The sequence below is a fragment of the Aristolochia californica genome, unplaced genomic scaffold (genome assembly GCF_029961685.1).
Source record: "Aristolochia californica isolate CCGP_79_NKW_82.1479 unplaced genomic scaffold, dmAriCali1.0.hap1 SCAF_7, whole genome shotgun sequence".
NCBI classification, from domain to species: domain Eukaryota; kingdom Viridiplantae; phylum Streptophyta; class Magnoliopsida; order Piperales; family Aristolochiaceae; genus Aristolochia; species Aristolochia californica.
This window is the reverse complement of record NW_027182268.1, coordinates 38,109,436-38,167,873: the sequence shown is the minus strand read 5'-3', so window position 1 is coordinate 38,167,873 and position 58,438 is coordinate 38,109,436. Positions and strand designations below refer to the sequence as shown.

Sequence of the window (58,438 nt, the reverse complement as noted above, 5' to 3'; positions counted from 1 at the left end):
CGAAGGACATAGCTAGCGGAATGAATGGAAGAACCATTCCTCTCTTGGGGGCAACTCCTGCTGCTGTCTCAAGTCCTGATTCATTGCGACTAAGATTGCCATTGGATCGGCCGCTCAATCGACGGATAGCCATTTCACCTAAAATAAGCAAAGTTAAGGTTAGCATCTCCAGGAAATTGTTTCACGTCACCTTAAATATCAAATTTTAAATTGATGAGAAGCACCAATTCACTGGCCAACTAGTAAGGATGAAGCAGCAATGAGACACACACACATCAAAATGACAAGTGAGAAATTTAAAAAAGAAAAAACAAATGATAATGGAGCAGTAGGAGAAGTTTCTTACGGTCAACGTTTCTGTCCTTCGCCGATAAAGACCGTGAAGAGGAGCTTTGGCTCGATCGTGATTTTCCAGATCTTGCCTGATTCTTTGATTGATCCGAGTTTCCTTCCAACTGGTTTGCCACTTCTTCAGATATAACAGCTTGTGGTTTTCCCAAAGCTGTTAGACAAAGAAAAAGACACATTAAAATCTTGATTTATTGTTATAAACTAAGAGAGAGAGAGAGAGAGAGAGAGAGAGAAGGTGCTTTACTTACGGTTAAGAAACATGAGTGCCAGAGTGAAGAGGACATTAAAGAGGACAATGAACCCACAAAGGGCAGCAGTTCCAATCCAAAACCAGTAGTCATGCGTGAAGACATTGAAGTTCTTCAACACTTGAACACCTAACTTAGTAACACCATCAGATGCCTACAAATTTAGTGGAGCTCTAGTTAGTTATCTCCCATTATTGAGGATCCAGAAGTAGCACCACAGAGGGCCAAATTACATGGTAATTAATAGTCTATACAAAAAGGCACATGTCATTACTTTAAGAGATAAAAGAGCAGGGACCAAACACAGTAGCCTACCAGTTTATTCAACCACCTTGGAATGGTGGCCCCAATTACATGTTAATTCATAGACTACACAAAAAGCATGTTTCAGCACTTAATGGATAAAAGTGCAGGGAGCAGACAGTTTCCTACCACTTTATTCATCCATCTTGGAGCTAACATCTCATTTACCGCAAGTGCATTATATGCATATGAGAGGGGTGAAGCCCAGTAACCCCAAATCCACCAATTGGGAATTTCCCCTGAGATCAAAATGCACAGCTTGATATGTAAAATATCCTCTGTAATGAGCTGATTGAGCCAATTATATTGTGATATTGAAAAGGATTAAGTAGGAAACCTCGAGGTAGTATGAAGCCCCCAAGCATGAAGACAATCAAAAGAGTGAGAGCACCCCCAGTGTTGGCAATAATCATGGTTCTGCACACTCCTGCAATAAGCCTAAAGAGTCCAGCAGCCATTTGTTGTATCAAGATGATAATCAACAAATGCTTGAAGAACCTGAAATAGAAATGAAGTACATGTTTTTGTCAAATATAAGTGAAGAAGATAAATGCAAACAAATACAAGGATCAGGTAGTCAAAATTAACTACCTGCTAGCTTCAGGGGTAAATCCTACAGTGTAGTATGTGACCCCGACCCAAACTAATGCCTCTAGTAGTGAAATTGGAATCTTTAGGATAAAGTTTGGGAGAGTGAACGCCCAAGCAGGATAAAAGAGAAGATCTCTTTGCTTGTAAAAGACAGGAAGCCTCGTGATAGTGAAAGAAAGCTCTGCAAAGCCATTGAACATGTTCAAGATCATTGCGAACAGAAGTATCCCAACATAAAGGGCTCCATCTCCTTCACTCCTTGTATGTAACCGTGTTCGTAGGAACACAGTGGAGGCAACTGCAGCTGCTAAGATCATCTGGTCAAGCATAATGACAGAGCAGATTAGAAAAACTGGTCACCACAGTAAACACATACACAATGGTGTTATATTAAATGGGCACTAGCTAAACCAAAGAAGAAAGATGAATGACACAGCATGAGAATAGCAAAATATTGAAGATAGTTTTAGTAACATTGAGACAATAACCTGTACAGTCTTAAAGACGTAAACAAAGGAATTTCTCTTGATGAGAAGCCACTCTTTAGAAAAGGTGGCCCTGAGAAGGTCCATCGTTGGGACTGCATGCTTGCTGAACACAAGAGCAGCTTTGTGACTCTTGCTCTTGTCATAGGGAACAGAGAGTTCATTCTCCAAATGCATACCCACATGGAACCTCTTGAAACGAGCTGCGAACTCGGAAACTGGAATGTATTGGTAAGGCTTGCTCTTATCTGCCCAGTACTGCTCTTGATCCTTTCTTGAAGTAACCTGAATAAAAGCAACCAACCCCATTGTTAGAATTCTGACCCTTCACAATGTCCCTAGCAAGCACTAGCAAGCAGAATATCATTTTGGAAATCTGTACTCTCATGGACCAATCGTTACTTCCACCAAGAGTTCAGCCAAGATATTTGGGTACATATTTACCTATTTGTCCACGCTCAGCATCACTAAAAATCTCCATTGACACTAGCACACATGACATGAAGACAAGTAAATATGTATGGAGTAAGAGAGCTTGTACCTCTTGCAAGAAATCAGCAGTGCCTTTCCTCTCTGGGCATACGAATCCACAGCTCTCAAAGAACTCAATCACGTGCTCCCTTGGTCCCTGGTAGACTATCTCACCTTCAGAGAGGAGGACAATGTCGTCAAAAAGCTCAAATGTTTCAGGGGCAGGTTGAAGCAGAGACATGAAAATGGTGGCCTCAGTCAGGTGCACAATCTGTTGGAGACATTTCACTATCTGAAACGTTGTAGAGCTATCCAGACCTGTTGATATCTCGTCCATGAAAAGGGTCTTGGTAGGACCCACTATCATCTCCCCTGCAATTTTCACCCATCTTTTAGTCTGTTAGAATGATGATACAGGTAATTTGTGTCTTCCTCTCGGAGCATAAGTCCTCAACTAAAGTTGCAGTTAAAATTACTGACATTTCAAATGAAAACAAATATAAAATTTATTTTGTCAGGCACCACGCCAGCAAGACCAACCTGTGGTGACTCGCTTCTTCTGGCCTCCTGAAATCCCTCTCATCATGTCGTTACCAACAATCGTATCTTTGCAGATGTCAAGCCCAAGTATCTGCGTAATTCATACAACACTGATCATCAGCTTAACCGTTAGATGTGTCGTTATCTTTTCCGTAGACACATCCAAGCCAGAAGCAAAAATATCTCATTCACCTTGCATCCAGAAATAAGTACAAAATTGTTATTGAGAGGAAACTGGACAATTCAGTAGCTAGTATTGATTTCCACCGGTAAAAAGAAAGAACTATTTCAGACATTATTAGTCACCAGCCACGTCCTTCACACTTATAATTGCGCACAGCTACGATCCAATAGGATAAGTATCAATGATACAGGTAGTTCACTGTAGGGGTCCACTTGGTAGCAGCTACCCGTAAAAAAATTTCAATATTTCGTCCGGGCCAATTTACAGAAACTACTACGAAAAAGCTGTTGTGTTTTTCCATTATTTCCATTTTTCTGGTAGAAAGTGTAATTAATCTAGGGAGCTAAATCTCATCATTCGAGATGCCATTGAGACGACAGGTACTGGCCTGACTTGACCACTTGGGCTAGCCAGAAACATTACTCTTGACCAGAACAGCAAGTCAAGAATCTTTTTTCATTTATGACAATCATATCGTAACTTTGTCCAAGCATGTAACACTATTTTGAGCATGAGCTTTTTGTTTTTCGACAAAAAACGAGATAGTATATTTAAAATTCCGAAGCTAACCAGAAAGCATCAAAAAGCCTTTCACGGACAGGAAAAAGGAAAAGAGATGCGTCAGAAAAGCAAAAGCAACCACAATACGACAGTAGGAAAATCACCGGAAGCTTCAAAATCTGCAAGGCACTCGGAATGCGCTCTTAAGTTTAAGTCTTTCACCGTCAAAGAAACTTTATTTTTATTTTTCTTTGAGAACGGCAAGTCTATTTCTAAAAGCATGATACGTTAGTTAATAAGCTTGAGAAATGCAAGACTATGGGAAGCTTACTCTGAGTGTGTAATCCGTCTGGAGACTGCTTTCGACTCCTTCCATAGCAGTAGCCTGAAAACATTTAACAAATCAGAAAGTAGCATTAAAGACCAACATTGCCGACACCTGCTTATAAAAAGAGAACAAAGAAAGAAAAAAAAAGAATGATCTAATTTCACTACCTTCATAAACAGATCAACCTCTGCCTCCGGGAATATTCCCGCGTCCTTTTCTCTTCTTGCCAGCTCAGTGAGAAGCTCTACATGTGAAGAAAGATATATTCCCAGTTATTTAACATAATCTCATAATTAAGAACTGAAAAAAAAATCAGATAAATGAATTTAGCAAGAATTAAAAAAAATTACCATATCTTGATCCAACTCCTTGACACCTGGCGGAGAAGTCAAATGTTTCTTTAACGGTCATCTCACCAATATGGACATCGTTTTGGCTAATGTACGCGGCAGTCTTTTGAGGAACAAACTCGTTCAACCGATGGCCGTTGTACGTTATTTCTCCTTGTACCTGTCAAGCAGACGTCCATGATTCAATCAATAAAATTCGGCCTTCGAAAAAAACACCTCAAAGCAAGGAGTGAACAGAAATGTTTCAGATATTTCTCTATTTTAGAGATTAGAATCTCCCAATTCTCACTTTCGTCGTCAACAACCGCTATCGCTCAGTAAATGCCGGAGGCCAGGAAGAAGGGATTTCCTTCTTTCTTAGTCATTTCATTTGCTGTCACATCTGCCGAACCCAGTGATGGATTTGGCAGCAATTCATACAAAGTCTACGAATTTGAAATTTTTCATGTTCTTATTTAATTTCGCGGAATCTGATAGTCAGGAACTCTCTCCTTCATTTTTTCGTACTATACCTATTTTTACTGTTGCATAGACCCATTTTATTACAGGTAAAAGATACAGCAGAATAGAATCTCAGACAGACTACATTGGCGATTGCTCTCACAATCCAGGCTCCAGGTTCTAAATAGCAGCCTAAATTATCGGGGTTTCCTCACACAACCGACAAGGTCCTATAGCCCACGCAGCCACATGATAGTCCTCTCAACCAAAAGTCTGTCCTATTTCAAAGACATGGTATCTGAGTGGATAGAGTACCATCTATCAAATCGTTGTGTCACTCAGTTCAATTGCAAAAAAAAAAAAAACGTAAAAGGTCAATTCCCACTTTCCGGATCCCAACCATCTGTGGGACCCCCTGTACACCGCTTTCATCGTCTTTAATGCATGAGCCATTCCTTGGGCCGCTCAAATAGAAGCTACCACCCGTGACGCGTGACCATCCCTTAGGTACTTATTTCTGCTCGCTGAGTCATTTCCTTTGTCTCAAATATTAATTACTGCCAACGTGTATAGTCATTTTCTTCGACCCATACCGAGTTTTTTTAGCCTTTGGCAATCGTCAGCAAACTTTTGTTCGTGGACCGAGTCGTTACGACTCGGTCGACTCTAAACCGGATTTTGAGTCGGCTTTCTTCCCAAAAGTAAAAACTAAGAAAGCATCTGATTGTACTAATCTTAAACAATGGGTTACCAACCTTCAAGCTCGGATCCAGCTTCCCAGCCAGTGCCAGTAACAGAGTCGTCTTTCCCGATCCCGGAGGCCCCAGTAAGAGTGTCATTCTGTGATCAAATTTAAAAGAGGCGATAAGGTTCGGTAAATTTCATTTATATTCGACGAAAAAAAAAAAAAATGCGATAGTATCTATTACTATTACTAGCACCCAGGCATTAAGGATGAAATACCCAGGCAAAATTTTCTCCCAGGTACCATGTGAGTTCCTTGCCTCTTAATGCAGTCAGTGCTAATCGATAAAGCAGCTTCTTTTTTGCGGGTTTCATTACATTAGATAAATAAATTCTCAAGGGAATTGTCTTTCGATAGTGTACTCATGAGCGCACCTTGAAGGTTTTATAATCCCAGAGATGTTTTTGAGAATGGTGAGCTTCGTCCTCCTCGCTAGACGAATCCCAAACAGAGTTAGAGCTGATTCTGCGAGATTTCTCGCTGTATTGAGGAGCGTAGGAAGAGCTCTTGTTCCAACATAGCAGTTCGCTTCTATGGTAAGGTGCTCAAAACGAACCTCTACCGTCGGAAGTTGGATACCGACCCTGCAACAAAAAGTAAGCAGTCAACTCGGTCCTTATAACTAGGATCGACTTCCACACCTCTCAACTGAGTCGCCGCCTTCGGACAATTCAGTCAAAACTTGAAATCATTCAACTTTCAAAGAAAGACTTCTCTCCATCTTCCTCATTTATTTATGACATCGACTTTGATGCAAACACCCGTGATTACTGTACTCATACATTTTTTTAATAGATGATGGGAGTAAATGTGTAGAAAGAAAATAGTTCCTGAGAGTATTGAAATCTAATCAGGAGGAATTTTTTGGAGTAGAAGAAAGAAAGATGGAATATTTCATTTTTTTTTCCAATCGTAGTAATAAATATTCCCAGTTTAGATGCAGTTGCAGCAAAATTTTAGGATAAAAAAACCTTCATGGACAAAGAAATTCTCAATTCGACAGAAACTCCATTCTAATTCGTTCAGATTTTAAGAAATACCGAAAGAACAAGGACGATCCAGTAAAACAAAGCAATCACCGTTGTACTTGAAAAATGGAGAACAGACCGTCATAACAAAGCAAAATAGTACAACAGCTTCGAAAACAGATCACGGAAACAGATAATTACTTGCCCAAATTAGGATAAAGAAGCCATAGAAAGGAGAGGAAATTTTATATAACAAATTTCTTTAACTTACTTGTCAATCCTTTCCCTAAATTTTCTTAGAAATTTCTCATTATCTTCTTCTGCAACTCTGAACATCCTCTCGATGAACTCCTGTCGCTCGTCAACATTAAGCTTCCGCACATCTACTTCCTTATGGATTAATTGATCCTTGGAGGTCTCGGTCTCGACGTAAGATTTCAATATACTGGTTCTCAACCGATCATATGTTGGTAATTTCTCCAAGGCGGCCCACCGAAGAGCCTCTTCGTCATCATCCACGCCCCTGCCACTACGCCGCGACCGCGATGACCGCACAAAAACTTCTTCCATACCCCAATTGCTCTCCCTCATGTTTCTACTGATACTCCGGCTAAGATTTCTGCTCGCTCTACGCCCAGAATCCCAGACTTTCTCTATACTCTCCATCTTGAAGCTGGCAAAACGCAAAATCAATGGATCAGAGGTTTAAGGAAAAAAAGAAAATAGACGACTGAAAAGAAACTAAAGTGAAGCCAGGGAGAGGAAATCTCAGCATACTATGGAGAACTGAACTTCCGGGAAACCCTTGAATGGGACTTCTAAGAACTCTCCAAAGGGTTTACTTCTGATTCCTCCCGCGCTTTACAGAAGAACGAACCCAAGTCGTTCTTGGAGCTGCCAAGTCTGATCAGTTCCCAATTCTCGGTGATGCATCGCCACCTCCCTTAATGGACAAGCACACGACGATTCTCCATTTCCCCACACAGAAGAAGATAAGAGTTTGGACCGTGAGGTTAGCGGACTTTCAAAAACGAAGATCCGTTTCCACTCCTGCCGATTTAGGCAAGGGTTCCTGGGAGATATTCAAGAGCGATCTCGAAACTTGCACCCGAGACGGTGAACGAGTCCTGGGGCTGTTTCGTCCTGAATAAATACTTGGCTGACGAGAAAAATACATGGGAAGATTGTGAGTGGTAATTGTAATATTATATTATTACTTTATATATTTTTTTAAAAACCAATTGGCCGTCTTGGTTGACTAGTAAAACCCTGATTTCTGCTCTGATCTATCTTGATCAATTCGCATTCCTCCTTCCACCTCCCGCATCACAACTAATAATGGAGTCCAAAGAGTCAACGGTTCGCGCTTATGAGATTTTCCCGGCAACCTCACGGATCCCTGATTCCCCACCCGTCCCCCCCGGTATTTTCTTGCGCCAGGTAATTAATTCTGATCATGCGAATTGGGCGATAACTGGTAAGAAATTAGACGACGGTGTCACGTCTTCCAGATAGGTAAAAACGAAAAAGAATAAAAAATCTTTCAACTATAGGTTTAACAAAAAATTTGCATAAATTATAAACTCCCATTGAAATTTGAAACTGTTCTTGATAAGTTAATAGTGAAAAGAGCAAAAAGATAAATAAAGGCTGCAGACAAGACTTGATTGTAAGAATTTGATTCAAATGTAGTACCGTCAGGCAAAAGATCTCTCGAATAACGAGCTTGGCGTGAGGAGACGCTCAATATTACAGAAAATCTTTATTAACAGATGGGCACCAGAGTTTGACGAAAAAAGACTCCACAATTGTTCCAATTTACTGAAAAGATTTTAGCATCCGTAATATAATTATCCCTCCTGAAATATCCAGCTCTAAACCCGTCTTCTAGAACGTGGCGGCTAGTAAAGGGGTTCACTACTGTGGCCGCTTGAACAAGCGGTCTCAAGTGGCTGGCCCTATCTGCGCTGGGAGAATTCTGCACGTCACAGACGCTCTTATTTTGTCCGGATAACGAACAACAGCGAATTAAATCACTGGTTCCTGTGATAGATCACACGGGTCCCTTTGAACGATCCGCTACCAGGATTATCTGGCAGTCTGATAAACATTTTGGATATATAAGTGTAGATAAAAATCCAATAGCCAATCCATAGGGTTTACCCCAAAGTGAACAATATTATATCAATGTGGTATCCATAGTCTGTACAAATAGCTTCAAAATTATAACCCAGAGTTAGCCATAGTGGATGGAATCTTATGAATGCCGAACGAAGGTGGTGGGTACAGGATTTGTGGATGTGTTCTATTAGATAGGAAGTGTGCTCCGGTTTCTTCTTAAACGTGTCCTAGTCCCAATACGATGAATAGGACTTTATTTGGATAGAGCATACTCTCGAGACAGGTGGTACTCCAGACACTATCTCCATTGGTATAAGGATTTTTGGGATAAAAGTCCAATAGTAAATCCATAAGGGTTTACGCCCAAAGTGGACAATATTATACCAATTTGAAAAAAGGTAGTGTCTATAATCCTTATAAATTGTATCAAAGCTATGCCCCGGAGTTAGTCATAGTGGATGGGATCCTTTGAATACCAAACAAAGGTGATGGGCCTTGAATTAGATCGTGAAGGAATTCATGGATGTGCTCTATTGGACAGGTAGTGTGCTCCGGATTTTTCATGGAAGTGTCCAGGTCCTAACACGGTGAAGAGGAGTTAATCTGGATAGAGCATGCTCTTAAGACAGTTGGTATTTCATGTAAAGCGTGTGCTTTCAATGCATTGGAGCGAAAAATCCAGGTTAGTAGAGAGTAAACTGATGGATGATTGTTTGAGGGGAGACTCGGTGGTTCTTTGTTCGAGGAAATAATTGTTGGATATACAATTAAAGTCCCACATTAACTAAAAATTGGGAGTATCATGGATATATAAGTGTAGATATTATCTCTATTGATATGAGACATTTTGGAGGTAAAATCTAAGAGCAAATCAATGAGGGTTTAAGCCCAAAATAGATAATATTTTATTAATATGGAGATATATAGTATCTATAGTCCGTTAAATGAACACGTGTTTAGTACAGGAGAAATTAATATATAATTATATACAAATATATGTTTTTGATAAGAAGAAAGACAGTATACTTGTCCTAACATGCGGAGCGGGTGGGTTCTGAAAGAGAATGATCGCCAGAACTTACAGGCCCCCGGAGAAAAATGCCACTAATTGGGATCAAGATTCGTGAAAAAAATTTCTCCCTCTTCAATATAAGAAATCCTGGAAAGATCGCTTTAAAAACAGCTATGGAAGACAACAGATGGACTGCCTCCGTTAACCGACTCTATGTCGCTTTCTGGCATACGCATAATTGCATATTTTAAAGTCATTCTATGATAGATCGGCATCGATAGACGCTAACGCGAATAATTTACCTCTATCGGTTATATAAACTTGGGTCTATTGTACTCATTCCTTGTTTTGGCAGCCAGCGGTTATGGACGAACCAAGAGACCCTGGATTTGACTAGCTGTCAAAAAAGCACCAATACCGAAACAAGGTAGCTTTCAAACCGGACGCTTGAGTACTACTCATTGGCTTACTACGGCACTGACCTTCAACTACGGAAGTTTCTGTTTAACCTACTATCGAGTTTCGGATAAGTGTTCGGTATTAAAGGGAGCCGTCCTCGTGTGAGCGAGACTCTCCTCCCATACCATAAACTCATTCGAATGCTCAGCTATGTAACATCATGGACCAGTACTACTACAGATTGGAATATTTAGGTAAGAGCCATGACAGGAAAGCGCTTAATCGAGAGAGATGACCTGAACTGATTCCTGCCAGCCTGTGCTCCACATCATAATGTAAATAAGTTCTAATTAAAAATAGGTCTTTCCAATATCCAGTATCCACATTTAGTATTTTAGTTCCTTCGGCGATTTAGAGTAGCAGGAAAAAACAAACAATGTGAGTTCGGAGGGGCCTTGAGACACTGTTTTTGCTGATGATCAACAATGGCGGGCGGGCGTGAATTGGGGAACTTACATTAAACATATATATATGGCTTATCCCATACGAATATTAAATGATGATCTCCATTTTATACATGGTTAGGGATATTAAACTATCTAGCATCCAACTTATTTGCATTTGAAAGTTTAAAATTTGAAGCTAGTTTAACCGGAAACCTACTCTGAAAAATACATGTAATCAGAGTGTGTATATAAGGGAGTTAGTCCACAATGACGAGTTTGAGTGCATTGCAAAACAGATTCTAGTGTTATTGCTCTTAAATAAAAAGTACAATATAAACAAGAGAATGAGTAACCTTTTATAATATACTTAAATAGAACATATACCTAAATAAATAATTAACCAAAATAAACATGGTTATTATACTAATAAGTGATTTAATGTGTTGGATTAAAATATATTAATATCCTAATTAATGAAAAACTATATTATATTACTTAATGAATATAATTTATTATAAATTAAAACAATAATTACTTGTGATTAAAAATTTTTATTAAAATTTAATTAAAAAAGTAAAAAATAACATAAGTGAATATAATAAATAAATAAAATATTTTGTAATAACATAAGATATATTTTAACATTAAAACTCACTATTTTAATACATAATAAATAAATAAATATATTAATTTGTCAATAACATTATATATATTTTTATGTATTATTAATTAATAATATATTGACACAAAATGTAAAACCAGTGGTTTAATTAATTATAGCAGTTGGATAATTAAATCGATTAATGATTATAATTTATTATAAATTAATATACTAATTACATGTGACTAGAATAAATTATTTAAAATAAATAAAAATTTTAAAAATAACATAAGCGAATATAATAAATAAATAAATCATTTTTTAATGACATAAGATATATTTTAACATTAAAACTCACTATTTTAATACAAAATAAAAAATACATAATAAATAAATAAATATATTAATTTATCAATAACAGAATATATATTTTTACATATTATTAATTAATAATATATTAACACAAAATGTAAATCCAGTGGTTTAATTAATTATAGTAATTGGATAATTAAACTAATTAATTATTAAAGTTTATTATAAATTAATATACTAATTACGTGTGATTAGAATAAATTTTAAAAAAAGTGAAAAAAATAAAAAAATAAAAGTCATCATCGTCGTCGAAGAGCCTTTCTGCGAAAGAGCCATTCGATTTCAGATTTCCCCGGCGGCTCCGAGACCTTCGAAACCGCCGCGACATTCTGTTACGGCCTAAAGATCGACCTCACAGCAATGTAATTCATCCTACACTAATGACGTAATTTAATGAACTAAATAATGCGGGTAGAATTCATTCCACTTCATTGTGGACTAACCCCCATATATATAGATATCTCCATGCTAAAAAAACAGTTTCACATATTCCGTATCAAGCAGTTTTTAGTATTAGATATGCCGTGTGTATATATAGAGAGATCTCCATTCTATAACGTCAGTATGAAGCTTGTTCAACTAGAAACCTTCTCTTCTGAACAATACATGTGTCCGAGTGGAAACAAAGACTGAGTTAAAGGATTTCTTTTGCAAAAAAATCACTAGCTGACTGAGTTAAGGATTTCTTTTGCAAAAAAATTACTAGCTGACTGAGTTTAGGGAGGGGGCGGGCGCAGACAGAGACAGAGACAGTTTAGAAATGTTGAATTTTCTCATATACAGATTGATGGGGGCAAAATCTCTGATCCATAAGGAGTTCTATTATAAGGAAAAGTCCACTGAATTCTGGCGGCTTCACTCGTTCCTGCATTGCAGGGAGGTTAAGTAGAAGAACTTATGTATCTTTGCCAATCATTTGCGGTAGAATCTACAATTTCCCTTCTTACTCCCGACTGGCAAATCGTAATCAGCGAACTAACCTCCAAACCTTCAATATTTCAGGTTTGGTGGGGAACAGGGTTAGGTTTTGCCAGACGTAGAAGGATTACCTTTCGCTTTTTTCCTCTTCTACATAAAGTAGAAAGGACAGCAGTGGAAACGATCAGTCTCTGAAAGACTGCGACTTCGCCTTTTGATCCAATCAACCAATTTCTCTTTGCGTTGGTAAATATCTAATAAAATTACAGGGAAATTAACTTACGAAGAAAGCAAGGACCCTTCACTAGAATATTGATTATGGTTGGTAGGTAAAGGAATCCTTTACAGAAAGAGCTGCCAAACTGTCGGGGCTCGTCCTCTCATTTCCACCCAATTCTCCCTGGTGGTAAGTAGGAGTTCGGTGAACGGACCTCCTCATGCTCTTCAACATGTAGCGAATAAAAGGGTTGAAACTATTCGAGATTTCCGATCAAACCGAGCATTAACAATTAACGAAGACTCCGTTTTTTCTTCTGGGTGTTTTACCCAGCAGAGTGATAGAACCTGTATGAACTTGTCCTCCCGATGTATTAAGTCTCGTCGAACACGTAATGGATGACGTCAGTACCGACGTGTCTCGTTTATTGACGCAATTCTCTTCAAATAAACCGAGTCCCGAATGTCTTCACCGTAACTTAGAAGAGTAGCTGGTCAAAGGCTTAAACTGTCAGACTCTTTTATTAAAGGTTTCTTCATCCGTTCATCTTACCCCACCCGACCCGAAAGAGGAAAATCCGAGATTGACGAAACCGTAGGCTTTTATATCTTGAATTGCGAAATCCGCTCCGACGGGTGGTTGTCGCTTGTACGATCGTCGATGTATAGCTTCTAGATAATAGGTGAAAAGTCACCCTTCCTTTAGGTGGTTCTGGGTCAGGATCATAGAATCGCCATAACTACACTTTACTGCTTACAGCCTGACATCATTTCGCCGCAAGTTTAAACGAGAGGACTTTGACATTTTCAAAGGCCTCCTCCGCAGCACCTCTCGGTCTTATCGTGAAAACCTGCTCATTTCCAGAGTTCATCTCTATCAATATCATTTGCACCTTTACAATCAGTTCATTGAACTACGCTTCTTTTCATGACGTGCAGCCTGGGTAATTCGAGATGGCGACTCCTTTAGTTGAATGCGAGCATTTGCGTTTCTCTGAAGAGTTTAGATTCACTTAAAAAGGTTTATAGACTTTAGGAGGAGTTTGTTTTGACCGACCTTGCCGCAACTCCCCAGTTTAAAGCCTTAATGGTTTAAGAGTTAAGACATTGATTTTACCTTAACAATCGCAATCTCACCCAAATCATTGAAAATGCTGAGGCAGAGAACGTATCCTTCTTTAATTTATTAAACCCATTATCGTTACAGCATGGATTCTGTTGTCCGCTCCTATATAATTTCCAGAAACTGGTTCATTGGGTCAGCCACTACTCTACTGCTCATCAAACGATGCAAACCTGTCTTTGAACTGATGCTGCCTTCCCCGAGCAAAATCTCAACGCAGTATCCTTACTCCATCCACGCCACAAAAGTAAGTCAATTCTTTCCAGACAAAACCCGAGTTTTGAGTCTTCAGATCATCAAGTTTTCCACTCAAACAATTCTAGCTGTTACAAGTCATAACCGAATAGGTTCTCCACGGAACTAAAGAGAATGAGATCCCATGTGAAAGAGAAACACAATCACTCGACTTCATATAGAAAGAAAAAACAATATCATTTAGTATTAGCCTAGTGACCACGTTTGAGAACAGCTATTGCAAGAGAATATTGAGGTCTAAAAGTGAATTCTAGAAGCCGGAATAGTACATTTGCATTTCGGTTATCAAAGGTTGGCCATTGCTGCGCTTTCACTTTAGCTAAAGATTCCGAACCAAGGGGAGAAGGGCAAAAGATAAAGAGTAAATGCGGTTCCTGTTGTAACATTCTAATTATCATATTCCCCGGCACATATCAATGGCGGACAAAAGAGACAAGATGCTTCGGAAGTGGCAGGAGTTAGGCAAGACGACTGGTCCAGTATTTTTGCGCTCACTTTCTCTTCTCCTTTTCGAAGTTGTGATGCTGGGGAAGCTGATTGCAAGATGCTCTTTCTGGAAGAGCAAAAGGGCTTCCCCCCCTCCCGAAGAATCCAAGCATGTTTTAGCAAAGGTGCATGATCGTGCTCGGTCACTGAGATTCTACCTTAGTAGCAATAGAAAAAAGTAGGGATTTAGATGGGATCAACCCAATCTTTATCATCATTAGCTTTATAAAGACAAGAGTAAACAAATTGAGTGAAATTGTTGAAGATTTTTTTAATCACCAGTCACCAGTCACCAGTCACCAGTCACAACCGGGTATCAAGAATAACACAGTTGTCGTGGTTTTGATTTATGCAGTTTTTGGGCTTCTTTAGGTAAGAAAATATCTGTCTGGTTTTTGTGCGCATCAATTGATTCCGTCATTTTTTTTCTTTTTGCCGTCTTTCCAAATGATTCAAATCCTGCTACAGGACTAAAAGGCTCAAACCATACAGAAGGGACAGTCATGACGTCGCTGTTTTGAATTTGAAATTGTTGTTCGTTCAATCGGCTTGAATTCCTGCTTGGTTAGGGTTAAATCTTTGTACAGGTGGGGAGGGCCTCAACGTCATCAAGTTAGTGCTTAGTTGGATTAGATATCAAGTCATGCCATGTCAACTGTGGGCGCACGAGAATGGTCCGCGTTAAGACGAAAATTTCGTTGTCAGCCACGATGTTGAAAAACCGTCCAGAGTGAAGTGGTCTGGTGCAATCGAACCCAAATGAGTGTAAGTTCAGGATGACATCAGAATTTAGAAAGAAAAGAAAGCGAAATTAGATCATTTTTTTATTATATTATAAAATTATTGGAGGAAATAACAGTTTATCTATAATAATTTAATATTTATAAATATTTGTTTTTAATACTTATATAATTATTTAGGCCTGAATGGTCTAGGTGATTTTACCTTGTGAATTCCCAAACTGTTTTAATTGAATGTCTTAGTGTCATTTTAGCGAATCATTATGGAGAAGAAAATTTTACTTCCAGGACGAGAATAAAATGTATTTCTATGGTGTTTACTCAAGTGACAAATCTCACAAATAGAAGGTAATTAAATGTGTACACACAAATAAGATTTTTAAAAATTGAAATAATTTTTTATACAATATTTTTTTAAAATTAGAAAATCTCTTAAATCGATAATGAAAGGTGTTAAACATATTAGAAGAAGATTTTTAATTTTTTAATATACTAATTTTATATTTTTTTATAATAAAAATAGGTAATAAAACTTGTACTGTCAGATAAGATTTTTTAAAACAAAAATAATTTATCATAATATAGTTTTAAAATTACAAAATTATCTTAAATCAATAATAAAATGAGTTAATTACATTAGAAAAATATTTTTAAATAATTAATATACAAATTTGATATTTTATTTCAACAAATTGAAGAAAATGAAAACCATACCAACAAATAAGATTTCTAAACACTAAAATAATTTTAAATTATTTTTTTAAAAATAGAAAATATATTCAATTGATAATGAAAGGTGTTAATCAAATTAGAAGAATTTTTTTTACTAAATAATATATAAATTTAATATTTTATCACTATAAAAAGGTAATGAAACGTGTACCAACAAATAAAATATCTTAAAATTAATTTAAAGATGCTTAATCGATAATCAAGGGTGTTTTTTAACTTTGAAGATGCGTTTTGTAATAATTAATATAAAAAATATATTTTTTATTGCAATAAATAGAAAGTATGAAACGTGTACCAACAACTAAGATTTTTAAAACTAAAATATATTTTAGTTTGAAAATTTCTTAAATTGATAATGAAATGTGTTAAACATATTAGAAGATTTTTAAAAAATAAATTAATATATTAAATTTATATTTTATTATTTTAAATAGAAGGTAATAAATATTATACAGACAAACAAGTTTTTTGAAAAGTAAAATAATTTTAAATTAGGAAATATCTTAAATTGATAATGAAATGTGTTAAACATATTAGAAGATTTTTAAAAAATAAATTAATATATTAATTTTATATTTTATTATTTTAAATAGAAGGTAATAAATATTATACCGACAAATAAGATTTTTGAAAAGTAAAATAATTTTTAAATTAGGAAATATCTTAAATTGATAATGAAATAGATTAATTACATTAAAAAAGATATGTTTAAATAATTAAAATAAAAATTCGATATTTTATTACAATAAAATGAAGGTAACGAAACAAGTAAATATAAATAAGATTTAAAAAAATTAAATTATTAATTTTAAATTATTTTTGAAATTAAAAATATCTTAAATAGATAATGAAAGGTTTTAAATAGGTTAGAATATATTTTTAATTAATTAATATATATTTTTATAATAAAAAAGGTATAAAACATGTACTAACAAATAAAATTTTTAAAAACTAAAATTAATTTAAGAAAATATTTGTTTAAATTTAAAATATCCTAAATCGCTAATGTAAGGTATTAATTACATTTTAAAAATATTTTAAAAATAATTTATATACATATTTTAAAAAATGGGAAAATTTTAAAACCAAAAATTAATGTTTTCATAATACTTTTTAAATTAAAAAAAAACTTAAATCAATGATAAAAAGATAATTGAGAAAAATGGCCTGCTATCGTGTCAAAGATGTGTCTAATGATGAGGTGATTCAATGATCTGGCATATGACATGTGTAAGTCCATTCCGGGTGGTGGCATGGCATGATATGTGGCACAATGTTCGAGGTCAAAGATGACGTGTCGTGGTTATTTTCGTTAATATTTTTTTTAAATGAGTAATTGAATAAAATTTCCTTTAAAAAAAAAACAATGGCTCTGGTACAAATGTTTTCCTGTCTGATTTTTTTGTTTCTTCAGGCGATCAGATCTATGTGACTTACTTTTCGCCGGAATGGCCAGCGTCCGTTGATTGTGCATGTAGACCCTTCAGAAATTGGTTCTCTAATATTAATTTGTTATTAATGGAAAGAACCGTCCTGTCGCATATGTCTGGACCCAATTGAGCAGATGAGTGTTCCTTTCCAGAGCATCGTTTGCTGTTCTGAACAGTTGGTTGAGCGTACTCGCCGTCGCCGACTTTCGAGAGAACGAAAGAAGGAAAGAAAAGCAAAAAGGACACCGGGCGGATTCCGGCGGAAGACAACACTGAGTAAATCAAGGGAGAAAACTAATGAGAAATAAATAAACGAACAAAAGAGAGAAAAATAAAGGCAAAAAAAGCGATTGCCAAAAGGAAAACAATCGATGATCCTCAGACTGTCTCCGACATCCGAGACATAGAATCATTTCCATCTCCCCTTTCTTCCTCTTTTCTTCCGCTCCTCTTCTCTTTACTTCCTCCATCACTCTTACTTTTGTCTTCTTGGCATGGCGACGTCGCCGGAACGCACGCCGCAATTCCGAGCTCCCCCGCCGTCTCCCATATCCAACGCAAATAGCCGACGAACGGCGGCCGTCGACGACGAGGACCTGACGGACTTTCTCGATTGCTCGTTTCATGTTCCGGATCTTTTATTGCCGGATCGAATTTTCCCGCGAGAAATCCCGATGATAGACCCGCCGGAGATCGATTTCCGGACCCTGATCTCTGTAGAGGAAGATCCTTCCCTCTCGAAGAGCCTGGAGTACGCCACCGGCTTCGGCTGCTTTCAGCTCGTGAATCACGGGATCTCCAACAATTTGATCGAATCGGTAAAGAATGCCGCTGCTGGAGTTTTCGAGATCTCGGAGGAAAACAAGGAAGTGGTGAAAAGATCGCCGGGGAGACGGTACGGTTTTGAGGAAGTCTCGTACGAGGAGGAGGAAGGAGACGTGTGCGAGGAATTCTATTGGTGTCGGAACGAGGAAAAGGTGGAAGCAAGGACGTTAATGGAGGGAATTTGGCCCGACGGATTTTCGAATTTCAGGTAATTCTTTATTTACCGTTTTTCATTTTATCAAATGCACATGTATAGGGGAGCCCTGTAAACGCCAGCAATCGAGCAATAGTGGCTGGATTGAGAGCTCTATTTTCCGTCCATCTCTGATTACTAAATTAAACAAAATGATACTAACTCAAATTAGTGATTATTACAGAGTAATAACATTAATACTATTTTTTGTAATTAATACAATACAATTGAAGAGTTATTCTTTGTAATTAATTAGGAGTATCTATAAATCTGTCTATAAATACCTTTTTCCACATCAATGAAGATATGACAATTAATTTCCTTTTCCTCATAATCTAGATGGTATCAGAGAAGGTACTCATATGTGAGCCTCCACCCAAATTATCTATATCTAGAGCCACAAAAGATGGTCTACACATGAGGGGGAGTGTTAAGGAATATAGTCAATCCTACATGGGTTAGTGAGTATAATATCTTGAATTTATTAGTTGGAAAAAAAAACTTCCTTAATGTCTAGTTATTTTGTGATGGGTATTGGACCCAACTTCACATCGTATCAGAGCTCTATCATCAATGATCTGAGTAAATTGTTAAGAAAACTTAAGAAATGCCTATAAATAATGACTAAGGGTTTGTTAATGTACAAAAAAAGTAGGGAAAGTACACATGAATTTTATTTATTTATTTATACTCTTACCATTGTATCTGCATCACTAAAACAACCATTCTCTTTTTCTTTTTTCATTTCTAAATACAGTTTGAAGTTAGTATTAAGTAAACTTCTATCCATCTTCATTCTTAACAAATACAAAATCTCATGGCAAACAACATTTGTATATATGAATTAACGAGAAATATCCCATTTGCAGTCGAAGGACAGAAGAGCTATGGAGGGAGATAGAGAAGGTCGCAGGGAGAGTGACGCAGTCGCTAATAGAAGCTTCTGGCACAAAATCATGCGAGGATGGACAATCATGCGAAGAAATGGCCAATCCAGTCCTATGCCTCTACAAGCATGGTCGAAACATACCGGAAAATCGGGAACTGAGTGCTCTGAAATCCGATGTTATCCGAATGCTGATAAGAAGATCCGACTACCCGCATGCCTTATGCATCCATGCATGCAACGGGGCATCCGAGTTTCACGTCTACTCATCGAGAATCGGTTGGATGTCTTTCTCACCCGACAAAGAAGCTCTCCTTGTCACCATTGGAGATCAAATGCAGGTGAGCCATTTAATATCTTAAACTAATCCGGGAAATCCAAAGTGGAGAAGTTGATTAAAGTGGCGACATCACCTCTTTTTCAGGTATGGACCGACGGGCTCTTCAAACATGCCGTTGGAAGACCCATTTTTCACTTAGAAGACGAAGACGACCCCATATCGATGGCATTCATTTACACTCCAACCACCGTCACGGAAGATCATGACTCCTCTTCTACAGAGAACGGCCACAAGACAGTTTCTGTTAGGCAGCAAGTCATGGTGGCGATTTGTCTCACTCTTGTCTATCATCTTTTTTTCCACATCTATAACATGATGGCAGCAACGAAGTAAGATATACTATGATTTTTGGTTACAGTTGTGAATAATAAGTTATCTTAGGGAAAAATCTTTCCCAACTAATAAACTCAACATATTTGTTTTCACTAATCTATGTGGGACTATTCCTTAACACTCTCCCTCACAAGTGTAAGCTATTTGGGCTATTACTTGTCGATAATTTGGGTGGAGGCCCACATATGAGTATTTTCTCTGATACCATGCGAAGTTGAAGAGAGATGGATGGGAAAAGTGAATCCAATTTTTTTAGATTGCTCTCGGTTTGATTGAGATGCATTGCCACTGTTATTTTCCTTTCCCCTTTACCCAGTATATTTGATTATAGACCTATACAAACCATTAAAAACACCTATACACATTGGATAATATATGCAAGCACTTCATATCCAACGACTAGTGGGATTGCCTGCAAGTCAGAATTGTACTATCAAGATCCAAGAAAACTTCATAGCTTTCAGCATAAAATGATTATGAATATCTCTCTTAGACTCAGCAAAATCATAGGCATTTTTATAAATTGCACGAGTATCATTGAAGATGTTTTCCCCTCTTGAATGCTCTTCAAACTCGACCGCTCCATACAGCACCTGCAATTTTACCAAGAGCCCTAAAACCGATGGGAACCTCTGATAGCTGACTTCTATAAGAATCACTAAGAATGCTAGACTTCACCTCACTGAACACATAAGAAGCTATCTACCTAAAATTGCATAAACCATGTTAACTTTTAAATTTTAGCTCATAGGCGTAGTCATATTTATGCCAATTGCTAGTGTCCAGATATTGGTTAATGGTTGGTGAGGTTGAAGTTGTAATTTCAATCAATCTTAACCTTTTTTTATTCCTTTGTGTATAAGTCCACTTATAAAGGGTATTTATGTCCCATTGTAATTAATCACTTAAGTGAGATTAATAAAGTGATTCCATCGAGTAGGCTGCACATTGCAGACCTTGGCTTCCCCATTCTTCTTCACTATACCTATTTTACAAGGTATCAAAGGGATCCGATCCATATGACCGGCCTCTAGGTTGGTGAAAAAAGGAGAGAGAGAGAGAGAGGGAAAGAGAGTGGGACAGAAACGCTCAATAAAGCTGCCTAGGGTGGCGTGTACGTCTCTAAGCCTATTTATTAAACGAAAAATAAAAAAAATACAAGTAGCCCCTCACTTAAATGAAACCTTAATCTTCTTATATCTCCCACTTTATATGTATTATTTATATGAAACTTGGACTTTAGGCATAATTCAACGTAAGGAATAAGATTACATCAAGATATAAAAGTAAGTTAGGTAACATGATCAAATTAACTTTGTAATTGTTTTTTAACACTTCTCCAATTGGAGTGTATATGTTAATTAGGCCCAGTTTGTCACATACCCAGTAGTTGATTTTCCGTCAAACTTTGAACCTGCATAGTCAGCATAAAAAGTATATCATAAATTTTTTATGTATAAACTCAATAATACCATTGTTTGTACTCAAAGTATTGATTGAAACTGTAAACTGATTCTTTATGTTATTATAAAGAAGTTGGAATACATGAAAAGCTTCAGAATGGTATTATTTGAAAGATTGTATGTAGGTTTGGCTTGGTTATCAAAAACCTCTTCCACTCGGATTTTTCAACTCAGAACTGAGACCTAACTTTGGTACCCAAAAATTAGAGTCAAAGCAAGCAAGTGAGACTGCGAATGCAAGTTTGGTAGCTGGACTCGATGTGAATAAGACCTAACTCACTGCTAACTCGCCCTAAATATATGGATCAAGCCAAAACCATGACCAGACTCACCCACTCGTGAATCCTATTTGTGGGTCAGGTTGACTCAGTGAGTTGAAAACCATAGGTATCCCTTCTATCCCCGACTGAAGGAAGTAAGGGCAGAGAACCAGCCCCATTGCTATCCCTACCAATAGGGGAGATTCCCCCTCTCTCCACCACACGAAACCTCTATCTGTTAGATGTATGGGGAAGCCCCCCTCTTGTGAGCCGTTCAAAGAGAAGATGCAGGGGGGGTGCGCCCCTTTCCTTGTTGTTTGCATGAGGAAAACTTTTCCCACATGAACCAGTCTCATATCTGATCGACCAAGTCAGCCAAGTAACGCGCTACCTTGTTGGTCAATTAGATGTTAGACTAACTCCCAGGGAAAAAAACTATCAAACCTAGTGGAGGGACCATGTCTAGTTCAATTTGGTCTAACCAACCAATCCAGACCATGTCTAATAATTCTGCAAAGAACTACTAAAACGATCACTGGTAGACATCGGAAAAGTCTTAAATGAAGCCATAGATGTAAAATTATGTGAGTAGGTGACCTGCCTCTTATAACTCTCTTTATATACAATTTTAACTAGGATTTTTTTTTTTTTTTTTGTCATGCAACCATTTAAATGCCATACCTGTTGGTCCAGTTTAGAGGGGTGAGTTTAGAGGTGAATTGAGTGTATCAAATTTTCCCTTTGAAAGCAATGAAACAACCAGTAGAGGAGATAAATGAATACAAGATAAGCCTAATAGCTACCAAATTTGCAGAGTTTGTGCAGCATCTTTGAAATGCTCAAATTTTAGTGAGGAACGTTAGTCAGTTACCTGCAATGGAAAGGTGGAATTAGTAAAACTACAGCACTTAAAGAAAAGCCATGCTTCAATCAAAATGGCGAGGGAACGCCATCGCATGTCCTTCCACAATGCCAACCAGCAATAGAATTCCTCTGGAAATCTTATAAACTCGCACTAGTCCTGTTAATACAAAGATAGAAGACAGGTCTAATGTAATGCCATGAGTTAGAAAACCTTTTTTTTTCCTGGATAGTGCTTACAAGTGCAGGAGTTCATCAATCAAAAAGAAAATGGCAGAATAGAGTTTCAATTTTGATTTAGGGATGAAAACATGAAAGAGACAAGTTCCAAATCATATCCCCAACATGCTGTCAGATCGGCAGTAGAAGTGATATAGGGCATCCTAGAACATGATTACAGATCTGGAAGTTTGAAGGGGGTGTGCTGGCGTTTCAATCTCTGTATGATAAATACAGGAAATCAGATATATACCTTGCTAAAAACTACCATTCTACATAGATGTATTGACAAATTACCATCACACACAGTGGGAGGCTTACAATAATGAAATACAAAATCACTAAGAGCCTATATTACATTCTCAAAACATTCAATGAGCTCTCAACATAAAAAGAAGCCATGGAGGAATTAGTAAAACTACAGCAGCAAGTGAAAAAATACAACAATACAAAAATACCCCCAAGAAAAATTTCTTCACTGCCAACGCTTAGTAGATTTTGTTGATGACAATGGTGTCGCTGTTTGGTTTGTGGGTTTTCTCAAACCTGAACATTATAAGAAAATAATATGAGATGGCTGAGCCTTTTTTTTTTTCTTGAACATTGATCACACACACGACACCTATATCCTGGTGAGCCTCGAAACCAAGATTGTTACTCTATAAACCCTTTGTCTAGCCATTCAGCCAAAGATTCAATGTAATGATTGAGCCCTGCAGAGTTATGTCAACATAATCTCACACATGCAAGATGCAAATGCAGCTCATCAACAGCCCATCAATCTTTGATGAGATGTGTGTGCATGTGAGACAAAGTTGCAGAATAGTAGTCTTTGGTCTGTTTGGAACCTCATGGAAAAGAAAAGTAAAGAAAATAAAATGAGAATTTGACCAGTATTATTCTCAAAAATAGTTATTAAAAAGGAGAATTTAATCAGTATCTCATTTTCACTAACTATTTTTGAAAATAATAATGGTCAAATTCTCATTCTCTTCTTTTCTTTTCTTTTCTTTTCTTTTCTGTTCCAAACAGACCCTTAAGAGTTGCCAGTTCTGGATTACACATGTACTAATGATCCAGCAAACTTAACTCACTCATATAGGAGAGTAAACTTGCTACGAATGTCCCTGGGAGGCATGTCAGCTAGCTAACTGGGTTCTTCAACTTTGAGAACATCTACAATACATCCTAACATAACTTAGGTGAGAGTGATAAAGAACATTACTTACTCACTGACACCTTAGAGATCTCCTTTATTGATGAGACTTTTGAAGATTCCTTTGATGATACCCTAGGAGACTCCTTTGCCGCCAGACGACTCATAGCTAGTGGCCCAGATTTTTGTGGTGGTCGAGGGAGTCTAGTTGGAAATTTAGATCTGCATAATGGATTAAAACTGTAATGTGTTGAAAAATAAATGCTTCTTACATTTTATCTATTTGTTAGATAAGGATACTTGAGCTGATTATAATAATTGAATCTTAAAAGAGAACGTGCATTAAGTCAACCAGCTGAGCCAATGCAACAGAGCACCAAACAAATAGAGAGTGAGGCTCATGACCAAGCAATCACAGAAAAAAAGTGAAGTAAAACATTTAAACATAAGTAGACCAATCTTTCTTAACAAGACTATAGCCTTTAATTAAATAAAAATGATGATTGAAACATGGCATCTAGAGTAAGCATAGAAATGAGGAAATTGGCATGGTAAGGATGAAACAAAGAACAGAAGATTCTTTCCAGCAAGACTCTACCAAACCCAACCATAAAGGATCTACATGAAGCTAATTTAAACTAACAGCATTAGCGGCTAATTGTATGGGCTGATCCTTCACCCCCTACCCCAATTACAATACCCTTTCAATTGGGTTTCTGAACATGGAAGCACATGCCCCTATCTTCCGGACACTGCAACTAAAAGGTGAGCTAGGACAGCCACATATAGCACATGAAAATAATCAACAAATTGGTTTACTCCAAATGTAAGTTTACAAAATCTATTCTCAACAGGGCCAGAAAATATTTTCTGTTTTGTTGAAGGATGAGGCCACCTATAGAATAGCATGGGGTGAGGATGGAAGCAGTGAGGTTTTTATGGAAGAGTTTTATGCGCTGGGTAACCAAATTGTGTTATGTCCTCTTCAACAAAATCTGTACTGGGATCACTAACTAAAACATTTTGCTCCTATCCCCAGTCAAAAGATGTACATGTACTTACTTGTTCGGGCACTCCACCAGTTTGACACCTTCGAGTAGACGGGTGACCTCACCTTCGGCTTCAGTTCCCATGGAAAGGCCACCATCAGATATATCACTCAATCTATCCTCAGATTCTCCATCTCCAAATCCCAAGAGCTCAACATCAGCAGATGAATTCTCTCCAAATTCAGCTCCAAAAGGCTTTGATTGGCCCAGCAATTCCTTTTGATGCCTATAATCTTCCATAGACTGCTGAGAACTGCCTTCAGAATGTTTATCGCTGCAGTCAGAGCAATTATCTACCTCAGCAGCTGCACTAGTTCTTCCATGTGACAGACTTCGACTTCTCTTCGGTGGTTTGGCACCAATAGATGATATATGGGGAGAGGAGGATGAATGCCTCAATGAGTTTGCCCGCTGTGGTTCATGGCATACATTTGAAGATGCACTTCTTTGATCTTTGAGGAGTAGCAAATGCTCAATTTCTTCATCTTTCTTAGCAATAATGTCCTTAAGGGATGCCACCTGACAGATGACAGAAAATTTAGACAACTCTGCTTTCGCAAATATAAAACTTAACATACAATTTTCAATGTATGCTATAACTTCGATAATTATAACTTCCATTCATCAATAACAATAGTGTAAGAGGATTCACACTTTTCTCAAGTCAGACTTCTCGTTAATTAATTTCATTTGCACCACAAGAAATAATTTTTTGCCACATTAAACCAAGGTTTTCAAAAAAATTAGAAAAAAGAAAAGTTATTCCATAAGTTACCTGCTGTATTTCGTGAGACATAGTCAGTCAACTAAATCAAAACATTTCATGTATTGCAACCTTACTGACAGGCAAAAAGCCTAGAAGAGATTCAAATGAAATCCAATTGAAGAAGTATTATATTAAAAGATTGAATCTTCCAATTCAGACTCTTTCAGTGACTTTGAGCATATTAGAACCATCAAAACAACCAACAATAGGCAACAATGTACACTCAGAAATATTCATTTGCACTCTAATAATAGAAGCAACTAAGTTGAAATAAGTGCCCACTACGTAAATTCGGAAATACATCCATTACTCAGTCTACTCATTTGCACACTAATAATAGAAGCAACTTTACAGTTGTGACTGAAGCTAAAGATCAGTTGTCATTAAACATTTTTATCCCAGCAACCATCTCTCCTTTTTCTTTTCTGAGTGGATCCTCAGTTCCACCTTCCTACGAACCGTAACCGCACAAACTTCAAAAGATTTATAACTCAGAAGAAAGTAAACCATTTATGGAAAAGGGTTCCTATTGAAGCAAACCTGTTCAATCAGTTCTCTAACATCCTTGCCCTCTTTACTGCTCCTTGCAGCTCCTAGCTCTACTCCAGAGACCCTTTCAGCAAACTTTAAGGTACTTAAGGTCTCAGAATATGATGAAGCATCTGGATTTAGTTGTACAAACATGAGGGTCTTAGCTTGACCACCTGGAATAAAACAAGAGAATACAAAATTTTAAGGGATTAAAAATGCAGAGAAGCAATTCACTCGTTGTTTAAAAATAACTTCAGAAACTTTCAAGGTGAAGACCTAAGGAACCCTGAAGGACTTGAGTAAGCTTGCTATTTCTGTAGGGTACATGAGCACTTTTTTGGGATAGAGCAAAGATGACATCTCCAAGTGCTGAGAGTGATCTATTGATATGTTGAGCCTCTTTAAGCCTGTCTCCAGTTGCTAAAGAACGCTCGACTCTTTCACTCCCTGCCAGGTCAACTAAATGAAGTGAACCACGCAAAACAGAACCAGTCTTCAAATCCATACCACGAACATGAACAGTGACAATACTGCAAATATCCAAAGTGTTAGGATCTAAAAAACAGGAGATCAGGGAAGTGGGTAAACCTGTATAACACATACCTATGGGACCGGCTACTTCTGACATTAAGAGCTGTGGCACCAACAGATCTGTTTGAGTGACCCGCATGCATCAATTCCAAAACATCATCAGTTGATTTCACAGGGTGCATGCTGGCATCAGGGACAGCAAGTCCATTGGGTTGAGAGGTACTCCAAATCCCAAGTGTGTGCAAGTTAAAGGCAGCAAATGTCAATTGAACAAAATAAAAGTTAAAAAGACTAAACGATTTAAGGAGAAAGACTATGCTTGCACATTTCAACCTAACTAAAACAAGATAAATCAAGACACAAGGTGACAAGAAAGCAGGACAAATCAACGCGTTAGGAGCAAGGAAAATCTCAGAGCTCACACATTTAAGATTACATAAAGATTTGCTTAAGCTACTTGTCCATTAAATTGACCACAGCAAAAAATAACTTGATACAATAGAATTACAGTACAAAAATAGGAAAGAAAGACCCTAGAGAAAATACCATTGGTGTGAAGAGCAAGGAAGGAAAAGATGCTAATAGTACTAAAGGACATGACTCAATAACAAACCACAAAAGCCAAATTTCACTGATAAAAGCGAAATTGAAGGATATCTCTTTGCTGAACCACCACTAGAAAGTAGATCACGAACTTGTTCATTGTAAATCTCGACCATTTGAACCCCAACTTCATATGCTACAGTTACTTTCCTCTCCCAAGATATTTGAAAGAGGTCACTTAAAGCTCGAAAGTTCACCCCCCACTCCTCCAGAGACGCTCCTTCCGGGCCAGTCTGCGAGTAAGAAGTGTTCGGATGCTTAAAGTTACCAACTGTGATTATCCAATCATATATCTTGAAGAGGAACACGAAACCAAATTGATATAGAAAGTTAAATGCAAAATCATAAAATAAGGAGGCTTCTTATACCATTGTGTAAGTTTTCCCGGAACCAGTTTGGCCATAAGCAAAAATGCAAACATTATAGCCATCAAGAACAGACCGTATTAGGGGCTGTGTATCTAAAAATACCTCCGCTGTCAATAGTTTAACAAAAACAAACATAATTAAAATTATGTATTTTGAGGGACAAGCAAAATGACATATACGAAACTAACTTTACATGATCAAACTAATTATTTAAGAAATTTAAGAGCAGTTTGTGATACCCCCAAAGAGAAGAGCAAAAGCTAACTCAAGGAAGAATTCATCAAATATGAAGGTCATGTGATGCATGGGCTCATAAAACAAAAGCCATGAGGTTCAACAAATCAAGGAGGCAAACACTTAAACTTTTTCAGCAGATTCTTTTTTTCTCTTCAAAACAGTGACTGATTTTGTTAAAGGAAAAAAGAAAAAGACAACCATAGAGATAGCCAAAAACAATCAAAATTAGGGGAGAAAGGGAGTAGGAACTCCCCACAACTAGAGAATCATGTGTAGCCTTTGCAAGAGGATGCCACAGTGTCGACTAATTTGGGTATATAATTTCTAGTAAGAATCAATCTGTACAATTCCTGAATTTCCTTAAATACTCACTGGCCTTTTCCAAAATAAGATGAAGATGAGATGATAGTATAGATGATTGTCAGTGGCCACTTTTTTAGTTTAAGCAAACCTCACCTTCTGTGTATACTAACACTAGAAAATCGATCAAAGTTTGAGCAGGTTAACATCTGTATATTCTAGATACAACTAATAAAATAAAAATATCTTAACAAATGCAGAAGAAGGCTACAAACAAAAGTTCTAAGTTTATCAATTCATAAGAGTTCCAGAATAGAAAATTACACAGCATTTTTGCCCTTGTGAAAAATGAAGGAAGAGGAAAGCAGAAGATTTGCCTAATGTCCAAAAATTTAAAAAAAAAAAATTAATGGTGATTGTCCAAAAATAAATTGGCCCATTCTTCTTACTAATTTTAAGTTGGTATAAAGAAGTTATAATGTAACTTTGTTCTCTCAGGATAGGTTAACTGCCTCAGTTCATACCATTTAAACCATCATTACTATATAGTATTTACTAGATAAACATGACAGAAGAATGGAAACCATTCATCAGTTTAAAAGAAGAAATATACAACCTTCATTGCAAGAAATTGTCTATAACAAATGTGACATTTTTTTCTAGAAAATTCTAACCAATGAGATTCCATTTACATGCTTCAAAAGAGATATTCACTGCAACTAATATGAGATATTCTACAAAAAATGAAGTGTACATCTAAGTTCAAAAATAAGACAATATCTGTAACTTATGCAAATGAAAATGTAGGTATAAAATGAAAACCTTGAGAAGCTGTTGGACCAAAGACCTTATTAAACTTAAACATCCGGTGCCCTTCCTTTCCTTCTTTGGAAGGATTAGCAACAATCAGGTCTCCATCCGCACTTATATACTCAATAGTTGACTGCCTTGCTGCTTGGCCTGGAAGAAATGGCCTTACACGACAGTACACTCTGATATTTCCTACATAAGAAAACCAATTGAGAGTTTGACAGCTAGGAAAAAGAGGAACAATCTCATTTAAAAGTGAGTTGATGTAAAGTAATCAAACCTTTCAAGTCTTGAACCTCATTATAAAGTTTTCTATTTTCAGCCAGAACTGCATGATAATTTTGAGCTGCTTCTGCTAAACCTTTAAGCTTTCTCCCTATGCAAGAACCAAGTAACATAAATCTATATAATCAATGGAGAAATTTTCAAACATTAAACAAAAAAGTAATTATAAGGAAAAAGTATATAAAAGTATCTACCCAAGTCATTGAATTCCTCGAGCCACCTCTTTCTAGCATCCAACACTTCTTTCTTAATGGATCCAGAAGACACCCTCACATCCTAGCAATTTACAAAAAACCATATGCCTCATGTTAGTATTATTTACAGGAATTTTAAATAAAAAAATGACATCTACAACTTACCCTTAGAGCTTGAAACTGAAAACTCAGGAAAGTCTGGTAAGTATGTTCTTTCTTGCTCCAATTTTGAACTTCTGAAAGTGAGAGTGCCTCAAGTTCTTGATTTTTCTTCCTTGATTTGGTTAGAAGAAGCTCCACTTCCTTTAATTTCTCCTCTAGCCCCACTTTAGTTTCCATGGCTCGCATTCCCAGCTGCCGGCAGCGCTCTTCATATGTCCTTTTTACTACCTCCTGTTCTTTCTTGAGTTCCATGATTTCATTGTCACAGTTTTGTTTCTCTTTAGCAAGTCTAGATAAATCTTGCTCCCCAAGTCTTTTTGCCTCTTCCATTTTGATCCTCTCTGCCTGCAATATGCAAGTTAGAATCAAGTACTGCTTCAGCAAAAAAATCAGTGACAAACAAAAAACTCTTATCAAAGAATCTGTAAAAAAAAAAAAAAAAAACAAATGAAAAAAAATCCTCAGAGTATTAAAGCATTAAATTTAAAATAGTGATTAAACTGCCTTTCTCATTTGTAGAATCAGAATGGCAATTAACCTACCTCACTGACCTCAAAAAGTGTAACATTCCTTTTACAAGGCTACCATATAGGTGACAACATTGACAAATCATCCAGACATGGAGGGATAGCACAAAATTAGAGATTCAAAATAAAGAAGAAAAAAATGTAAGCTCTTTGGCAGCATTATGTCAATGACACACTTCTAGTGGTTCATAATTACCTTAAATGATTCTGATGCATGAGTATCCAGCCAACAACATGCATGTTCTTTCACTTAAATTTACTTTTGCAGTAAACACAATACAGTTGGACAGTAGTCAGACACTGTCCAGACTCAGCATCTGTTCCATTTAATTGCAATTCCAGAACCCAATGGCACTTAGTTCCGATTAGTATATGAATTCTAATGCTGCAATGAATGACCATATTTATAAATCAACTGCATGTGCAAATTCATTCTTCCAAGGAGAGACCAGTATTTCCTACTTTGACACATGTGAAGTTATAGATGTGGAACTCAATTTTTATCAACTGAGATTCAATACCCTAAAAGGATTCTATTTAACAAGAAACAAACAAGCAAAAGTCATAATGTTTTCTTATTCTTGCAACCATTTATTCTTTCTGGATATTTCCATTCAATCATTTATAAAGTGTTGCTGCTCTCTCGCCTTTGGGAAGAAAAAAAAGTGTTGCTCAACTTGCTGCGAGTTGCTGCAAGAAGATCAGCTATGAATTCAAGGTGATCAGAAAACAATGCAAAGGAAGTATTAAACTTAGCCTTGTGAAGAGTGTATTTGAAGTAGTGAACAGACTCCAGTTAAAAAGGTAAAAATTTCAAAGCCAAAGCCCATTTAATGGTGCAAGGAGGTCCATAAGTTGGCAAACTTCTTGTCGTACATTGAACAGTATTTTATTGCCTGTACAGCCAAAGAAGAGATAGTAGTAATGATAACTATCTTTATGGAAATGCAAAACTGTTGCAGAAAAACTGCAGAATGAGGACAGTCCAAGTACTAAAACTTGGACAGATGAAGAAGCTGAGACTTCAACAACTTGTTGGCTCAAGAGACAATAAGGAGGCCTAAGCAAACCAGGACTGCTCGTTGAACAGTTATACTTGCTCACATTCCAAGTAGAAATATGTCCGAAGAGAAATTCTCTAGCTTCATATTAGATCGTCAGCCTTGGGCAAGGGGAACTAAACCAGCTAGTTGCATGCTAGATTTGGTTAGGAACCACCATCAGCTACTTTGATTCGAAAGTCAATGAAGTATGTGCCACAGGACTAGATGAAGAAGATCTAGTTCTACAATCATCACTGTTATTTCTATTCTAGGTCATCTCAGAGGTTGCCTATTCTCTTTGTCATGACATTTGCGGACAAGTTAGATGACAGATATGGCCACACAAGCAATAGGATGCTATTGTAGTTTCATAGATGACCTTTAAATGCAAATCCGTAAATGAAAGATTGATATTGTAAACAATGATTGACATGTTAAATCTAGAACCTTTGTTTGCTGCAGATGGTTCACAGATATCTGCAAAATATAAAAAATAAATAAAGTGCAGTTAGCATCAGATCCACTGGTAGATATCTATTTTTCACAAATCAAGAAAAATAATATACAGTGAAAAAGTAACAAGAGAGAAAATGTTGACAGGAAAACACATAAAGCCATAAGGTGAACTTAATTCGTATTTTAAACTACAAAACACACCTGGTTTTCCTGATGTGAACCATTAGCTAGTGTTTCAAGTACTTTGATCCTAGACAAATACTTCTCATCACGTGCTTTAATGAGGTTACTTTGCTGCACCAATAGACCCCTATAAATAACAAAAACTGACAAATACTTAGTTTAGCACTTAACCTTTAATACAACCTTACATTTCTTATATGCTCTGCTTGTGTTGAAATTCGCCGTTCAATCTCTTGCACAACTTTCCTTAGTAAGCATGCTACACGCTGAGTAATAAGAGGACAACAGATGAGTTTCAATAATTAATAGCTGTAAGAGAATATTATTGTTGGGATTAGCAAAAGGATAAGGTAGATCCAAGAATGCTTTAATAAAAATACAGTTTTTTTCACTGACATACATGGGGAATTTCCCCATTCTTCTTGTCCATGCTTTCATCAAGAATCCCATTGACAACAGTAAGAAGTGATTGTGTTGGAGCACTCTGCAACAAAGAGGCGCTAAAAAAACTTTAGGCAAGTGTGTAAAAAGAACTAAGTACTTAACATAACTTCAGTTGATTTTTCACTTCAAAATTGTACATCTAAACTGGCAGTCTTCAGCATCTCCAAAATTTTGGCAGGGGGAAGATCCGAATAGCGTCCTTGTCTAAGTTGAAAAACCTCATGAAACTTATGCCGTTCATGATGTAATGCCGTAACAGATGGTTCTACAATTAAAAAAAAAAAAGAAATATATTAGGTGATCTAAAGTTGTGTTACAAATAAACCATACAACCATGATAACAAGAGAGAAAGAAAACTCATAAAGGCAACAAGCAGAGCAAAAAGAGGACAGACTCGTAAGATATTTTTTCAAGATCAGCTGAAAATAATTTATTCCATGAGTAACATATAACATGACACTATACTGATATAACCTATGTCAGATATGTTATAAGGGCATACAGCAAAATACAATAATTGAGTAGGACTAGCAAACCATGATAATTAACTGTATCTATCATACATGCCCAGCATCTACATAGCACTTAGGTAGCAAAGGCTGCAATGTAAAAATTCTTTACTTTATGATGACATCAAAACTAAAGTCTTGAAAACATCAAAGTAAAGTATAAAGGTCTGAAAAACTAAAAATTTGCAGGAAAAGAAACTAGTACTACATACAGCATGACATCTATCTGTCAAATATAGCACTCTTTGTAAACATACTATGAAACAAGATGACGGCCATATCAGAGTTATTTTGTCCCAACGGAAACAAATGATAAGTATGAAAGCATGCGCAATAATCACCAGAGACACAAATAAGAATCATTTCTGTGATATCTAACTTCATCTATTCTGTTATATGGAAACTTAATATCATACCTAACACAACAGGACTTCTGAGAGCACGCTGAAATCTCAACTCCAGAGAGATTCTCCGTCTCTCTTCTGCAGTCCTAGGAGATACAGGTGCTTGTGCGGACTGATCACCATGTGCAATTCCCTCTGCATTTATGGTTTTTTGAAGTTTCCATTTCTTCCTTAGCTGGTTCCAATAACTCACAGGCGAGCTAGTTCCTCTAACCTCAGCACTAGAGTTGGCCTTGAGGGCCAAAAGGCAATCCACCACTGATGTCATAGATCCCTACAACAACAAGTCATGTAAGCTCAAGATGTGGATTAGTACTTGATGCAGACCACACAAGTAGACCATATTACAATACATAAGTCATGGTCTGCAGGACCAATTACAGATTTAAAAATTAGGAAGCAGAGACAGTGAAAGACATCTGAGGAACTGAAAAAACGGTTTAACTGCCACAAAAGAAACAACACCTTTATTCACGAATACACTTAAATAAAAAAGAAAATGTGAGACAAATACTTGTTGCAAGTCTGACACTTCAAACACAGGAAATCCTATTTCTTCCATTATTGAGATAAACCTCTGAACCTTTTCCAAACGAGGAACTTGACCCTGCAATAACAAGTAAGCATGAAACAGAAATACTTACATGTAATGTTATAAAAAATACATAAATCAATAAGATCTAACCTCATTTGGGAAAGCAGGATTCATCCAATTCAAAATGCCATAGAAGACACTTCCATCAATCAAGCACTCCCTCAGTTCCTCATCAGAGGCGTCCAAGGGCAATTTTAAATGGGGAAACAAATTATTTAACCATTCCATCACATTTGCTCGACACTTTGCTGCATTTGATTCAACAAATTTGCAATTGGATGATGTACTCACAAATGTAAAAATGAGAGAAAATCAAATGATAAGATAAAAGATAGATTAGAAGAAATATATTTATTACCATCATCATCCTCTAAGCTGGTACGCATTGACAGATAAGAGTTGCCATTGGCCATCGCAGTACTGCCATTGGCTTCCCCGTTCCCTTTCAACGAATCTTCTGAATGAGGATCCATTCTGCAGTCTGTTAAAAGAGGCTTCAGGTTGCCTCCACCTTCACAACTGCATCTGTGGAACGAACATCATGACTTTCTGAAAGAGGAGATGAGAGATCTCCTCAAATAGAAAAGAACTTTCATAACCAGTCAGGTGCAAGAATAAGTTTCAACAATTGAGCATTTTAAGGACTTTACTTGAGCCATCAACGTCAAATATAATCTCCATATTACAGCCGTGGATATTTACTCTGTAAACCTTTCTGGATGTTTGCAGAGTAAAACCGGTAAGTGTTTCAGGAAAATAATTAATAGTGTGGATCCGGAGGAGAAATCCGCAAGCAAAACTTCGTGCCTTGAACAGAAAAACAAAAGAAAAGAAAATAAGGACCACAACGAGCCAAATTGATAAAAGTAAGTGTAAATCAGTGATACAGAAAAAAAAAAAAATTGAGGGGGAAAAGTAAATGTCTGATTGAAATAAATATTATAAACTATCGACTCAAAAAATAAACTTGAAAAAAAATATGTACTTGGAAGCAGATAAACGAATCAGAAGAAAAACAAGAGCAATGCAGATGTTGAATCGTTCTTACCTCGATTCAGGGAGATGACAAAGCAAGCTGAACCCAAAGATCAGAGCTTTCACTTCCGAGACTCAGAATTGATCAATGTAAGATAATGCACAAGACATTCAACAGAAAAAAAAGATCGAGAAGAGCACGAGTCAAGATTTTTTCAAAATAATTGTGGAAACCTAATGAATGGAAGACAATGCGGGAGAATGTTAGGGAGATTCGAGCCTCGCAAATGCCGAGCTTGTTGCCTTGTCCCCCCAAAACGTGCGCGTCGGAGGTTATATAACCATAGCGGCCTGGGCCGATCTGAAGGAGGAGAAACGCTTAAATGCCGGTGAGACGTCGAGGTGGAATTTGTGGACGACGGACGGCGGGGAAGAAATTGAGCTTTAACGACGTCAAGCTTTCAACGAACCGGATGGGCTCGAACGTAGAAAAAGCGAAAGCTTTATATAAAGCAGATCTGCTCGGGACCTACTTGAATTTTGAATGCTGATATCAAGTTCCAACCAAGGGCACCAAGATTTAATGGTATTTACGTAAAAGCCAAAACTCAAAGCCTTCCGAAACGTGGCAAAATAATAATTTCGTAAGAAAAATGTTGTTGAAATTAAATCAAGTTTTTGTCTGTTGTCCGGTCGGACACGCGAACTAAGTTGTCTGTAAACGTTTACAGCTCCACGTCGTCTTTTCCCTGGAAATCCATTTCAATCCTTTCCCGCCTTTTCGGAGTTACATGACGGCCGGCAGATTTGCATTTCCTTCGTAGTGCGTGTTATTCATTAAATTACCAACGCATCCCTTATCCTCTTCCCTATTTTAAATTTTTCAAAATTACGAGCGCATCCTCCCTTGACGCGGAATCTGCAGTCGTGAAAAGCTTTCATCAAGATATGGTGGTGTTTGCGGGACGACACCTTGGACAAGTTGGGTCTTCCGTGAAGTGATGTATCGGGTTTTAAAAAGTGCCGGTATTTAAAATAAGACCGACACGTTTTGCCGATATGTTTACCATCCGTTATTTCTATAAATGTATATGATTAAAGAAGGAATATCAGGAAAAAAGGTCAATCATGGTCAATTTAGAGAGTGAGTAAGCTCGTTTATACCACAATACCGAAAAGCTATTTGGTACTGGCTGAGATAATTATTGATTGAACGGATGAAATAACCGTTGATCGTTATCAAATAACTACGATAGCATTTCATATGTTTCACACTAAATAATTTTTTGTATTGAATCGTCCATGAGCCTGCTTATTCACTGGCTTACTATTTAATGTTACTTGTTCTTCTTTTTTTTTCACTAGTTTGCTTAATTAAACAACTATGGCAATTTTAAGTGATTCACAAATTACACGAAATATTGAAGAAACTTGATATTAAGATTGTATATGTAAATTTAAAGGTAGATGATCAAGTAGGGCAGAACCCATTTTTCAGTTAAAATGCTTAAGGGTATGTTTGGAACCATTTGGAAAAAAATGAGAATTTAATCATTATTATTCTAAAAAATAGTTATTAAAAATAAAATAATAATCAAATTCTCCCTTTTATTAAATATTTTTAAGAATAATAATGATCAAAATTTTATTTTATTTTATTTTCTATGGGATTCCAAACAAACATTTCATTTGCATAAAATTGACAAAATCACCCCGAACGTGCTTTTATTTTTAGAGGTCTTGCCTCATAGGATGGTGAGTTGCAACAATTTTTCCTATTTTTCTTGTTCAAATTGATTTTTTTTTTTACTTCTCATTCACCATTAGAATCTCCAAGATAAACAGTGACTGAATGTTTTCAATTTGATTGCAAAATCATCCATAATGAGCCGATGTAAATAATTTATCCCCATAGCCTAGGAAATGATAAGTGTTTAAGTGTTTATGGCTAGCGGTGGTAGTTTGGCTTACAAATAGCAATGGGTTGAGGAGGACAGGTAGGCCAAATCTAATTACATCATTGTAAAACCCTCATGGAGTTTGAATTTGAATTACTTTCTCATCTTATCCACTTCAACCTTATTAGTTGGGAAAAATTTTCCCCCCTCGATCTCGCTCCTGACCCAATACCGATCCCGACTCACCTCGAGCTGGCTCGCGAGCCGATGAAATGAACCTGACTTAGGTCAAACTCTGCTAGTTAAGGTAAATGAGCCGATTTCAGAGCTCGAGCTCGATAAATTTCAAATCACCCCTAATTACACCCAATCAATGCCCTTCATAAGTGGTTCTTAAAAAATTTTTATTCACTATAAGAAAATAGATTTCTCCAGACGAAAAGTCATTGGTAAAATTCGTTTACCCGTTTCTATTTATCGAACTTCCGCTAGTGAATTTTCATTTTTATTGGTAGAGGCAATTCTCTGTCAACAAAATTTAAAATTTGCTGGTAGAAGATTATTAATAATTATAATATTTTCATGTTTAATATAAATATAAATAAATAAAAGAATTAAATATATAATAAACCTCTTATTTTTTTAAATTATGGTCATATTGTAGAACAGTTGACATGGAGCTTAAATTCCACGGGCTCCCGTATGGAAAAACCGTAGGCATCAATGATGGTCGCTCCGTCATGTCGACTCCTGTTGGCGAGAGAAGGGAACGAAAATGGAGAAAGTGAAGATACCTTTCATCTTCCCTTCGTAATCTGTCACAAGCAATCGCCACAAGCAATCTTCCTTTTTTTCATTCCTTCCTTTAAACATTAGTAATTTCTTCCATAATCAGACACAAGTAATCTTTCGTTTTCAGTTAATGAAACAAAACCCCATTTAGAAAACCTAGTCAAGCACTCAAACTCTTGGTATCTCCTATTTCCCAAATGCAAATTCAGTATGAATTCACTATTGCGAGCGTTAGTCCAGGCTATACTGTTAATAACTTATTTTTTTAGTTTAAAACTGTGAAGTTTGAGTTTGGATCATTCACAGTTTTCACATTCTTTACATCTTCTACGTTCGTGAATGAAATTAGGAAACTTACTGGCGAACGGCCTTCCTCAGCTTATGTACTAGAGCAAAAAAAATATGCAGGACGTTCCAATGTGGTTTGAAAAGAGGTGCAACATACTCTAACAAGCAAGAACGGATTGTTCCTCTTGAACGGAGGGCGTCTTTTACTCCCACCATCCACAAAATGTGGTAGGGAAGGGGCATACTCCTGCCCCCTCTCTCTGTTTCGAGCTGAGAGAGGAGGGAAGAAACCGCCCCTGGCCTCAAAAAATGACAGGGCATTGCTTGTAAATATGACACCCAGTAAATTATATCTGGAAATAGGATGGGAAAGTCGTATTTGAAATATAACCAATAAAATAATTTAAGATTAAGAGTAAAATAATTTAAGATTAAGAGTAAAATAATTTTTAATAATTAATATTTAACTAAAATAAACATAAAGACTTTATTTTATTATCTAAAACTTATTTTTATGTTAAAAACTATATAATAAATATTTATCGAAATTAAAATTCAAGAACAACATCAATTAATCGGGAAAAAAAATCAATTTATATTAAATTTTAAAATAATTTAATTTGTAAAAAATCTCTTATAATTTTATGTATACAAATCTAAATTTGAATGGTATTTGAAAATTATCCATAAATTTTCATTGTCACCGTGAGAAGGCTTGAGCCCGCTGTAAGCGCGAGCCTGGGGCGCTACCGCGGTAAAAGGTATTTATGGTGATCAACACACCTTTGCCGGCTCAAAAAAAACTCACCATAAAGGCTTGGTAGAGACGTACCCCTCTGCATTACGCCCGTCTCCGACGTTACGTTGAGGAGCACATATAGCTCCTACTTTCAAGGCTCAGAGAACAACCAGTTAGGCGATCGCTGTTTCTTTCTGGAGTTCGATATCTGATCTTCTTGGGCAAACTCTGCATTTCTCCCTCCGCCGAATAAACCGTAAGGCCCTCTGTCCGTCTCTCTCTCTGGGATGTTGCGTTTGTTTCTTTCCTTTCAGGCACCGGTAAAATAAAAGAAGTATTAACAGGAGCCGAGAGCTTCTCTCCCAAAGCTGCCCTCTGTTGTCTGAACTCTTCAGATTTTCATTGGCGGGGAAAAAATGGGTCGTGTGCGGCCCGGAAAGAAGGAGGGTTCCTGTTTCAAGCAATCCGAGGTAAAGCTTCCCTCCTACATACCATTTATTGGAGGCGATTAGAAGAAATTGTTGATTTCGACCTTTCCATTGACGTTTGGATTTTCTTTAATGCCTTCTCTCGCATGTGAAGCGAATAAGAAACAGGCACATAGTTATGTACATGTTTTTCTCGTTTATTTATGTTTCTTTTCTTGGTTGTTATCCTTTTGCTCTAATTTGTGCGAGATAGAAGAGTACTTTCTCGACATATATATAAACGGTTCCGTCCGTACATTTTATTTCCAGAGAAAGAAAATTGTGCACGCAAAATGTTTTGGATTTTCATCTCTGATTGAGAATGAGTACTTCTGTTGTTAAAACAAGCATGGATACATTCAATGAATTAAGTCTGAACTTTTGATGTTTAATGGTCCGTAAATCTAACTTTTTGGTTCTGCTGCTGTTGATTGTCTGTGTTTTTGTCTTTATTTAAAGAATTTGGTGTTTGATAAGAAAGGGCATTGTAGGGGTCTTCTCCACTTTGGCATGTTAGAGTTAGGCTTTCTGCCGATGAATGATCTGTATGTTTTATTGGGGCAAATGATACCTAATCTATTATAATTTGATACGTGGGAATGTCTCTTTCTTTGAGGTTGTCCCTAGCATTTACTAAGAACTGGTCCACCTAAGTCTGATGATAAAAAATTTCTGTAGTCTATATAAGATTTGAGTTCGGTTGTCCTATCCCTTGCATTTATTAAGAACTAGTCCACATAAGTCGGATGATTAAAAATTTCAGTAGTCTATATAGATTCGAGTACAGGAAGAGCCAAGGGTAAAAAGAGTTTATTGTGGTTTGAACCGAGAATGTAGCAAGGACAACTCCTGGAAAGAGCAGATTGGGATTTATTTCTATTAGTCTATCATATGGAGGATTACACACTACCACTTCATAAACCTTTCAATTCTTTTTGTTTCCCTTTTCTTAATTGATGCAACTTACCTGCCTTTGGAGATAAAGCTTGTAAAAGGAGAGTACAGGCAGAAGTTATGGGTAGTGGTAGACATCACTGGTTTGGCTTCTTTTTTTTTCAATCACAATGTGAAGAGAGTACTCATCAAGAGATAGCTCCTGGGGAGAAATTACAAACAGGAACTCACAAGAGCCTTTGGAAATAAAAACTGACAAAAGAATGAGAAAAAGAGAGGCTCAAAAGGGGGCTACTCCTTCCCTGGCGTGAGAAATGCATGAGACATGATTTGAAAGGGAAGAGAGAAGCTCAAAAAATCACGTAAAGAAAGAAAGGCGGTGAGGATGACCAAATAGAGACTAGTGAATATTTGTGATTGATTAAAACTAGAATGCAAGTTAAGAGCTATAAGGTTAAAGTCTGCCAAGCTTCTGGTTCCATATGTTTTGTCTGCTTAGAAACAACTAACATTTGGATGGCCCCCAATTAGCCTTTTGCCTCTCTAGCCCTTGAAGTTTCAAAAGAATCTGACATGTCTCTAATACAAATACATGCATTTGCTTTTTACGATTTTTCTGTATGACAGGTTTGTGTCCTTTTATTCGGTGTCAGTGTATGCATTATATATAACCTGTTTTCCATGATCTTTGTGTCATCAAACCTGGCATCTTTTGTGAAGGATGAAAAACTGTTGGATCTCTAGTCTTAAATTTCTATTGCCTCCTCTCTCTATCTCTCTGAAATGTGTCTTCAATATTTATCCTGTTTGGGAATTGCACTGACTTGATTTTCTGTAACCCAGATTGAGCAAATGGAGAAGTTATTTGCTGAAGCAGTGGAGCAGTCTTTGAACCAAAATTTCTACGAGAAGCTTACCAAAAAATTCAAGTAAGATATAGTACAGCTTCAGAGATTGATGATTAATTCCTCTCTTTATCATTGTATGTTATCTCTTAATTTCTATATGTTTTATCTGGTTCTTTTCTTAGTTGTCTAGGCTGGTAACAACCAGTTAATTCTAAGTGCTTGGTGTGCTCTTTAAGTTTTTCTTCACAGCTCCCCATGTCTTTTCTCCTTCAAATTTCAACAATATGAATTGTAGTCTAGTGCTTTCCTTCCGCAATTGTAAATTCTTTTTTGTGTCTCTATAATGATTCTTCTTTCTCTGCCTTGAATTGCTGAACAGTCTTAATGCAGGCCGCTCTGGAAAGGCTGCTGTACAATGGGAACAGGTTCGTTGATCCCTGCTAGGACTTTGTTTGTTTCAGATATATGTACTCAGGAGTTTCTAATGCCATTTTTCAGGTTGAGAACTGGTTTAAATGGAAAAAGCAAGAGATGGAGAGCAAAATTTCTTCCTCTCCAATTGTTTCAACAGAAAAAGATGAATTTGTACCCTCAAACGATGATCAGTCAAATAGTGCACCTGAAAGTTCTAGTGCTCCAGAGAGTTCTTCCAATATGCTCAAAGGTTGTGTATGACATAGATTGTGATAATAACTGGTCTTGTATTGGGTGATTCAAATTCTTGATATATTTACGTGAGTCTTCTTAGTGAAACAGTGCTCCTAGTCATTTGATCATTATATATTTTGTTCCTTTTTCTTTGGTCATTGTGAGCGGAGTGACATAAAAAATTGTCACTTTCTTTTCTAAAGGAAATTCTGGGTCATTTGGGAATAAATCAGAGGGGTGAATGGGGCTCATCATCATCGTCACAAGTCGATGGTTTTCAGTTTTCTTTGTCATCATCATCATCGTCATCTTGTGCCAAATCCATTGTTTAGTCAACCTGGAGGAGAAGAATAAGGAGTCCTTTTGCTCTCAGTTCTCAATTTGTTTTCATGTCCTTGGATGCTAGATATTTTGTCAGGATAATTATGCCTCATTTTTACTACCATCCCTCATCCTTCATTCTTCTACGTTGTTCACAAGTTGTTTGTTTATATGGGAAGTTCAGAAAAAAAGAGTTGATAGAAAAAGGTCTTTCAAATATTTTATTTTTTAACATCTAGATGCCTTAGTTATGTGTCTGTTTGATCAGTTAATTATTTATACTTATTGTTTTGAAAGATTAATCATTTATGGTGGATGAAGATTGAATTCTAATTTGTATGTTATTTCTAATTGTCTTTTGTGCTTAAGTGCACATTAGAGGAAAGAAAGCAAGTTTTTGTTACTCATACTTGATTTTGGAAACAGGGGAGAAGGTACAAGATATATCTACATTAGAGTTTGAAGCTAGATCAACAAAAGATGGGGCATGGTGAGCTATAATATTTTAGGGCTTTTCTATGTATTTTGATCATTGTAATTTTATTTTGCATGTAATTTTTTATCAATTTATTTGTGAATCATCATTCAAGAAGAAAAGCTTTTCTGTGAACCATCTTTTCTTTTTTAAAATAATTAGAAAGGTTGTAGATAGCAGTGAAATTAGTTCAAAGTTTTCCTGAAGGAGATATTTATACAAAAAGAAAAAGAAAAGCCCCAGTGGGGCAACACAAAATACAGGTTCTAAGATCCACTAATGGACTACTTTAGATCAAAGATACATTCGATCATAAAGGTCCACAGTCTTGCCATAAATCTGAACGAAGCTCTAGGAAGATTCTTTCTTTCAGAAACTGAATCGATGATGATTGAGTCCTACCACCTAGGGCTCTGAGAAGTGACCAGGTAAAATTATCATGTAGGAGAACCTGCTCAGTGAATGAAAGGGGTGGAGTACATCGGAAGGATTCTCTCTTGTCATATGTTGTGCCATTAAACATTTGATTGCATGTTTCACCCTTTATAATGCTTAAAGTTAGAATAAAACCACCAGCCTGCTTATTTTTAACTCACTCGTGATGATTCACTGATTGAATGTGTTAAGGGAAAATCTGGAAAATGCTAGACGTCAAAATTAAATTGTAGTCAGCCGTTGTTTCATCAAAATACCAATTGGGTCAGCTACACGAATCCTTTCCTCCATTCTTTTTTTTTCTCCTCAAGTTCTTTTCCATTCAAATCTAGGAAACAAAAAAACAAGAAGAGTAGGATCACATCCTTCATATGTGGTATGCTTCTGAGCATAAAGTCAAGTTAGTTTTTTATGCTTTTTTTTTTTCCTCGAATGTTTGTTGGTTGTTTTTTGGCCTGTTCCTTTGCATGTTTACTTATTGAGCATACCCATGTGTTTGATTGATAGCAGTCCACAACAGGTACATAGGTCTCTTCCAATTAGCTATTACTCTTGGTCAATATAGATTTTCCATTTCGCGAACAAGGGCTGAATGAACAACCAATTGGGACTATTGATATAATTTGGCATGATAAGATTCATAGTGTTAGGTGGTATTGGCAAACCTATATCATGTACACCAAAGGATTTGCTCAAGCTGCTCCAAAGCAAACTATAAATGTTCTACTGGTACTTCAATGCCATTTTAATATTTTCTTTTGTGATGCTTCTCATATTGCCACTTTAATATCTTTATTCCTATGGTACGTCTCTTAAAAGTCTCCGTGGATTGCATTCTCCAAGTAATGGGCCATAAAACTTTTTTCTGAATGTTGTCAAAGCTTTATTGCACTAAAGAAACTAATTAAAATAGTTTTTTGATTATTTTTTTTATGAAAAGAAAACTAATTAAAATAGTTAAAAAAACATTTAAAATAAATAAAAATACAATCAATTAGTATGACTGAAATTCACAACCAATTGTTTCAATGATGCACCCTCCTTTGCCAGTTGATCGATCATTGGATTTGCTTGAACATGCTTGATTAAAATCTATTTGAAGTTTGGTTCATGTCAGACATAAGATATTCTAGTCCCCCATAATTCTTGTGTAGTTCAGACCTTTCAGCTCATTTCAACTTCTCTAATCTTATGAGGAAATGTTCTTCTTAATATCTGCATTGGTTTCCTTTAGACACCCCTTGTTTTTCCTTCTTTATTATAAGTGAGATACTTACTGTTTCTATGGAAACTGATAATTATCTTTGAAATCTTTTCTACCTGGTAATTGATTCTGATTTGTGTTATATTGCTATTTTAGGTGAAAACTTATGAACAAGTATGGTTTGGACCTTTCATCTCATTTCGACGTCTCTAATACTTATGAGCAAATATTCTCCTTACTATTTGCTATTATTTCATTTAGACACCCATTGTTTTTCATTGCTTTATTTTAAGTGAAAAATCAACTATTTCTATGGGAACTGATAATTGTCTTTGGAAATTTATCTACCTGGTAATCCATTCTGATTTGTACGATATTGCTGTGTTTGGTGGAATTGAAACTTATTTAAATGACCACATTAAGGATTTGTGTTGGGCTCATCCTCTTAAGGTTTTTGGGGTATGTTGGCTGTGTGTGATCAATATTCAGAAAAGCATTCCTGACATTACTTATACTAATTGCAGGTATGATGTTGAATCCTTCCTCACACACAGAGTGCTTCATTCGGGTGAACCTGTATGGATGTCTCTTTCACTTTCCTTTTGGACGATTATGCGTTCCGATGTCTTACTTTATGATGTTCATTTTTTGTCAGATTTGTCTTACTCATCAAATGTTCTACATTCCTTTTTGTTTGTAGAAAATGCAAGTACTTCACTGTTGTATGTGGAATTTTGTGATTTTAATCTTTTGCTCTGTCCAACTAATTCTCTATCTTTCTCTCTTCTTTTTTCTTTTATTTTTCCCTACAGGAAGTGCTTGTAAGATTTGTTGGGTTCGGTGCAGAAGAAGATGAGTGGGTTAACATCAAAACAGCTGTTCGCAAGCGTTCCCTACCTTTAGACCCTTCAGAATGTCGGAAGGTTGCTGTGGGAGATCTTGTCCTCTGTTTTCAAGTTAGTTTTTTGAAATATCTCTCTGAACTTCTTGGCAAGTCCTTCATTGGTCTCCACATGTCTCATTACCATTAATGCTCAGGAAAGAAGGGATCATGCCACCTATTATGATGCGCATATTTTGCAAATTCAGAGGAGAGCTCATGATATCAGGGGTTGTAGGTGCATCTTCTTGATTCGATATGATCATGATCAAGCTGAGGTAACTAGTTTACATTCTTCCAATTAGTCTTGCTAGTTTATGAATGCTTATGTATCACACGTTCTTGCTTATGCATGGATGTAGCTTCTTTGTTGTTTTCGTTTTTTCTTTGTGAATGACAGGAGAAAGTTCCTCTTAGAAGAATTTGCCGTAGGCCAACCAACTGATTTTGGCTCTTAGAGTGCTTACTTTTGTTGGCAAGTAATGACGAGGAATCAGACATGGAAAATTGGAATCAGTTGGTGATATGGCCATTTACCTGTTCAAGATGTTTATATTATTAACTGTTTATCTCGTAAGGAATCATTTCAATAGACGATAATGAAATGTGTTGTCGGAGTCGGGTGCAAAAACTCTGTAGAATCAGAAGTTGAATCATATTCATGCCTTAGAATTTTAATCTTATTTTATTCGGTAATGGCTTGTCTGATGCTATGTATCAAGTAGGGCTCTGCGGGCACATTACTAACCACCATGTTTATGATGATTATCACTTTTGGTCAACTCTTTTTAAGCTTTTGTAATGTTTTTATATAGATGGCCTTTTCTATAGTTGCTTCATCAGGCAAGTCCAAAAGTCGAGGGATATCAGGCAATATATCTTGGGTGACGCCTTTTTATTGGAGCCTGTTGATATGTTAATAATTTCTTCATAAAATGTTTAGACGAGTCTCTGTAAAGATTTTCAAGCTGTTTACCTCTAGTTTTACCATCATTTATCATTGATTGGAGGTGAACAATTCATCGGACGTTAGACACTGATATTTCTTTTCCTTTTTTTCTGCTAAGTTATACCATAAAACCGTGACTTTTATGTGCAAAAGATACACAAGATTGTATGTGCAACCCTTTTTATAAGAGGAAACCTTTTTATAATTCTTTTCACTCTTTTTAGTAACTTTATATAGTGATTATTTAAAATTTCAACTTTATCACCCAATAATTGTTCAACCTGAAAGTATCTCAATGGTCCCAATCTGTATCTGATTACAACGGAACCTAGCCCTTTGACGTGCCCAATCTAATCAGTCTCATGCTTCTGCCTGAGCACAAACTCCCATCGCAGCCATCGAATTTTCTGATATTTACCAGCTTCCTTATGCACCTCGTCTCTAAAAATCCTGTATGTACGTGAGAAACTAGGAGAAAACGACTAGGATCTATTTGTCGACGCAGTAAAGCAACATCATACCGTAGATGTCTACTGTAAATATCTGTCCCTCCCATGGCCAGAAATTCAGCAATGCCACTAAATACTTCCACCGCTCTAAGATTTCTCCACTGCCGATGCAAAAATGTTCCGAAGTTGGACACAAGCAGAATAGTGACACCAAACCCTGTGACAACGAAAAAATCAACTCAAGCAAAAATATGATCTATTAATTTAACACTAATGGATTATAATAATTTATATCAATCTCACTGAAGACGACAGTTTGCCTCCAGCAATGGTCACTTGATTAACCAGGCAATCATGGGGCATCAAAACAGAGTTGTAAGCCTGCACACCAACCATCTGTCAGAAGATGAATCAGCACAAATGACACTTATGTCAGATGTATAATATGCTGACTGAATAATGACAACGATCACAAAAAAGACAACTTGCCTCTTCTCCAAAACAAGCTTCTAGCACCTGGACCAAGGGAAGAGATGAAAATACAAAGTTGAATAATGAAGAATCACTGAATAAAAAGGTACAACTCGAAAAGGGAAAATAGTGATTCCACCTGTACCTTACATCATATTTCTAACTTCCTGGCACCTGGACCAAATAACTATGAGATCTCTCTGTTCTTGAAGGGACTTAGAGAATCTCACTGTTGTTCACCAAACAAAATCCTCGGATTTAAGTCTCCCAACTTGATGAAAATGTAGTGTTCACTCTGAACCATGAAGTATGAAAACATGATATAATAGCTGACGATACCTTTCCCTGATAATTGATATTAACATACACTATTTCAACCTTACACAGAAGTCTAACTTCAGTTTAAAAAGGCTTCCTGACTTGTACTCAATTAAATTTCAAATTCCATGAAGGAAAAAAATTGAGCAAACAAAAATAGAAACCGCCAGAATGCAATTATAAGACTTCTGGCCACCATACAAGGGTAGTCTGATGAGTGATGACATTAACTAGTCACTGCAAAATACACAACCTTCAAAAACCGAAGGTATGAGCTATCCCACGTTTCAAATCATTGTGGAAAGACATACAAACACATCATGTAATTTGACAAGTATCTGAGTTCAGAATTTACACATTCATAATAGTCAGATAAACTCCTGCATCGCCTGCAAGCCATGCTGCATGTTTGCTTCTATTTTCCATGCGCATCCAGCCAGGCACAAATGCAGCAGTATAAGCACAAATAATTGAAGATAAGAAGGTTTAGTATGGATTAGTGCAAATAGACCAAAGAAAATGGCAAACAGCATAAAGTAGGGGCTTCCCCTCATGTTTGTCAGACTTGCCTCAGACCCAAGAGCCGAATGTGGAATAGCCCATGAAATCTGGCACAAATCTGACAGGAATTGACAACCAATTGCCTCGAACCAACATCAATAAGTTTTGCAAGGCTGTACGTTATAGACTTCAATACTTCCCATCAGCTGCCTAAAGCATTGAACAAAAATAGACATAATATTGTTTCAATCAAGCAATTGATTTATTCAACACTATACAAACTTAACAAGAAGTAAGGATGCCCACCATCCCCTTTTTTCTTGAATTCGAGCCTCTTCACACACTTTGACATTTTCACATTGCAGAGTTAGTTGGTAGCTGATATGTGAGATGTATAATGGTTCTAACAAGTAACGCTTGCACATCAAAATTTTCTCTTATCCCAGTCCACAACGAGCAGTTTGGCTTGCAAAATGAGATGTTACATCCCCACTATCAAAAACAGCAGCAGCTAGAAATACTAGATGCTACATGATTGACCATATATAGATAATATATATCTCCAATGGTGCCAGCGCACATCCCCCAGAAAGTTGAAAGAAGACTAAGAAACCGTTCGGCCATAACAAACTGATGCAATATACAAATTTTTTGCCCATTTCTCCTGCAAGCATAAAAGGAAAACAATAAGCAATCAACAGAAGATCACATTATAAGTAAAAGCAATACAGTCCAAGGCCAAGCCTCACCTTTACATGTGCACTAGGAAATGCTGATGTTCGAAGTGTTTCCTGTGTCTCATCTGCTGGTTTTCTTCTAGGTACACTAAGAACAAAAGCAGCTTGATCCCAAGTCGCAGCAGTTGCAGTTATACGATAACCGCTATCCCATCGCCGATGGATACCTTCACTTGGATACAGAAAATCCAGCTCCACCACCTAGAGACATTAAGTTAGAAACACATTCCAACCATATCTGCTTTAAACAACTTAGCTAAACAAACAATCCAAGACTGATAGTCAAACAGAAACCTGGTCTGAGAATCCTGCATTTCGAGACATGACAACTCCCCATCGACTTCCTGCAGTTGCCATGGATGTGACAAAGAAACCTTCTCTCCATTTTTTGTTGATCCACTTGAACGGAAATGAGTCACTGACTTTGTACGACTGCTGTGCATACTGTGTACCTGCAGTCATAAACAAAAAATGAAATTAGTAGATTAAGTACAATAATCCAAGGAGGCAGTGCAAAGGTCGTTACCACCTTTTGACATGACTACCAGGGAACTCCCATTGTTAGCTCCAGCTATTGCACTAATGTAATAATTCTTCTCCCACTGCTCCATGATCCATTCCTTCAAATCACAGCCAGACAAGTCGATCAATACGATGTTGGAGATGATAAAAACAGGATAGAATAAGCAAGATACATTTCATAGAGGACTGGCAAACTTGCACTTTTCCACATATCTTAATAAATACCCTGAAAATACTCACTTTATGGAGAAAATAAGGAGAGAGCTCATAAACTTGTGCTGTAAAACCAGTTCCAGCATCCATGATGAGGGCCCACAGATTTGTACATGATGCCACACTACTAATAAATAGTCCATCCTCATTCCCTTTCTCAATGTGCTGTTGAAGTCTTCCATCTGCAACATTATAGTGGTACCTGAACCAAAAAAAGCAAGAGTACATGAATATGCCATAGCTTGTCTGGCACAAACACATTTAATTAAATGTTTGTCTCAGTCAATTTCCACCTCTGCTTCATTGGTCTTCGAGCATTGTAAACACTAATCCATTGCGTTGCAGGCATCCCCATCCTGACCTTCTTCTTAGGTTGCTCATCGTCCTCCTCATCCATACTCAGACGGCCCCTCTTGTGACCAACCAGGTATATGAGCTTCACAGCAAATAACCACACATTATATCTATGCATCTAAAACTCTCACCATCATGCAACCAAAGAAAAAAATAAAAGACCAAACAACTACCTTCTGAGCACCATCAGTGTTGATCGGTCGTATATCTGGATTAGGACCCACAATCCCATCAAATAATGAAATATACTTTGCATAGTTTGGTTCTTCATCAAATTTTAAGTTCACAACATATTCCACAAACTGCCTGAATGGCACAGGGCAAAAGCAACATAGAGTCTCAGGGGACGTAGCCATCTTTTTCTTGCAGACAAGGAAGCCTTTATTCTCACCCTGTGACAGGATTGAAAATTAAAAGAATGAGACAAAAGCAAACAAATAGCAATACTCCGAGCCTAGAATATCTAAAAGACATTTAAATTTGTCTAACCTGGTATCCTTGCCAAGGGAGACGGCCACGGAGAAGAAAAATAAGGGTGTAAGCAAGAGACTCCAAATCATCTCTCCTGCTTCCAGTTCTTCCAAGGTGAGCATGCACACTTGCATAACGAACAGTTCCTCTGCAACATCCAAAGCATCAAATTATTTTCTCAACATGAAACCTCAAACACCATGTCAACATCTCTGAGATCACCAATACAAGTTACCTGAAGACATCTGGCCGCTGATCATACTCAACATGGTACCCAGTTGAACTGTCTTTCCACCTAGTGGCTGATAGTGAAACAAATTCATAAGATCATGAGATATTGCATGTACCCGTTTCAAAAAAAAAAAAAAAAAGAGAGATTGCATGTACCAATTTCTGAAAACCAAACAAAAAGTTTACAAGAACATACCTAATCCAAGATCAACAAGGAAGAGCTTCTTCTCATCAGGTGTCCCAGGGGGTCCAAGCAAAAAGTTCTCTGGCTTTACATCCCCATGCACGTAACTGAACAGTTCGACAAGTCAACTTTATGTTCACAATCAACACTTAATCCTTCGTGATTTTTTAAAATCGGTGGTTGAAGAATGATAAATGAATTTCAAATGACATTAAAGAACAAATATGTTTGAAATTGGATGGAAAAAAGACACCAACCCTCTTGAATGCATTTTCTCCAATATTGATATTGCTTCAATAGCAATACATGCAACCATCTCTACAGACATCCTGCAGATAAAGAAATAAAGAATCAGAACTTTGGAGGAAGAAAGAAAAATATTACGATGTAAAACTTTAAGCTGCAAAAGGATATACTGCAATAGAACTTACGTGTGAGAGTTGTTATTCCACACATCCCAAAGGCTGGGTCCCAACATATCCATAACCTGAATGATTATGACATTTATGTACTCCAATATGAAAAGATTTAGAAAATGAAAAAAAGAAGGGTACACCAAAGAAAGGAGAATAATACAAAACTTATTCAGTTTAAATACCATGACATAATAATCCCCTTGCCGTCCCTTGAAATGAACGCGGGGCACACCATGACTACCACCCAAAGTGCTGCAGAATCAGAAGCATGAATATTACAAAGGGTTATTAAGATTGACAGCTAAAAAACAGAAGAGAAAAGGTAAAACCTAAACAGAAGATAGAAATCTTCCTTCTATGCTTGCTTCAATTAGTATACTTTGCTCTACTTTTACTGAAGCACCATGACTTGAAATAAGGTAACACGTTTCTTTTTTTTCCACAGATTTCTATGAAGTACAAAAAAAGAAAGATAAGTTAACTCACTTGTAAACTTGCCACTCATAAGGGGGGCCATAATTACAACCTTTGCTGGTTCTATGCTCGAACTTTAAAGCCACCTAAAGGAAACCACAAATAATTAGGCACATCATAGAAAAAATTCAATTAAAAAACATCATCGCTGAAAAGGTATCTCACCTCTATTGCACCGGGACCAGTAGTCCTCTCTATGCCACCTGGAGTAGGGGAAGTGCGACGACCAACATAAACTTGTCCAAAACCTCCCTTCCCTAGCTTTCTTTCAATTCTGTACATCGGTGAACCACCAACTTGGACCTACAAAAAAGCAAACCATGCGCTAACTGAAGAGTACAAGGACCAAAAACATAGACAACGACGAACTTAAGAGGTGTCCAAGCAAGGGAAATTTTTCTAGAACACAACATATACACAACTATAATGAAAAACGCACAACCGTAACACTAGAAGCAGTTACACTCGTAGGAAAAACAACAAATATGAAAAGTGATGAGATAAATATGATAGATAAGACTCGCTAAACTTCAAACAAGTGGTAAGGATGAGAATGTCAGCAAAACTTAGAATCCACACACTGAAGGCAGAGTTTAACATTCACAGGTAAACTTCAGAAGGAGGGATCGGCTTACGTTTGATGCTGACATAACTCTATCTTACAAGCTACGAATCCAACTAGCTCTCAAAAAGAAGAAAAAAACGATTCAAAATAAAATATAGAAATGGAAAAAAAACGATCATCGACCTCCAAATGGTCTCAACACACCACAATATAGCAGTAAGAATAAATTGACCAACACAAGATCATCAAGAATTTGCTCCTTCGGCCCCGATAAACCAAAATCAACCACATGCACATTGGGACATGAAGGAGCACAACCTCAAGAATCGAACAAAAAAAAAAAAAAATCCACTGAAGCAAATTTGAACAAAATCACAATGTATCAACTTCGTAAGTATGACACTGCAATTGAACCAAAAGAAACAACCTTCTCAGGGAGCGGGACGGTGCTTCCCTCATCTTCAGCAGGAGCGACTTTATCAGCACTCTTAGCACCACTGTCGAAGTCATCCATGTTTTTCTCCCCAACCTCTTCCTGAAACTCTCCGGCGTGCTCCAAGAACCTGGGCTCACAAGATCTACTAGGCGTACCACAATCCTTCACAATATATTTATCGATCGGATCCTTCTGATTAACTTTTACCGTCCGACGCCGTCGATTTCGAGCGTTCACTCTCTCGGTCTCCACCACTACCGGCTGCTGCTGTGCACGGCCTCTCCGTGCTACGCTACGCAGTACCGGCATCCTTCATCCATCAAATATCATAGCTCTAAAACCCAGCTTCCCCCGGCCCTAAAGCGCGATTTCGATTAACCGACACGAGGGGAGAAAAGAAGAAAAACAAGAAAAAGTAGGGGCAAGAAATGAAGTTCCGAACGAAAGACCCAAAATCAAGGCTGTATCGCCGCCCAATCTGGCAGAAAAAAAAAATCGACAATAGAGAGAGGATTCGAAAAATTCGAGAAGAAAAGGTCGAGAGTGGTGACACTAGGGTTTCTGAATAAGGAATTCGATGAAATTTGGGAGATGAGGAAGCGCTGGCAGGCAGCGAGAAAAGCGAGTAGAGGAGACAACGGAGAAAGAATTATTTATATTGGGGAAGAAGGGTATCTCCGGACCTCATCCCGTACCGTATGTATGTAAGTGTGGTTTCGAACCGAGCCGGCTCGCGAGCTCAGCTCGATTCCGGCTCTGTTCGATTTGGTATACCCGAATCTCGATTATCCGGATAGGCTCATTTAAATTAACGAACCGAGTTCGACCGAACGAGGTTCGGCTTGAAAACTCACGAACTGGCTTGTTAATTTAACGAGTTGGTGCAAAATTCGGGGGAGTCGGGATCGGAGCGTCAAGCGGAGCGGGAGTGAGAGCGAAAGGAAAAAAATTCTTCCTCCCCTCGTCACCGTCGAGCCCCTCCGGCGGCTGTTGTGGCTGCCTCTTTCGTTGTCGATAGTTGCGTCATCGGCCGCTTTTTGCCTTTTCGTCGCCGTTGATTCTATGGCCGCCGCTCGATTTCTTCCCCCTCATCTACCATCACTTTTGTTTCCGTCATTGCCGCTTCCGTTGCAGTCATTATACCCGATGAAAGTTCCTCGCCAACGCCGCTGGTTCCTCGGCATTGTTCCTCGTCTCGATGGAAAACCAATTAAGGGGAGAAACCTACATTAAGTTCTCCCCTTCTGCGCGAAAATGATTTCGCACGTACAAGATCGTAAAGTGAAAACAAATTGAAAATACATTTTAGTATAAAAAGTTTCTATGGACTATTAGTGTTTCATTTTTTTGTAAATATTTTTTTAATTGAATTTTTTTATTAAAAAACATATAAAATAGGGGAGACTATAATCGTATAGAAAATTTTTTAATAAGTATTTGACAGTTGATGTTGTAATACTTTTAGCATTAGACAATTTTCATAGCAATTTTGTGTTTGACATTTTATTTTATTAAAAATTTATCGATAAGTATAGTAATATATTAGATTGATTATTAATTTATATTTATTTCCCAAGAATAGGCAATAAGAGGTCCATTTAACTTTTATATGAAAATTTTTAAATATTCTTTGTAATTTTCTAATAAGTCACTAATAGTAATAAAATTTTATTTAAAGGTTTTTTTTTGGAAATATGTATCATAGGAAAAATATTTCTAGTTTTTCCTATAATATAATTTTTCGACTAGGGGCATTAAGGAGGCATAGTAAATTTATGGCCAGATTCAAAAATTACAAAAATAAGCTAGACAACATTTGGAGTAAAAAAGATTAATATTGATGCGTTCTAATCTATTATCAAAATTCAATCCAGAACCTCTCCTATCATTTTTTTTAATTGTATACATAATTTTATATATAATTTATTTGACATATATTTATATAGAGTATTAAATGTAGGTTAAGCTTGAACTCGGTTAAAATTATTAGGCTCAAATTCGATTACAATTTTAGGTTTAAGGCTAGGGTCAGTCGCACTCAAATTCAAAATATTTAAATTAAACTCAACTTGAACAAGGTTCGGACTCAGTTGGATTCGATGCCACTCTTATGCCCAATTTTAAGTAGAGGTCATTCCCAATTTTATGTAAAATATATGTATAATTTTATATATAATTTATTTGACATATATTTTTTGAAAAATTTTAAATGTATATTGGAGTGCGAACTTGAGACTTGTATTTTTTAAAAAAATTTAAATGAATGTTGGAGCTCGACTTGGCTCGAATTTGGTTAAAATTATTAAGCTCGAGCTCGATAATAATTTTAGGCTCGGCTAGGCTCGATGCCACCTGCGTAGCTAGAACTACGGTTTCAGAATATTATTCCAATCTGATTTTATTTGGAATACGGGAGAGCCCAAGCTGGTCTTCAACACGACCCGCGTGACACTTTCAGGTTTAATTGGTACGGACAATTTAGGCTTGCAAAAAAACAATTTTTTACTGTACGTATATGAGATGAGACACGGCAGTAGTTATCGACTTCGATGAAGGGCCGTTACCTGTCACGTGAATGACTCACCCGCTTCCTCGCGCTCAACTACTAATCGTTTCGCCCTCGGCGGTAACATTTTCTGTTTTTCTCCCGCGCGTAATTTTTCTCGATTGCCACGGAGAAAATTAATAATTGCTGGTAAAAAAAAAAAAAAAGCCTTATAGAACCAACCATACTCGAACCGGATTCAATCGAATTAACTAGTCAAATTGGGTTCAGGCTTGAAAAATGAGTGAAACCGGAAGGTTCATGTTAATCTGACCTGATTCCTTGGGTCATAGTCACATGAGAGGATTAGTTTTTCGGCTTGATAAAGAAATTAGATGGGGGGTCGGTCCCTTTATCCTCACTTTTGACACTAGTGGGGAAGTGTCTCTCCATAAAGGCACCCAAATGAGTGGGAGTGGAAAGATCTAGGGGGCCATCACCCCTCTCTCTCTCCCCTTTTCATTACAATGATCACATAGGATCGGTGATCCTTCCCCCTTTGTGCATGAAGGTGTGGGGTATGGGGAATAATTCTTCCTCACTCCCTTCCTTCTATTAATGGGGAATGCCCCCACCTTCCACTCAAATGAAATGAGGGATGCCGTTTACTTAAATAAGAATTTATTCTTATATAAGAGAGTAATTGGCTAGTCGACTATGGCATCCCTTACCCATTTCCATTCCATTTACTAAAAAATAAACGAAAGTTGGAGTAAACTAGTAAGATTGACACCCCTAGTGGGTGCCTTTTGTTGAAGAGCATGTATAAAAGAGTTTTATACGACGAAGTCTTAAATAGAAAATTAATATGTGGAATCTTATCGGAGTCTTATGAGAGGAAGTTTCACATGAGTGTCACAATTACAAGTGTTTTGGTTATTTTAGTTTTCTATTAATATTCAGTTGTTTAATTACTCAATGACTTATCTTTAATTGTTTGACTTTGGGTATAACTGGGATATGGGTAGTGTAATTGTAATCCGATTCTACTTGTTTCCTCTACTATAAATAGAGGTTTATTGTACTCAGTTATAATCAAGTCAATGAATTAGTCGTATTTTCAAAAAATTCAATGTGGAATTATATTAGGTTATGTGAGTTGACTTGGTCAACCCACAAAGATAATGTAACCATTGTTATCTCAATTAGTTTAGGCTGGTGTTCTTCTTTTTCTTTCTCATTGATGTTTATTTTATTTTATTTCCAATACCCATTTTCCCTTGATGTTAATACCTTCATAATACTAATGTTCATATTATCGATTAATATATCGAAGGAAATCATTTTGAGTCTATATTCCAATGCAAAAATAATTTTATCGATAAAAAAATTTCTACAAAGAAAAATCGACATCTAAAGCAACAAAGGTCAGACAACACGAAAGGTTCGAGTGACAGTCGAATGCTTCATTTTCTTAGGCATTTGATGCTAAAAAGAACGAAACTTTATATGAAGAATTAATATCTAAAGAAATTCTCTTTTTTCCTCTTGTCTCTCTTCTTTTCATTATTTTCTTTCTTCTCCTAACCCTTTGGTAAAGATTATGAAAAGACCTAGAAATCAACAAAGTTATTATGACATGGTTTGAATTGCACTTGGTCAGCTCTTTGGATTGGGTTTATAATATATATTCAAAATTTAAAATAATAAGTATTAATTTTTAAAAAATACAACAAACAAGAGCACACCTTTAAGCTAAGGGCCAAAGGGGTAACAAGTGAGTTCCTCTATTTCCTTCCTCTGAAACCTCTCTTTGCCTAGAGAAGGCAAATTAGGCTGACCCCTATTTCTATTAACTCAAATTTATTGGTAATTCTTTTCGTATGATATCCTAAAGGAAAATGTAGATTGGAAATTCAGGTGTGAGTTTGAGACATAAAACACTAGTTTCAAATTGAGATGATTGAAAGAGATAGTGGACTGTATTAGTTAGTATTAGGTACTCATGAAATTAAAAAGGCAATATGTAGAGACAAAGCTTAGGTTACTGAGATTTAATAATCATTTAATATAATTTGAGTTAGGGGTACTGCTTAGGCAACTTTTCATAATATGGATGGATATTGCATTGTAAAGTAATTTATTGTTATTTTTCATACATATTCAATGAATAATCAACAAGAAGGCACTTTTGAGATTTGATTATTAAATATAAAATAAATCCCTAATATGGATTCCCAACATAATTTCAGTTAAATTTCTAGAAAAAATGAAAAACTTCACTGACTTGATGCAGTTTGAGTACATAAACATCTATTTATAATAAAGAAAACAAGTAAAATCCAATTAAAATTAAACTACCGGTTACACCAAAAGTTAAAACTAAAACATAAGTCCTAGAACAATTGGACATAAATAGAAGACTATCATAACTAAAACACCCTTAATTGAGACTCTTTTATGAGACCTTTTCTTGTGAGACTCATGTAAGACTCAATCATAATAATTTTGGCTCTGTAAGACTTCTTGTTTTGAGAGTCATGTGAGACTCTTCTATACCTGCTTTTCAACATTTCTCAAACTGGAATTTATAACTCCAACTTGCAAGAAAAGATATTCTTGGCCTTCAATTTTATTTTCCTGAAAAAAAATCTTCATAGATGTAATTTTTTTTCATATTTTGATATTCCCATTTCTTTAATATTTTGGTCACATAAAAATTACCACTACATGTGAAATAATAAAATACTTCTTTCTTGTACTTCTTATACTACTCTCCCTCCAGTTGGGATAAAAATGACGACCTAGCTTGGACAAAACATAATGTGGAAGAAGAAAATCACTTATCGTATGTCAAAGTTTCATACACCTGTCAAAATGATCTTAGTCTAAAAGCACGTTCCGCTCAATTTTAAAAGGTAAAAAACTACTAACCTTTGGGGCTTAATAAAGAAATCACTCATTTTTTAAGGATAACTCAAACACAATCACTTATTGGGTGAAGAACAAAAGACCTTACTCAAGTTGTATATTAGTCACAATCTTATACTTTTAGGTAGTGGGTAATTGCTCTAGAGATAAAAACGCAAGGTGATAAATTGAAACAATACTAGAGGAAACCAATTTTAATCTGAAGGAGGTGGCTATACAACACTTATACTTCTAAAATGACCTTTTATTTTTTAAAACTAAGGGAGACTATAATGGTATAACTTAATAAACTTGACTAAGTATAACTTTTTCAAGGTGACCATAATTTTTTGGAGTTAACTATGTGGAATATTCACAACCAAGTAACAAAAACACAAAACTTAAAATACAACATTGAGGCAAGATAATGCATACCTTGAATGAGCACATCATGGAGTGATTAACTCTAACCTAAACTATCTGATTAGAAAATAAATTTGACTAAAAATTCGGATTCTAGGAGAAAAAATAGGAAAAATGAGAGATTTTTGGTAGAACTCACCTTTTTAATTCTAATATCGATATCTCCAAAAATTGAACTCAGAATCACAGATGATTTGTTGCTTAAAAAATTAAACTTAAATTTTTTTTAATGGATATCCAATTTGACATAAAAAGCTTCGATCTTGAATCTTTGATGACCTTTTGATTCGTTTTATAACGTAGCATGACTTTTGTAGACTCCAATGCGAACATCTCGTTAAATATAGATTAGATTGACATGGAATTTTCTCTTTATGAAACTAGACTTCGATACCTTTTATCCAAGTATAATATTTTTTATTAAATATACTTTTTTGAGAGAAAAAATCTAGTAGATTTTGGACTCTATAATCTGGCTGAATTGAGTACTTTTTCTTCTTTGACTAGTATGACCATTGACTCTTCCAATATCGATATCTCTCTGTAAAAAACTCAAATTAAGAATTGGTTGGAT

General features: G+C 36.6%; 5 protein-coding genes and 1 long non-coding RNA gene across 10 annotated transcripts in view; 2 read left to right on the top strand and 4 right to left on the bottom strand.

Annotated features, from left to right (window-relative positions):
- The window catches only part of LOC137936735 (ABC transporter G family member 42-like), a 10,797-nt gene extending 3,196 nt beyond the window's left edge, over window positions 1-7,601 (bottom strand). The window contains exons 1-16 of the mRNA XM_068781594.1: window positions 7,284-7,601; window positions 6,778-7,179; window positions 5,913-6,122; window positions 5,549-5,633; window positions 4,353-4,512; window positions 4,170-4,246; window positions 4,006-4,059; window positions 2,990-3,080; window positions 2,520-2,821; window positions 1,982-2,263; window positions 1,494-1,810; window positions 1,240-1,400; window positions 1,032-1,141; window positions 600-753; window positions 347-502; window positions 1-138 (exon numbers count right to left, since the gene is read on the bottom strand). The exon at window positions 1-138 is cut by the window's left edge and continues 32 nt beyond it. Of these exons, the coding sequence (XP_068637695.1) occupies window positions 1-138; window positions 347-502; window positions 600-753; window positions 1,032-1,141; window positions 1,240-1,400; window positions 1,494-1,810; window positions 1,982-2,263; window positions 2,520-2,821; window positions 2,990-3,080; window positions 4,006-4,059; window positions 4,170-4,246; window positions 4,353-4,512; window positions 5,549-5,633; window positions 5,913-6,122; window positions 6,778-7,172 (2,692 nt within the window). The 5' untranslated portion in view covers window positions 7,173-7,179; window positions 7,284-7,601. The remainder of the gene's footprint in view (window positions 139-346; window positions 503-599; window positions 754-1,031; window positions 1,142-1,239; window positions 1,401-1,493; window positions 1,811-1,981; window positions 2,264-2,519; window positions 2,822-2,989; window positions 3,081-4,005; window positions 4,060-4,169; window positions 4,247-4,352; window positions 4,513-5,548; window positions 5,634-5,912; window positions 6,123-6,777; window positions 7,180-7,283) is intronic.
- Window positions 7,602-17,784: 10,183 nt separating this feature from the next.
- On the top strand, window positions 17,785-20,075 carry LOC137937750 (jasmonate-induced oxygenase 4-like). Its single transcript, XM_068782906.1, has 3 exons — window positions 17,785-18,390; window positions 19,245-19,602; window positions 19,686-20,075. The coding sequence occupies exons 1-3, from the start codon at window positions 17,852-17,854 to the stop codon at window positions 19,932-19,934; spliced, it is 1,146 nt and encodes a 381-aa protein (XP_068639007.1). The 5' UTR covers window positions 17,785-17,851; the 3' UTR covers window positions 19,935-20,075.
- Window positions 20,076-22,748: 2,673 nt separating this feature from the next.
- On the bottom strand, window positions 22,749-35,323 carry LOC137935952 (kinesin-like protein KIN-14C). 4 transcript variants are annotated; one of them, XM_068780393.1, is made up of 23 exons: window positions 34,940-35,323; window positions 34,250-34,698; window positions 33,982-34,139; window positions 33,811-33,903; window positions 33,309-33,570; window positions 32,520-32,647; window positions 32,339-32,422; window positions 32,127-32,204; window positions 31,957-32,049; window positions 31,747-31,776; window positions 29,733-30,074; window positions 29,568-29,649; window positions 29,369-29,464; window positions 29,101-29,280; window positions 27,742-27,848; window positions 27,428-27,606; window positions 26,843-27,007; window positions 26,516-26,769; window positions 26,249-26,412; window positions 24,956-25,461; window positions 23,967-24,115; window positions 23,196-23,283; window positions 22,749-22,957 (listed from the first exon to the last, which is right to left on the bottom strand). In XM_068780393.1, exons 2-22 carry the CDS (start codon window positions 34,362-34,364, stop codon window positions 23,213-23,215), a joined length of 3,336 nt encoding a protein of 1,111 aa, XP_068636494.1. In that variant the 5' UTR covers window positions 34,365-34,698; window positions 34,940-35,323; the 3' UTR covers window positions 22,749-22,957; window positions 23,196-23,212. The 4 variants fall into 4 exon arrangements, with proteins under 4 accessions (XP_068636494.1, XP_068636492.1, XP_068636493.1 ...); XM_068780391.1 differs by lacking the exon at window positions 22,749-22,957 and having other exon boundaries at window positions 22,978-23,283; window positions 34,250-34,416; window positions 34,542-34,698; XM_068780392.1 differs by lacking the exon at window positions 22,749-22,957 and having other exon boundaries at window positions 22,978-23,283; window positions 34,940-34,966; window positions 35,101-35,323.
- Window positions 35,324-38,660: 3,337 nt separating this feature from the next.
- On the top strand, window positions 38,661-45,443 carry LOC137937036 (protein SAWADEE HOMEODOMAIN HOMOLOG 1-like). 2 transcript variants are annotated; one of them, XM_068782063.1, is made up of 10 exons: window positions 38,661-38,839; window positions 38,928-39,053; window positions 40,788-40,873; window positions 41,172-41,217; window positions 41,291-41,456; window positions 42,188-42,251; window positions 44,400-44,451; window positions 44,688-44,831; window positions 44,914-45,033; window positions 45,156-45,443. In XM_068782063.1, the coding sequence occupies exons 2-10, from the start codon at window positions 39,000-39,002 to the stop codon at window positions 45,198-45,200; spliced, it is 777 nt and encodes a 258-aa protein (XP_068638164.1). In that variant the 5' UTR covers window positions 38,661-38,839; window positions 38,928-38,999; the 3' UTR covers window positions 45,201-45,443. The 2 variants fall into 2 exon arrangements, with proteins under 2 accessions (XP_068638164.1, XP_068638163.1); XM_068782062.1 differs by having other exon boundaries at window positions 45,118-45,443.
- Window positions 45,444-45,853: 410 nt separating this feature from the next.
- LOC137935876 (uncharacterized) lies at window positions 45,854-47,291 on the bottom strand. The gene is made up of 5 exons (XR_011109502.1): window positions 46,770-47,291; window positions 46,643-46,669; window positions 46,457-46,534; window positions 46,226-46,370; window positions 45,854-46,154 (listed from the first exon to the last, which is right to left on the bottom strand). It is a non-coding gene; the product is annotated as an uncharacterized lncRNA (long non-coding RNA).
- Window positions 47,292-47,841: 550 nt separating this feature from the next.
- On the bottom strand, window positions 47,842-52,655 carry LOC137935875 (casein kinase 1-like protein HD16). The gene is made up of 16 exons (XM_068780267.1): window positions 52,038-52,655; window positions 51,211-51,348; window positions 51,058-51,131; window positions 50,754-50,823; window positions 50,587-50,642; window positions 50,413-50,484; window positions 50,168-50,262; window positions 49,976-50,042; window positions 49,759-49,888; window positions 49,443-49,661; window positions 49,209-49,351; window positions 48,943-49,117; window positions 48,710-48,800; window positions 48,475-48,632; window positions 48,193-48,381; window positions 47,842-48,107 (listed from the first exon to the last, which is right to left on the bottom strand). Exons 1-16 carry the CDS (start codon window positions 52,353-52,355, stop codon window positions 48,048-48,050), a joined length of 2,055 nt encoding a protein of 684 aa, XP_068636368.1. The 5' UTR covers window positions 52,356-52,655; the 3' UTR covers window positions 47,842-48,047.
- Window positions 52,656-58,438: the final 5,783 nt, after the last annotated feature.

Excerpts from the sequence above, each read along its gene's own strand:
- LOC137935875 (XM_068780267.1), bottom strand. The coding sequence starts at position 52,355 with ATGCCGGTACTGCGTAGCGTAGCACGGAGAGGCCGTGCACAGCAGCAG. Across the intron at positions 50,043-50,167 it reads CCTTGTTGATCTTGGATTAG|CCACTAGGTGGAAAGACAGT; the intron begins GTATGTTCTTGT and ends TTTCACTATCAG. Across the intron at positions 49,352-49,442 it reads ACACTGATGGTGCTCAGAAG|CTCATATACCTGGTTGGTCA; the intron begins GTAGTTGTTTGG and ends TTTGCTGTGAAG.
- LOC137935952 (XM_068780393.1), bottom strand. The coding sequence starts at position 34,364 with ATGGATCCTCATTCAGAAGATTCGTTGAAAGGGAACGGGGAAGCCAAT. Across the intron at positions 31,777-31,956 it reads GTTCACATCAGGAAAACCAG|ATATCTGTGAACCATCTGCA; the intron begins GTGTGTTTTGTA and ends TATATTTTGCAG. Across the intron at positions 25,462-26,248 it reads TTAGAGAACTGATTGAACAG|GTGGCATCCCTTAAGGACAT; the intron begins GTTTGCTTCAAT and ends GTCATCTGTCAG.
- LOC137937750 (XM_068782906.1), top strand. The coding sequence starts at position 17,852 with ATGGCGACGTCGCCGGAACGCACGCCGCAATTCCGAGCTCCCCCGCCG. Across the intron at positions 18,391-19,244 it reads GACGGATTTTCGAATTTCAG|TCGAAGGACAGAAGAGCTAT; the intron begins GTAATTCTTTAT and ends TCCCATTTGCAG. Across the intron at positions 19,603-19,685 it reads CCATTGGAGATCAAATGCAG|GTATGGACCGACGGGCTCTT; the intron begins GTGAGCCATTTA and ends CCTCTTTTTCAG.
- LOC137937036 (XM_068782062.1), top strand. The coding sequence starts at position 39,000 with ATGGGTCGTGTGCGGCCCGGAAAGAAGGAGGGTTCCTGTTTCAAGCAA. Across the intron at positions 40,874-41,171 it reads AAGCTTACCAAAAAATTCAA|TCTTAATGCAGGCCGCTCTG; the intron begins GTAAGATATAGT and ends ATTGCTGAACAG. Across the intron at positions 41,218-41,290 it reads CTGCTGTACAATGGGAACAG|GTTGAGAACTGGTTTAAATG; the intron begins GTTCGTTGATCC and ends GCCATTTTTCAG.